Source organism: Centruroides sculpturatus, unplaced genomic scaffold, assembly GCF_000671375.1.
Source record: "Centruroides sculpturatus isolate CEXI.00-Female unplaced genomic scaffold, Cexi_2.0 scaffold219, whole genome shotgun sequence".
Lineage (NCBI taxonomy): Eukaryota > Metazoa > Arthropoda > Arachnida > Scorpiones > Buthidae > Centruroides > Centruroides sculpturatus.
Window position 1 is genome coordinate 49949 of NW_019384506.1, and position 72089 is coordinate 122037.

At 35.7% G+C, this 72089-nt stretch overlaps 5 protein-coding genes across 7 annotated transcripts in view; 3 read left to right on the forward strand and 2 right to left on the reverse strand.

Moving 5' to 3' along the window:
• Nucleotides 1-25937: 25937 nt before the first annotated feature.
• Nucleotides 25938-27679, reverse strand: LOC111622205. Of its 3 annotated transcripts, XR_002756223.1 has the most exons (3): nt 27179-27679; nt 26184-27075; nt 25938-26112 (listed from the first exon to the last, which is right to left on the reverse strand). XR_002756223.1 is itself a non-coding variant. In XM_023364558.1 (2 exons), exons 1-2 carry the CDS (start codon nt 27645-27647, stop codon nt 26865-26867), a joined length of 468 nt encoding a protein of 155 aa, XP_023220326.1. In that variant the 5' UTR covers nt 27648-27679; the 3' UTR covers nt 25938-26864. The 3 variants fall into 3 exon arrangements, 1 of the variants encoding a protein (XP_023220326.1); XR_002756222.1 differs by having other exon boundaries at nt 25938-27075; XM_023364558.1 differs by having other exon boundaries at nt 25938-27075; nt 27391-27679.
• Nucleotides 27680-35977: 8298 nt separating this feature from the next.
• On the reverse strand, nt 35978-37046 carry LOC111622232 (integrin beta-PS-like). The gene is made up of 5 exons (XM_023364585.1): nt 36985-37046; nt 36725-36941; nt 36377-36617; nt 36139-36305; nt 35978-36067 (listed from the first exon to the last, which is right to left on the reverse strand). The coding sequence occupies exons 1-5, from the start codon at nt 37044-37046 to the stop codon at nt 35978-35980; spliced, it is 777 nt and encodes a 258-aa protein (XP_023220353.1).
• Nucleotides 37047-41206: 4160 nt separating this feature from the next.
• Nucleotides 41207-43004, forward strand: LOC111622206. Its single transcript, XM_023364559.1, has 2 exons — nt 41207-41480; nt 41730-43004. The coding sequence occupies exons 1-2, from the start codon at nt 41278-41280 to the stop codon at nt 42760-42762; spliced, it is 1236 nt and encodes a 411-aa protein (XP_023220327.1). The 5' UTR covers nt 41207-41277; the 3' UTR covers nt 42763-43004.
• Nucleotides 43005-66159: 23155 nt separating this feature from the next.
• LOC111622210 (zinc finger protein 468-like) lies at nt 66160-69999 on the forward strand. Its single transcript, XM_023364562.1, has 4 exons — nt 66160-66201; nt 66391-66768; nt 67713-67928; nt 69670-69999. The coding sequence occupies exons 1-4, from the start codon at nt 66199-66201 to the stop codon at nt 69958-69960; spliced, it is 888 nt and encodes a 295-aa protein (XP_023220330.1). The 5' UTR covers nt 66160-66198; the 3' UTR covers nt 69961-69999.
• Nucleotides 70000-71016: 1017 nt separating this feature from the next.
• Nucleotides 71017-72089, forward strand: part of LOC111622233 — a 1548-nt gene continuing 475 nt past the window's right edge. Inside the window, exon 1 of the mRNA XM_023364586.1 lies at nt 71017-72089. This exon is cut by the window's right edge and continues 475 nt beyond it. Coding sequence (XP_023220354.1) covers nt 71017-72089 — 1073 coding nt within the window.

The window sequence follows — 72089 nt, forward strand, 5'->3', positions numbered from 1 at the left end:
TTTCGAATTAAACACTTTATTTCCAAACAAAACAGGTCTGATGTTCCTCGTTTTTCGTAATAAGGAGAGTAAAATCTTTATGAAGTTCAACCCCACTGGAGATACAACGGGTAACTTTTATCTCCTCACCCTCTCGACCTTTCACCGCCAAATCTTACGTCATCGATTCCCTAATGACCAATCCTCCCGCAAAATTTTAGAAATTTTCGACAAAAGGCGTGGGAATTTTTGAGATTCGAAGTGAATGAACGAAATTGCGTACCCCCAAGCAATGATGTTGCTTCGTTATTTGTACAAAATTACAATTCATATATTGTTCAATATAATTAATACTTTAAATAAGACAGATCTAAATTATGCTAATTAATGCATAGAATATAATTAAAATATTAATATTTAATTCTTTAATTCGCGTAAATGCCAACACGCCATTAGAAACGAATTGTTTTTACCTTTTATTTCGACGTTTTTTCATTCTAACACGTAGAAAACTTTTAGTTAAAGTAATGATCTATATTATATATATAACCCATTAAACGGGTATCCGTCTGTCCGCGTAACGGTATGCCAAAAACGGGCACTAGAGGCGCCCTAGTGATAATTTTAAATTAACAATAAATTATTTTTATTTGTAGTAGGAATTTATTATTCATATGAATTTATTATTTATACCACGGAATGGTATAAATAATTATTATATGCCTTGCCTTGCTTTATTGTATGCGTCGATTAACCTTGAGCCGCACGTTTACGACATCCCGTGACTCGGTGAACGTCGCGCATTGACTCACGGGAAATTAGTTGAAAAGAAATGGCAAATACGTTTAAAATTGAGGTTTTCTGGCGAAGGTAAATAAACAGATTAAACTATTTTAAAGTATTTATAGAATGTTTAATAGATAGAAATAGGTAAGATTTACCCTCCGAATGAAGAGGTGGCGACCCCCCTCTGTGCGAACAATAAATGTCTAATGAACCATACGCCTACGCGCGACCCTTCGCGAGATATAGCGCTCCGAAAATTATTCTACGGGTCACGTGACGTCCTGTTTGCCACAATTTACCCCGCGAATGAACGGGTCGGCGAACCCCCGAGCGTGCGCAAGTGCGCGTTAGTTTTTTTTTTTCGTACGGTAGGCTTACTTTTGACCACGGTGTCACGTGCCCGGAAATGACGTAGGCGAATTTTCAGGAGATTATATCGCGAAGGGTCGCGAGTAGGGGTATGGTTCCTATGACTTTATTGTTCGCACAGGGGGCTACAGTTTAGGAGGTCTTCACCCTTTCATTCGGAGGGTATATCTTATCATTAAGACTCTAACGGAGCTGTAGAACATATTGATAGAAACAAAAAAGTCAAAGGAACCGTGCCTCATGGAAATTTGTAAAGAACGCCCACTAGGGGGGCGTCCGGGCTACTAGTACAATAGAAAGAACAAGACCCGTATAAAACAGGACCCCTGGACACAAACAAAAAAGCAGAAAATATTCAATTGCTTTATAATTGCTTTCATTCGTACAGTTTCCCTTTTATTTTAGAAAGGTTTTCTTGCTTACAAACAATTATTTTTGTAAAATTTTATTCTTAAATTTTATGATAAATTTTTTAATCACTCTTCTTTATTCATAATAAAAATAACACATTTTATTTGAATAATTAATATTTCACAAAATTTTTTACTACATGTTTTTACGAAATTTCCACGTGACTCCACCCGTATTTATTGTCCAGTCACATCGAATTCCAAACATATTTTTGGTTCGAACACCGCGTATAAAATTTCTCACCTATCTGTGTAAGTAAAGCGAGAAGCAAACCAGAGAGAGAGAGTGAATAACATCCGATCGTAAATCATAAAATAATTAATTATTCAAAATTAATAGGTAATTAAGTATATACTGATATATAATTACTCACGACCACGTCGTTCTATAAAGTGTTCGAACTCGTCCGGTGCTTTTGTGTTGGTAGGAGGCTTGGGAAGCAGTTGCTTGCCTTTTTTCGAACAAATGAAAATACGTAGAATGTACTATTTAATAATATACTTTTTTTCTTATCAGCATAGTACAACGATATTGTACTTTGTTTAGTTAACATTCGTAAATTAAGTTAGTCCACTGTATACACTATATTATTAATTACACGTTTCTGCCTGTTATTTTTTTTTTGTTCATTAATTAAATAAAATTTCTGTGTTTATTTTTATAGGAAGTTATAAAGTTGATAAATACAACAAGGAGTAAAAAAAACAATATGGGTCGACCTTGTATTTCCACAAACAAAGAAGTTTCGTTAAGTATATGGACATTCGCTAATCAAGAGTCTTTCAGAGGCATTTCTGATAGATTTGGTTTAAATAAAGGCCATGCTTATAGGCATTTTGTGAATTTCTGCAATAATATGTGTTCCATGTTGAGTAATTTTATGTCCATCAAACAATTTGGACGACACCATACACAAGTTTGAGCAATTACCATTGCTAGGTGTAATTGGATGTGTTGATGGAACACATATATTTATAAAGGCACACAAAAAAATACCTAAAGTTATTTTAATAGAAAAGGATGACATTCCATTTTGTTACAAATAATTTGTGATGAAAAAATGCAGATAATTGATGCTTTTGTTGGATGGCCTAGAAGTTCCAATGACTCTCAGGTGTGGAAACAAGGTCCAATATACAATTTATTAATGCAGGAACAAACAAAATATTTAGGAAACAATTATTATTTATTAGGTGATTTTGCATATCCTTTAGATACTTTTTTTATTGGTACCATTTAAGGATTTTGGTAGTCTCACTATAAAAGAAAAAAATTTATAATAAAAGACAGAGTTCTGTCAGAGTAGTTGTGTAACAAAGAATAGGACTTTTGAAAGGACGTTTCAGCAGACTTAAACATTATTGTTACTAAATAAAAAGGCTACTTACAAGTTAGACATGTTATTCAATAACAAAAATATAAAGAATATATATTATAACTACTTAAATATAATTTAAAGTATTTCGTTTACATTTTACAAATTATATATTTTATTAAATTATATAATCTATTAAATTATATAACCTTTATTTTTTGTGTTCTTGTGGCTGAAAAACATTAATTTAAAATATTCAGTTAAATTTACTTATGGTAGTTATAATGGCGGCACATCCCGTGAATTAGGTCACTCGGTGACAATGCTAATAGAGGGAGCTGTAAAATAACATGTTTCGATTTATGTAAATTTATCAATCCCACTGTGGAATTGTTTGTGTTAATATGCAAATTAATAAGGACAACGTAATTAGTGAAGTATTGTTGTGGAATTATTGTAACCTTTATGGAAGCGTTCTTTACTTACAACCAAGTAATTTTAATGGAATTTATTTATAATATTTTTTGTTAAACAATACATTTATTGTTAAGGGTTTTGTTAGTATTAATTAAGTAATAGTGAATTTATTCAATATTAATTCCCGACGAATTTTGGTCCGGATGCACCACCCGTAAATTTTACCAATTACTTGAATCGGACTATTCAAAATTAGCTTTGGATCCAAGGATTAATAATGGTTTTAAATTTGTTATAAGTTTAGGATTATAACATATTGAGAATTATTAGAAGGAACCAAAGACTGTGCCCAATGCTCCCGTTTATAATATTAAGATTTATATGAATTGCTCAATCTACAAAAAAATAAACTTTTTTAAACGAAAAAAAACGGGTTCAGTAGGGGGAATGTTACATACATTAAGAAAACCGCAATCTTTTGTTATGTTTCGCGACACCTCGCACAACTCGCGAGCTACCCGCGCGAACAATCAGTTCAATGTCGGATGCCGAGTGAATCTCTGTAAAAGGGTGAACGTGCGCGAGACCTCCGGCTAATTGTTAATATGTCGCATTCGGTAGCGACGTTTTAAAAGAAAAGCAGGGTGCGCTGTGAGGTCCCAGAAGGAAGTCGACATGGAGATCTGAATATAGACTATCAATCGAGAAATTAAAAAAAGAATCTCCTTTCCAACTCGAAAGGGAGAAATTAAAGATCTCTATTAATTAAACAATGGAAGTTTTTTTATTATTTAAACAATAAAAAAGACTAAAATTGAGAAAAACATGGCTGGAGAGGACTCATATTTAGTAGCAAAACTGACCTCTCCCGTGCCCTCCGATGGGTTTCGAATTGTCACACCAGGTGACAAGTCAGAACCAATGAAAAGGTGGCTTTAAGGGATAAACTTATAAAACTGCACGTTTCAAGGTCTGGAAGTTCTTGGTTCATATCCCTCCTCTCCTGGAATTTTGTGCTCCTATCCTTCTACAGTGAAGGCTAGTTCGACGTCTCAGAATTCGTTTTGGCTAGCCCGTCCCTTCAATGTCCTCGGAGCACCTGGGCAGATCTGCCCAGGTGCTCCGAGTCATTGGAGATCATCTCTGCAAGTTGCGCTGTGCTCCCCGGGGCCATCGCTCTCCACTTCACCTACGTTGGACGAACCTAAACGACTATCAGGACATTTGAACTTGTATCTTTTGAAAGGACTTGTTTCCCACCGTTGGATAAGCATTACGCCTCATTATATGAATAGTTGTAAGGAAATTTATATATTTATTAAATGGTTTTAAATGGTAACTAGTCTCGGCGAGTCTTTCCACGCGCGCACGACTGTTTGGAAATCGGCTAACCTCACAGACACATAGATTTACATTAAAAAGTCAAATTAAATAAATAGGATCTGTTAGACCCTATTTCTTTAGTTTGCGTAAATGTCAACACGGCATCGAAAACGAATTGTTTTTGCCTTTTATTTCGACGTATGTTTTTTGAAACCACGTAATACACTTTTAGTTAAAGTAATAATACAATAATTCGATAGAAACAATAGGACCCGTATCAAACAGGACCCCTGGGCCGTGTTCAGTAACGCAGAACATTTAAGTTAGAATTTTGTGTGGCTTAGTGGGCGGAGCTAAGTGTGTTCTAAGCATCATTGAACGATTATTCTTAGACAACAGGGCAAAATGGTGGACGAAGTTAAAAATTATGATCGCAAAAATTGTCGCAAACGAACTGGTCAAGGAGGATGAAGTAACCAATACAATTATTCAAATGGAAGTTGTGTCAGATCGTGATGAAATTAATGAAGCAATTATTAACTGTAATGAAAGAATGAAATAATGCGTATATTACTTAACAATGCGGGTAATCGCACGGAATAAAAAATCTCTGTCTGTTTAAAAACATTGGCGCTAGTATCTGAAGTAATTTGCATACGTTAATTAACAATCGGAACAAAAGCAAACATTCGCCAAATCCAATTATTTGTTTATTTGTTTGACTCAAGGATGTAATGCAGTGTATGTACGTTCTCATGATGAACCTGGTGTACCAAATTTCAACTTTCAACTCCTAACCGTTTGGGCTTTGCGCTTATTATTATTATTATTATTATCAACCCATCTCGAATATATATATATATATATACACTCGTATATATTATGTTCCTACAAATCTTACTAGCTTTTCAACTCATTTCTATTAGTTCATCGAGAGTCTGATAAATGATCTGTGATTTATCTAAGCAATAATATACAAGATTTATTGATAAATTTGATAGGAAATGTAATTTTAAGCAAAATTGTCGAAATATCAAAAGTAGCTAAATATTTTTCGATAATCGCCGATTGTATCCCAGATGTAAGTCATATGGAACAGCTCTCGTTAACTATAAGAGTTGTCACTCGTAATTCCATTCAAAATTAATATGAAATCGAAGAATTCTTTATTGGTTATTATGATACTTGTGATTAAACTGGAGAGGGTTTGACAGAACTTATTCTGACACATTTATTCTGACAATGGGGATACGATCGAATGAAAATTGCTGCTGATGAGACTGCGAAGAATCTTGAATGCAACACAGAATTTTCTGCCGAAACCGAAGTTAGAGCCAGAAGGAAAAAGCGTCAATTTTATTAACACTCCCCCGCCTCTGTAGTTAGCGGGGAAAGAAGTTTCTCCAAATTAAAATTAATAAATCACTACTTAAAAAGTTCAATACGTCAAACGGAACTTAGAAATCTATCATTTATTTCTATTAAATCTACATTAGCTGCTACTCTAAACTACACGTCCCTAATTAACGAATTTCCTACAGATAAAGTTAGAAGAGTAAAACTGTAGTAGATTGCGGTAGTTGATACTCCATATCGATATTTTATAATAGTTTATATTTTCAAAATAAAAATAGTATTCGTACATTTTGTGCACTGAAAAAAAAACAATCGTAGGTTATTCTAAAGAAAAATGATTTAAACGGCGGCATTTCGAAGACTCGCATCATACTGAAAAAAATCTACTACACGGCCCTGGTTGTAGTGAAGGACATTACAGCGGTTTCTCTACGAAATCGGTTCGTTTCTAACGATGGGAACTTTATAGAAGAGGAAATTAAAAATTATCCAAAACTGACAATATGCCGAAGGAATCGGTTTTGTTGCTTTCTGTCGAGATGCACCCACTTTTCTTCTCGTTGCCGAGCTTCAGTAACGTTGACAAAATAGAATAAAATCCACTTAACATCTGTAAAATAAGAAAGTCGTTTATTCCAGCCAGTGCACAGTGGGGCCAAATCTCAAAAAGCTGACCAAAAGTCAAAAGCATTATCAATTTGGCTGAAAGACAGTACTCGAGGGTTTTCGGGATCGCTAATTACGAATATGAAGTCAAAATTTGAAATAAAAACAAAACGACGGATTTAACACAAACCACTTTTGTAGGAAAACTACAAAATATATCCATATATTGTTTAATACGATAAAACATACAATCGGTTGATTAAAAGTTTAAGCATCATCATCCAAAGAATAATTTGATTCACAATCAGATGATTGAAGTTTAAAATCGCTGGAGCTTCCCGTACTCGCTGGTATACGTGGCGCAACTAAAAATGAAACTGCTTCTGGAAGCAACAATTTTGTGTGTTTTTGAGGTAATTTGCACAAACTCGAAATAAACGGATCGGATATTAATAATAAGCGTAAAATAATGTCTTCCATTGTTTTCACTCGGGAACTTTTTTTGCAAAATCTTCTCAAAACTTTTTAATGTATTTATTAGTAGACTCTTGAGCGTCTTCAAACATCTGCCCTATAGGCAATACCGATGAATTTATTACTTCTGCACCATCTTACGTACCGAAGTTTTCACGCAGAACCACGGATATAAATGCACAAAGTAATGAGCTATATGTAAAGCATAATCTTGAAATTCTATGAACTCGATTTCATGGCCACATGAAATTGCAATATGACACGAAAACGCATAATCAAGTCCTCATCAATCCCTGTAATAGCAGCAGAATGCTTGAGTTTTCGAAAAATCGTCGAGCGGTATTCCCAAGGTTTTCATTCAAGCTACCGAAACCAGGCTTTGGTTAATTAACTATTAGACCCAATTCTATGCGGAAACCCTTCTGTATATTCGTTTTTCAGTGTATTATTTATTTATTTCTTTAATCAAACTGTGGCAAGCGGATAGTGATCCGCTTGCCACAGTTTGATTTCAAGCTTATATGCTACATGCAAACAACATTCAAAACACACAGACAAATTCAAGAAAAAGAGCAAAACATTCCGCGTCGTTAAATGTACAAAATTCAGAAAACTGTGTTTTACATTGCAAGAACTCACACCAATGACACAATTGCAGCTAGTTGCAGCTAGTTTTAATTTTTTTCATTCAATAATAGTTCCATCTACGACACGCGATCGGTCCAGTCGCAAAACTCTACAGACTTTATGAACTTTTCTCTACGTGTTTAAAATTTTCTGTTGTAATCTTCCGTTCATTTTCGTACAAATCATTCGTTTACTGTTATGACATTAAATATTATTATCAATTTTGTGTTACATAATGGTATTCTACTTACTTGCAGCTGCAGATTCCATTTTTTAAATTTAAATTCCATTGATTTTTAGAGATTTGGCACCCTCTTAAATATAGCGTAGAAATCTTTGCTTACTGCATGACGCGTCTAGCTCGATCGAGGGTCTCCTTTCAAATGAACTACAATAGCAGGTATAAGGGATAGGAAGCGCTAAAGTCTAGAATTTAAACTTCGGAGTCTTGTCTGACCTAACCCACGACTAAAAATTACCGGAACTTGAACTCTATTTTTTGACTTTTGGCCAGCTTTTTGGGACTTGGTCCCACTGTGCAGTGTTTATAATTACAAGAACACAGAATGTGAAACTCAGATGCTAGAACTGAGATTTAATATTTAAATGTTGTGTTTAAATAAATTTTTATGCTTGAAAAAAGTCTTAATCGCACACATGGTAAGTGAGAAACTAAACTCGGGTCAAACGAAATACACCAGAAAGAGGTACTCACTCTCATGACAAAGTTTTTCTTCATGAAGAAGAATCCTCCGACAGAAAGGCCGATCGGGGTCTTTCCGAATCTCTTCATGAAATCTAGAAACTAATCAAATAAGTTTATTAATCAAATTGTTTACGGTTATAAGGCGAATTTGATAATTAATCGAGTATTTCGACCGATGTCAACCTTGAGTTTGCTTTCAATTTTCATGTGGATGAAAGAAAATCTTCTGATTTCTATGAAGCTATTGTACAACTGAAAAAGAAATGAAAGTTAATTTAATTTATATTCTTTTAATTATTTTTAGAATAAGTTCGCGTCAAACTCTGCATTGCAAAGTATATTATATGAGCGATTAAAAACGGTATTCATTCAGATACAACACGAAAATAAAAAAACTCCAGCAAGGAGTTCGTTATTTCTCCGGCAAAGTTTAAAACTGTCTGTGTGGTGCCATCCGTAAAATAAAATATCCTAACAGATGACTCTATAAATGCTGTTTTAATAGAGAAACAAGCCATAAAAGATACGATTTTCTATTTAAACTTATATGTTAGTTATATTATGGTTTGGAATTGCATAAAGATTTTATACGTTCCACGCAATTAAGTAAGAAATAGCATAAATTGTTTAAATTAAATTTTAAGTTAGCTCTTTTCGCCCTATGGCACTAAATGTTACTTCACACGTTAGCGAAATGACAAAATTTGCCGCAAACCACGTCGTTTCTGACATGTCGTTCGCTCTGTTTTTCGCTTTCGCCAGCGAATTGCGCTCAGTGTGAACTAAGCTTAAGTGGGGCTCGTCTTTACGAAGCCCGTTACGAATTCGGTAAGGTCTTTAACGTGGCACGAAGCTTTGTTTTACTTTGGCTCGTCCGTACACTCTCACCACTAAGGAAGGCTCCTCTAGTGGGAACATTAAATTAAATAGTGGAAAAGGTAATAATTGGATACCGAGACGAAGAAGAAAGTGATGAAAAGAAAAATTGGTGTTTCGCGTTTGTTTCTAATATAATATTTGCCATGTTGCCTGAAGAGAACAGTTATATACTGTCGAAACTACTCATGAATTAAACGTATTTCTCTCTAATGCCAATATATAGTTGTTTCTCTTATCTTCTGTTATAATAATCTATTGAAAATAAACTCCAACATCCACAATTCCATAAAGTTTCAAAATATACTATAATACTATACTATACTATGCAAACAACTTTCAAGATTGCACTTGAAAGCATTATCTGGTGTTTGCAAGTTTTGGCAAAAATTTTATTCTCACTTCTAATACAGTTGGTTGGGGACTAGACCACTACTATAAAGCAAAAACAGCAAAAACATTATTCTCTCTTTCACTATAAAATATTATAATAATGAAATTTTTGCTCCTTATTAGTCTACTGTTTTCTTATCGCAAGTTTCCCTCATTTTATTACTTGGGATGCGAGTACTAAAAAACAAAATAATAAATCGTAAAAGAAATGCGTCATAGCCGTTTAATTCGAATGACGATACAATAATTTAAAAATGAAAATTATCCACACAAGAAACGTATTTATTTATTTTCTATTTTTTATTACGTAAATGAAGATAGCGCTTACCTGAGATGTTAAACGGGACAAAGCAAAGGAAAGTAGAAAAATCAAGAAAAATAATGTTAAACATAAATTTGAAATGAGGATTCTGAGATGCAAGTTTATGTGGATGAATGCCACCACGTAAATGAGAAAACAATTGACGTACAGAGCCACGGCGTAGATCAGAGGAAAGACGTATTCGCATACCTCGTTCACCTGTACGAAACAGTCCAAAATTTCCGTGTGCTTTTCTACGCAACTGTTTAAGAAGATCTCCAAACGACTGTGTTCGGCCTGGAAACTCTTCATCGCTGTTGACAGAGTTTTTAATCTTTCGAACATTATAAATCCAATGACGATACCTTGCAAGAGGGTAAGGAAAACAACAGCGTAGCAATATATGAAACCAACATTCATAAAAATGACGCAAAATGCCGCTTCCTCGGGAGATTTCTTTCCTCTTATGATTGGAAAACCGAATATATCAAATATTACAGATATAATAATCATGAAAATGAAGTATATAATAAGTAGAATTAATGAAAATGCTTCGAAGTATTTGTTTAAAGAGGTTTCTTCTTCGTAAGCGCTTCTCTTGTATTCCAAGTACAGTTTTCTTGTTTTAAATATGCCGAAAAGAACGGCACAAAACAGACAAGCAATTAAATGTATCAATCTGATAAAAATATTGTTGGTACCGTAAACGTATATCCACTCACTGCAGGTCACGCCTTCGAAAAAGGCTTCCAGAAAGTGTCGAATTGTTATAGTCCACAAGAAAAGTTGTACAGTGTTTTCGTAACATTCGTAAGCTTTGTCCGGGAAGAAACGAAATTTTGGTTTTCTTTCGTTCTTCTGGCAGTTGCAGTCCATAATTATATTCGCGGCGAAGACTTTGGCCGCTCGAAGAACAAAGTCGATCTGGCAAACCGGACACCCGGCATTTACATTCGAATCCATTATCGACTGTAATTAGGAAATAATTGGTTTTAAAATTTTCAATTCGCTGAAATAATATATTTTTTAAATTCTCACAAGGAGCTAATACTGATGTTTAAACACCGACATACGTTTGTTCGGTTGGCAGAAGTACACGAATGACAATTATTATATAAGGCTGAGCAGTAGATAATTTTATCCGAGCGCAGCACTTAGTATTGATTACGTATTGATTCTGTTTGATCTGAAGCAAGCGTTTCCATTAATATTAGTACAAACGTCGCGTGCTAATAACTAATTAAATATGAAATTCGATTGCGTCGTATATTAAAAACTAGTTGATTTATATTCACGATATTTTAATCGGCGAAAGATTACCGGACTTAAAATTTATATCGATTCGTCCCTCTTACAATAATTATGTGTGCTTACATGTTAGTGGAAAGCTAATGTGCAAATATTTTAGTGAATTAAGCTTTCCTTGGTATTAAAGAATGTCGAGGATTTGAATTTTTCTCCTGTTACTAAGATATGACCGAACTAATCTTAGAGTGGAAATGCATATTTTGGAAAATAAATAAAATAGTTAGGGGAGAAAACGCGGTAACCGGGTTCCCATCCACCGCATTGGCTATAAACGGCAAAAGCTCTTTTCTTTCCCCCTTTAAGGAATAAAATGGCAGACGTTCGGTATTAAATAATTTTATTAAGCAAACGATTTGGCTTCGGACAATAACAAAAGCGGAAGACGATTTCCGGTTCTACAAAAGTCGGCCCTTATGACCGCCGTTATTCCTGTACAAAAGGTGACGCGCCGTTTGCCACGCGTCGCGCCAGAGGCAACGGTGGGTGGGAAATTTCTCTCGCCCCCCGCTTGCCGGACGCCGAGGCCGTCGGGGAGCTGTCGCCCCACTCGACGACCGAGGAAGACGGAAGCGGCCCGCCGCCGGAGCCGGAAACGGAAGACGAACCGCGATTAAAAAGTAGGAAAAAGAAGCCAACCGAGCCCCCCGTCGTCCCGTCGACCCACGCGTGACATAAATTAAAACGAAAAGGTTAAAAACGAACCGACCGACCGACCGAAACCTGGTTAGAACAAACGCAAATTAGCCAAAAGAAAAGGGTTAGAGTGGTTCTAAACTAGACGCCTGAGGGTTGGGGCTGACTGCTTGCCCCGTAAGTGGGATTCTTGAAGGTAGAGGTGACCTGTTTGTAGATCGGATTCTCTCCCTGAAAAAAAGAGCGGACTCGTTATTGGGGAACCGGATACATCCCGATCCAAAGAAGAAACGAACTCATCGTGTCCCACTTGGCCATTTGCCTCTCCTTCTTGAACTTGGCGAACTCCCTCCTGTCGTGGATGGTGGTCAGCAGCTTCCAGATCGGCAGCGGGGCCAGACCCACGGCCACGATTCCTCCGATCACTCCCAGAACGATGGCCAGGATGTTGACCGGCTCCGGACAATCTGAAAGAAGTTCCTCTCCGTTTAATACACCGGCGACGGCCGACCCCGACCGAAAAAAACCAAAACCCCAACTTTAAGTCGCCGCAACGGGAATTTGAACGAAACCGCCCAAACCAACCTGAAAGGCAAGGGTCGGCAAACGTTTTCCAACCCCCGCAAAATCAAGGACAACACAACAATAAAGACGACACAACAAAAAAGGATTATTTACCAAAAAAAAGGATAAGATGATACTAAGAAAAGAACGTAACAACACAAAAAAATTATTATTATTATAATGTTGAGTTTTGTGAGTTACACTCGGTTGACACCGATGGCCGTGTACCAGAGTCAATGCATAGTAACTTCAAATCAAAACATAAATTAAATAAGTGTGTCAATGTGTATCTGTATTCAGGAATTTTCTAACGATATGTGGCATGTATTCAATATAGCGGCTTTCTGTTGTGTAATGTATGTGTTTATATTCGCTTTTAATGTTATCAGGCTTTTGTGTACTGTGTGTGGTATGACACCTGTAATGGAGAGAACGAAAGGTACTGTACAATAAACACCCTATCCATCCTACACGAAACCTTATATCATGGGCGAGTTCTGTGTACTCGCTGAATTTTCTCACTGCATGTATTTTGTACATTGCGAGTGTTTGGAACAGACATGGCAATAATGTATGTGATTTTATTGTGTTCGTCAATGAGTGTGATGTCTGGTCTGTTGTGGTAAATTGTTTTTTCTGTGATTTTGGCTGTTGTAGAACATTTTGTGCGTGTAGTTTTCCAATATTGTCTGTCAGAGCCGGCCCTACCATAGGGCGAACGGAGCAGTTGCTCCAGGCGCTAAGTCCTAGGGGGCGCCTCAGTGGTAAAGAAATTTAAAGGGTAAAAATTAGGGGCAATCAAGAGGGCGCCATAATAGGATCTCGCCCCGTCCTAAAATGTGTCTCGGGCCGGCACTGTTGTCTGTTGAAGGTATTTATAGTAGGTTCGTGGATGTCTAATAATTTGTGTTTGTTTGCAAGCTCTAGATGTATTTGCTACTTGATTATGTCTATCTAAATTATCTGTCTGTGCCAAGAGGCTGAAACCAGAAGTGATGCGTTGTATGGTTTCTGGCACAATGTGACATTTTCTGCATGTGTCATTTGTGAGTGTTGTATCTTTGAGTATGTGTTTTCTGTAGTTTTAAGTATTTATGACCTGATCCTGTATGGCAATCACGAATCCTTCCGTCTCCCCAAAGAGGCATTTTCGAGCTATCCAGCTGTTTGACGCAGTTTTGTCAACAAAATCTTGGGCCAGGTCTTAGGGATGTCTGCCACGGAGTGCCTTTCGTACCCACGATTGCTTAATGGTGTCTTGATATTTATATGTTGTGTCGTGTCCATACGTTCCGAATGTAAATTTAATGGTGTATTATTTGAGTCTGCTGGAGTTACTGCTTTACATAACTGTGATGTTTCTTGGATTTTGTACAAAAACTCTCGCAATGTCTGTATTTGTTTGTAGTGGAGGTTAATTATCTCGGTCAGGCCACGTCCACCATTTTTTTAAATGGGTGGATTAAATATAAGCAAAGCACATAAGAAGTTAGGTGCTTTGTTTTCGAAATGTCTATGAAATGTGTTTTATAAAAAGCAAATTTAAAAAAAAAATACTAAGAATCAATAGTTTTACGAAATTTAAGTCAAAAATTAATTAAACTTGAAACGTTTACATATTGTATTTATATATCGCTCTATATTCCACTAGAAAATCTACATAATTGCTTTTTTTAAGAATTATATCGTTTTTGATAGTTAATTAAAACTAGGGAATTCCTTTTGTTCAGGCGATGCATCAAATGCGGGTTTTATTCCGGTTGCGCTATTCTTCACTAGGGAATTATGTGGTAAACAATAATATAGAACTAATCTCATTTACGAACTCTTCTATATTATCAAGGAGCTATTCTCGAAATACGTATTCCTAACTCGAATAGAAACCTTTCGATTTAACTTTCTTAACGCCTTTTCGGTGGGAAAAAATAGCTGTAGCGGCGGACATCAGTGCGGTTTCTCTACGAAATCGGTTCGTTTCTGACGATGGAAACTTTATAGAAAAGGAAATTAAAAATTATCCAAAACTGACAATATGCCGAAGGAATCGGTTTTGTTGTTTTCTGTCGAGATGCATCCACTTTTCTTCTCGTTGCCGAGCTTCACTAACGTTGACAAAATATAATAAAATCCATTTAACATCTGTAAAATAAGAAAGTCTTTTACTCTAGCCAGTGTTTATAATTAGAAAAACATAGAATGTGAAACTCAGATGCTAGAACTGAGATTTAAAATTTAAATATTGTGTTTAAATAAATTTTTATGCTTGAAAAAAGTCTTAATCGCACAATGGTCAGTGAGAAACTAAATTCGGGTCTAACGAAATACACTGAAAAGAGGTACTCACTCTCATGACAAAGTTTTTCTTGATGAAGAAGAATCCTCTGACAGAAAGGCCGATCGGGGTCTTTCCGAATTTCTTCATGAAATCTAGAAACTAATGAAATAAGTTTATTAATCAAATTGTTTACGGTTAAAAGGCGAATTTGATAATTAATCGAGTATTTCGAGCGATGTCAACCTTGAGTTTGCTTTCAATTTTCATGTGGACGGAAGAAAATCTTCTGATTTCTATGAAGCTATTGTACAACTGAAAAAGAAATAAAAATTAATTTAATTAATATTCTTTTAATTATTTTTAGAATAAGTTCGCGTTAAACTCTGCATTGTAAAGTACCTATATATATATAACCCATTGAAAGGGTATCCGTCTGCGTAACGATATGCCAAAAACGGGCACTAGAGGCGCCCTAGTGATGATTTTAAATTAAGAATAAATTATTTTTATTTGTAATAGAAATTTATTATTGATACGAATTTATTATTTATACCACGGAATGGTATAAATAATTATTATATGCTTCGATTAACCTCGCGCCGCACGTTTACCACATCCCGTGACTCGGTGAACGTCGCGCATTGACTCACGGGGAATTTGTTTAAAAAATGGCGGATACATTTAAAATCGAGGTTTACAGGCGAAAGTAAATAAACAAATTAAACTATTTTAAAGTATTTATAGAATGTTTAATAGGTAGAAATGTAGATCCGTATGACGCGATTGGGACGGTAAGATTTACCCTCCGAATGAAGGGGTGGCGACCCCCCTCTGTGCGAACAATAAATGTCTAATGAACCATACCCCTACGCGCGACCCTTCCCGGGTTTACAAGTAAAAAGCCTCGACTTTCAAAGGACCTCAAACATTTGTACAAAAAATAAAAATTGAAGTTAGATTTCGTAATAAGCGACAAAATATACTTCACTGTTTATTTTTTGTAGTATTTCATTCATTTTTTTAAGAATTAACATAAGATCTGTTTTAAAAAAATTGATAAAACCAATTTAAAAACAGATTTTTAATGGAATGGGTATAAAAATTTAATTAAACTTAGTTATAGAACAGAAGACTAGTGAAACCTCGCGTTTTTTTCTTCCAATATCCCTATTAAATCAGAGTCATAGTCTGATTTAATTCTTTTCTTTTTATGATTGACTTCTAAAATTGTGAAGGGTGGCTTAAGGGGCCTTACAGAGTTCAGCTTAGGGCTTCGAAATGCTTAAATCCGGCCAGGTGTCCTATACAAAATTACTGGCATTTGAAACTTTAGCAAAATGTTTTAATTGACAGCATAAAGCTGGACAATCGGGAAACTACCAATTCTTACAGAAGTAAGAATTAGTAGGTCTTTCAGAATTCAGGGCCCATAAATATCACCGGTCAACTTCCGAAAAATCATGTTTTTCCCGTTTCTTGTGTGGGAATACACGAAAACTTATACCAGGCTCTCGTAAGACTATGAAATTGCAATTTGAACCAATAGTAAGCGTTGCTTTTTCTATCGCTATTCGTCTTTACTGCTGATAATACACAAGAATGAATCGAACGACCCAGATAGAATACTTTTGTTTTTAAACACCAGAGGCGGAGCATCAGATAAAAAATGTAAATAATTGGATACAGAGACGAAGAAGAGAGTGATAAAAAGAAAAATTGGTGTTTCGCGTATGTTTTAATGAACTATTCTGTCTTTCACTATACAATATTATAATAATGAAATTTTTGCTCCTTATTACTGTTTTCGTATCGCAAGTTCCCCTCATTCAATTATTTGGGATGAGAATACTAAAGAACAAAATAATAAATCGTAAAAGAAATGTGTCATAACCGTTTAATTCGAATGACGATACAATAATTCAAAAATAAAAATTATCAACAAGAGAAACATATTTATTTTCTATTTTTATTACGTAAACGAAGATAGCGCTTACCTCAGATGTTAAACGGGACAAAGCAAAAGAAAGTAGAAAAATCACGAAAAATAAGGATAAACATAAAGCCGAAATGATGATTGTCAGAAGCAAGTTTATGTCGATCAATGCCACCACGTAAATGAAAAAACAATTGACGTAGAGAGCCACGGCGTAGATCAGAGGAAAGACGTATTCGCACACCTCGTTCACCTGTACCAAATCGTCCAAAATTTCCGTGTGCTTTTCTACGCAACTGTTTAAGAAGATCTCCAAACGACTGTGTTCGGCGTGGAAACTCTTCATCGCTGTTGACAGAGTTTTTAATCTTTCGAACATTATAAATCCAATGACGATACCTTGCAAGAGGGTAAGGAAAACAACAGCGTAGCAATATATGAAACCAACATTCATAAAAATGACGCAAAATGCCGCTTCCTCGGGAGATTTCTTTCCTCTTATGATTGGAAAACCGAATATATCAAATATTACAGATATAATAATCATGAAAATGAAGTATATAATAAGTAGAATTAATGAAAATGCTTCGAAGTATTTGTTTAAAGAGGTTTCTTCTTCGTAAGCGCTTCTCTTGTATTCCAAGTACAGTTTTCTTGTTTTAAATATGCCGAAAAGAACGGCACAAAACAGACAAGCAATTAAATGTATCAATCTGATAAAAATATTGTTGGTACCGTAAACGTATATCCACTCACTGCAGGTCACGCCTTCGAAAAAGGCTTCCAGAAAGTGTCGAATTGTTATAGTCCACAAGAAAAGTTGTACAGTGTTTTCGTAACATTCGTAAGCTTTGTCCGGGAAGAAACGAAATTTTGGTTTTCTTTCGTTCTTCTGGCAGTTGCAGTCCATAATTATATTCGCGGCGAAGACTTTGGCCGCTCGAAGAACAAAGTCGATCTGGCAAACCGGACACCCGGCATTTACATTCGAATCCATTATCGACTGTAATTAGGAAATAATTGGTTTTAAAATTTTCAATTCGCTGAAATAATATATTTTTTAAATTCTCACAAGGAGCTAATACTGATGTTTAAACACCGACATACGTTTGTTCGGTTGGCAGAAGTACACGAATGACAATTATTATATAAGGCTGAGCAGTAGATAATTTTATCCGAGCGCAGCACTTAGTATTGATTACGTATTGATTCTGTTTGATCTGAAGCAAGCGTTTCCATTAATATTAGTACAAACGTCGCGTGCTAATAACTAATTAAATATGAAATTCGATTGCGTCGTATATTAAAAACTAGTTGATTTATATTCACGATATTTTAATCGGCGAAAGATTACCGGACTTAAAATTTATATCGATTCGTCCCTCTTACAATAATTATGTGTGCTTACATGTTAGTGGAAAGCTAATGTGCAAATATTTTAGTGAATTAAGCTTTCCTTGGTATTAAAGAATGTCGAGGATTTGAATTTTTCTCCTGTTACTAAGATATGACCGAACTAATCTTAGAGTGGAAATGCATATTTTGGAAAATAAATAAAATAGTTAGGGGAGAAAACGCGGTAACCGGGTTCCCATCCACCGCATTGGCTATAAACGGCAAAAGCTCTTTTCTTTCCCCCTTTAAGGAATAAAATGGCAGACGTTCGGTATTAAATAATTTTATTAAGCAAACGATTTGGCTTCGGACAATAACAAAAGCGGAAGACAATTTCCGGTTCTACAAAAATCGGTCCTTGCGACCGCCGTTCTTCCTGTACAAAAGGCGACGCGTCGCTCCAGAGGCGGCGGCGGGGAATTTCTCCCGCCCGCTGCCTTGCGCAGAGGCCGTCGGGGAGCCGTCGCCCCACTCGACGACCGAGGAAGACGGAGGAGTCCGCGGCGGACGGAAGCGGCCCGCTCTCGGAGCCGGAATCGGAAGCCGAACCGCGATTAAAAAGTAGGAAAAGGAGCCCGACCGGGCAATCCGGTCGACCCGTCGACCCACGCGTGACATAAATTAAAATGAAAAAATTAAAAACGAGGACTATCAGATCTTTCGACGGGGACCGACCGAAACCCGGTTAGAATAGACGCAAATTATCCAAAAGAAAAGGTTTAGAGTGGTTTTAAACTACACGCCTGACGGTTGGAGTCACTGCTTGCCCCGTAAGTGAGATTCTTGAAGGTAGAGGTGACCTGTTTGTAGATCGGATTCTCTCCCTGAAAAAGAAAGAGCGGACTCGTCATTGGGGAACTGGATCGTCCCGACCCAAAGATGAAACGAACTCTTCGTGTCCCACTTGGCCATTTGCTCTCCTTCTCGAACTTGGCAAACTTCCTCCTGTCGTGGATGGTGGTCAGCAACTTCCAGATCAGCAGCAGGGCCAGATCCATGGTCACCATGCCACCGATTACTCCTAGAACGATGGTCAGGATGTTGATTGGCTCCGGACAAGCTGAAAGGAGTTCCTCTTCGTTTAATAGACAGGCGACGGCCGTTCCCGTCCGGGGAAAGCGAAATCCTCACTTTTATTTCTCTGCAAGTGGATTTTGACGTAACCATCCGAATCGATCTTGTAGGTCAGTGTTCCGCAACCTATTTCTACTCGCGGCACATCTATGACTCGATATGACTCAGTGGCGTACCGTAGTGGGGCGGCAAAATTTCACAATAAATAATAATAATATCCAGTAAAAATTTGGAACATTCTAATTTATACGAGCATCGCGCCTACGATAGTGCTATCGTCCGGTCAGTCCGGGAATCGGCTCGCCATACGGGTGAACTAGTAATTTTCTTATCCGAGGANAATAAATTTAGTCTCGAAGCTATTGCAATCTGTAACTATAAATTTGTCAGATTGTGTAAGGATGTTATCAGAAATTATACAGAAATTTATAGACAATCGGGACACGATCGGATGAAAATCGCTGCTGATGAGATTGCGACACAGAATTTCTTGCCGAAACCGAAGTTAGAGCCAGAAGAAAAACGCATCAATTTTATTAACATTTCCTTCCTCTGTAATTAGCGGGGAAAGAAGTTTCTCCAAATGAAAATTAATAAAACACTACTTAAGAAGTTCAATACGCCAAACTGAAACTTAGAAATCTATCATTTATTTCTATTGAATCTACAGTTAAAGTTAGAAGAGTAAAAAGTGTAGTAGATTGCTGTAGTTGATAGTCAATATCAATATTTTATAATAGTTTATATTTTCAAAATAAAAATAGTATTCGTGCATTTTGTGCACTTAAAAAATCACAATCGAAGGTTAATCTAAAGAAAAAAAATTTAAGCGGCGGCAATTCGAAGACTCCCATTATACAGAAAAATTCCACCGCACGGCCATGCGTGTAGTGGAAACCATCGGAGCGGTTTCTCTACGAATTCGGTCCGTTTCTAACGATGGGAACTTTATAGAAAAGAAAATTAAAAATTGTCCAAAACTGACAATATGCCGAAGGAATCGGTTTTATTCATTTCTGTCGAGATGCATCCACTTTTTTTCGCGTTGCCGAGCTTCAGTAACGTTAACAAAATAGAATAAAATCCACCTAACATCTGTAAAATAAGAAAGTCTTTTATTCCAGCCAGTGTTTATAATTACAAGAACATAGAATATGAAACTCAGACGCTAGAACTCAGATTTAAAATTTAAATATTGTGATTAAATAAATTTTTATGCTTGAAAAAAATCTTAATCGCACACATGGTCAGTGAGAAACTAAATTCGTGTCTAACGAAATACACCAGAAAGAGGTACTCACTCTCATGACAAAGTTATTCTTGACGAAGAAGAATCCTCCGATAGAAATACCAATCGGGGTCTTTCCGAATCTCTTCATGAAATCTAGAAACTAATCAAATAACTTTATTAATCAAATTGTCTACGGTTAAAAGGCGAATTTAATAATTAATAGAGTATTTCCAGCGATTTCAACCTTGAGTTTGCTTTTAATTTTCATGTGGACAGAAGAAAATATGATTTCTATGAAGATATTGTACAACTGAAAAAGAAATGAAAATTAATTTAATTTATATTCTTTTAATTATTTTTAGAATAAGTTCGCGTTAAACTCGGCATTGTAAAGTATCAATATATTATAGGAGCGATTGAAAACGGTATTCATTGCGATACAACACGAAAATAAAAGACTCCAGCAACGAGTTCCTTATCTGTCTGTGTGGTGCCATCCGTTAAATAAAATATCCTAACAGATGACTCTATAAATGCTGTTTTAATAGAGAAAGTTACGATAAAATGTACGATTTTCTATTTAAACTTATATGTTAGTTATATTATGGTTTGCAATTACATAAATATTTTAAATGTTCCATGCAATTAAATAAGTAATTGCATAAATTGCTTAAATCAAATTTTAAGTTTGCTCTTTTCGCTCTATGGCACTAAAGGTTAGTTCACACATTCGCGAAATTGCAAAATTTGCCGGAAACCACGTCGTATCTGACGTGTCGATCATTCCCTCCGTTTTTCGCTTTCGCCAGCGAATTGCGCTCAGTGTGAACTAAGCTTAAGAGGATCTTTACGAAGCCCGTTACGAATTCGGCAAGGTCTTTAACGAGGCAGGAAGGTTTGCTTTACGGGAATAGCTTATAATTAGATGACGAGAAAAAGAGGAGAGATATAAAAAAAATATTGGTGTTTTAATTTCCTATTCTGTCTTTCACTACAATATTATAATAATGAAATTTTTGCCTATTATTACTGTTTTCGTATCGCAAGTTTCCTTTATTCTATTACTAAAGAACAAAATAATGAATCGTAAAAGAAATGCGTCGTAGCCACTTAATTCGAATGACGATACAATAATTTAAAAATGAAAACTATCGACACGAAAAAAATATATATTTATTTTCTCTTTTTATTACGTAAATAAAGATAGCGTTTACCTCAGATGTTAAACGGGATAAAGCAAAGGAAAGTAGAAAAGTCACTAAAAATAAGACTAAACGTAAAGCCGAAATGATGATTCTCAGAGACAAGTTTATGTCGATGAATGCCACCACGTAAATGAAAAAGCAATTGACATACAGAGCCACGGCGTAGAACAGAGGAAGGACGTATTGGCACACCTCGTCCACCTGTACCAAACCGTCCAAAATTTCCGTGTGCTTTTCTACGCAACTGTTTAAGAAGATCTCCACACGACTGTGTTCGGCGTGGAAACTCTTCATCGCGGTTGACAGAGTTTTTAATCTTTCGAACATTATAAATCCAACGGCGATACCTTGCAAGACGGAAAGGAAAATAACAGCGTAGAAGTATATGAAGGTAACATTCATTAAAATGACGCAAAATGCCGCTTCCTCGGGAGATTTCTTTTCTCTCGTGATTGGAAAACCGAATATATCAAGTATTACAGATACAAAAATCATGAGAATAAAGTAGAGAATAAGTGAAATTAATAAAAATTCTTCGAAGTATTTGTTTAAGGAGATTTCTTCTTCGTACGCGCTTTTCTTGTATTCGAAGTACAGTTTTCTTTTTTTAAATATGCCGAAAAGAACAGCGCTAAACAGATAAAAAATAAAATATATCAATCTGATGAAACAATTGTCGGACTTGTAAACGTATACCCACTCACTGCAGGTTACGCCTTCGAAAAAGGTTTCCAGAAACTGTCGAATTGTTATAGTCCACAAGANGAGATTTCTTATCTCTCGTGATTGGAAAACCGAATATATCAACTACTAGACATTCAATAAGTAACATGATAAAGTAGAGAATAAGTGAAATTAATGAAAGTGCTTCGAAGTATTTGTATAAGGAAATTTCTTCTTCGTAAGAGCTTTTCTTGTATTCGAAGTACAGTTTTCTTCTTTTAAATATGCCGAAAAGAACAACACAAAACAGATAAATAATAGAATATATCAATCTGATAAAACTATTGCCGGTTCCGTAAACGTACACCCACTCGCTGCACGTAACGCCTTCGAAAAAGGTTTCCAGAAACTGTCGTATTGTTATAGTCAAGAAGAAAAGTTTTACCGTATTTTCGTAACACCCGTAAGCTTTATCCGGGAAGAAACTAAATTTCTGTTTTCTTTCGTTCCTCCGGCAGTTGCAGTCCATAATTATATTCGTGGCGAAGACTTTGGCCGCTCGAAGAACAAAGTCGATCTGACAAACCGGACACCCGGCAGTTACATACGAATCCATTATCAACTGTAATGGAAGTAAAGAATGTTTAGGAACTAATACTGATGTTTAAACACCGACATACATTTGTTCGGATGGCAGACGTACACGAATGACGATTATTTTATAAGACTGAACAGTAGAGAATTTTATCCGAGCGCAGCGCTTAGAAAACTAATTACGTATTGATTCGGTTCGATCTGAAACAAGCGTTTCCATCGATATTAGTACAAACATTGCGTGCTAATAACTCGGGAATTTAATGAAGTATAAAATTTGCATCGTATATTAAAAACTATCCGACTCATATTCAAAATATTTTAAGCGGCGGAGGATTACCGGACGTAATTAGAATTTATATCGATTCGTCCATCTTACGATAATTATGTGTACTTAGTGGAAAGCTAATGCGAAAATATTTTAGTGAATTAAAAGCTTTCCTTAGTATTAAAGAATGTCGAAGATTTGAATATTTCTTCTGTTACTAAGATATGACCGAACTAATTTTAGAATGAAAATGCATCCACCGCATTGGCTATAAAAGAGAGAAGCTCTTCCTTTTAAGGAATAAAATGGCAGACGTTCGGTATTAAATAATTTTATTACACAAACGATTGGGCTTCGGACAATAACAAAAGCGGAAGACAATTTCCGGTTCTACAAAAATCGGTCCTTGCGACCGCCGTTCTTCCTGTACAAAAGGCGACGCGTCGCTCCAGAGGCGGCGGCGGGGAATTTCTCCCGCCCGCTGCCTTGCGCAGAGGCCGTCGGGGAGCCGTCGCCCCACTCGACGACCGAGGAAGACGGAGGAGTCCGCGGCGGACGGAAGCGGCCCGCTCTCGGAGCCGGAATCGGAAGCCGAACCGCGATTAAAAAGTAGGAAAAGGAGCCCGACCGGGCAATCCGGTCGACCCGTCGACCCACGCGTGACATAAATTAAAATGAAAAAATTAAAAACGAGGACTATCAGATCTTTCGACGGGGACCGACCGAAACCCGGTTAGAATAGACGCAAATTATCCAAAAGAAAAGGTTTAGAGTGGTTTTAAACTAGACGCCTGACGGTTGGAGTCACTGCTTGCCCCGTAAGTGAGATTCTTGAAGGTAGAGGTGACCTGTTTGTAGATCGGATTCTCTCCCTGAAAAAGAAAGAGCGGACTCGTCATTGGGGAACTGGATCGTCCCGACCCAAAGATGAAACGAACTCTTCGTGTCCCACTTGGCCATTTGCTCTCCTTCTCGAACTTGGCAAACTTCCTCCTGTCGTGGATGGTTGTCAGCAACTTCCAGATCAGCAGCAGGGCCAGATCCATGGTCACCATGCCACCGATTACTCCTAGAACGATGGTCAGGATGTTGATTGGCTCCGGACAAGCTGAAAGGAGTTCCTCTTCGTTTAATAGACAGGCGACGGCCGTTCCCGTCCGGGGAAAGCGAAATCCTCACTTTTATTTCTCTGCAAGTGGATTTTGACGTAACCATCCGAATCGATCTTGTAGGTCAGTGTTCCGCAACCTATTTCTACTCGCGGCACATCTATGACTCGATATGACTCAGTGGCGTACCGTAGTGAAGCGGCAAAATTTCACAATAAATAATAATAATATCTAGTAAAAATTGGAACATTCTAATTTATACGAGCATCGCGCCTACGATAGTGCTATCGTCCGGTCAGTCCGGGAATCGGCTCGCCATACGGGTGAACTAGTAATTTTCTCATCCGAGGAAATCCTCCGAAACCTATTGACTTTTCTTTTTGCTTATACGATTCATCCGCGTTCATATACACCACTAATATCCAATAGAACTATTTTAAATAGGTCGCTGCACTACCACCGAATTTTTCATTGCTTGTTCTGTGACAAAACTGAATTTTGGTCTTTTAAATTAAAATACCTAAATAAGGTGGTCCGAAATTTTTCTCAGCCTCGGGCAGTTGACACCCACGGTACGCTACTGACATGACTCAATACGGCACACCAAAATGTTATTTCCCTCAAAAACGTATGATTTGATGATATTAATAGAATTTCATAATGCCATAAATCTATTACGGTAGAACCTCGATTATCCGAATTGTTCAAAATGAAGAAAAATTTTACAAATTTTCTGATTTGCACTTGGCAAATTGCGATACTTTTTATGTACGTGATGAAACGCATAACTTTTTTCGTTCCAACAACATCTCACCCAACACAATGGTCGTAAACTTTTTAATACATTTTGCGTCGTAATAAAAATATAACTTGACATACATATTTATAAATAATTTATATTGAAATTACATCATTTCTATGGCCAAGGGCGGAGTAAGGCATGGAAGACGTGGGCTGTCGCTACGGTCTTGCGGTTCCGAGGAGCCTCGCGCCTCGAAGGTTTAAGCATTATTTAAAAGTCGTGAACACAATGAATAAATTTTACTCGTCATAAAACAATAAATAGTTTGCATTTTTATGAATAAAAATTTGACAATTTCAACTTCTTTTTACTGTATTTTATAAAATCTGTCTTCTTGCGCCACCAGAGGACCTTTAAACAATAGGCAAGCTGTTAGTACCAGGGTTGCCAGATTGGGCTACAAGTAGCGGATTGGGCTACTTTTTAAGTGCCCTCGCCACAAGAATTTCAAATTGGGCGACACGCTACTTTTTGAGTTAGTGATAATTATCTTCAAGCTACAAATCTTAATTAGAAATACGCTACTTTTTTATTTTCATATATAAAATCGCAAAACGTTTATTGTATTATACAAAAATAATAAAGTTTTATTTAAAAAGGATAGGCAGGGTCAGACCCTCGGATGTGCGACGATTCTCGAACGAATAAGGTGTGTATGTGTGCTGATATTTGTAATTATAAATTGTGAATACAAGTGACTAATATTATGTTCTTTTTTTATTTTGTGCATGTTACAAGTTATAAATAAATATAAACAAACAACACTAACCCGGTAACATTAAATCTAAATACCAAATTGATTAATTTACTGTGTTTTTGTTATTTCTTACTCCTGTTGTTAGGTACTCGGTATTCGGCCGAATACGGAATAGTAACCGAATATTACCGTTAACATTTATTGTCAAACGATAAATTATATTTGTATTTATTTATTTATTAACACGATATCACAACGATACACCAGGTAAAATCATTTCTATTCGCGGTAAAGATGGGATTTTATTATTTATTATTAAATAAATAAATAGAATTTTTCGTTATTTTCTAAAATTCATACGCATCGTTCGAATTAAAACTTCTACAAACGAAGGATTCTTCTGTTAAAAACACCGACTCGTCCTACGATAAAGCCTTTATTAAATTTTAAATAACGTTAATATCACAGATAAATTTCGTCTTTTCGTATTCACCTCTCGTACTTTCCTCTCGGAAATCGTATATTGGAACGTAATTCCTTTTGTTTAGAACCTTAATTTTAATCGAATCGATTTCCTCTTTCGGAACTTTAACCGAAATTATATGAAAGCTTCGCTTTGGCAACAATTTCAGTTTTTCTAACGGTACGACTCCGTTTGGGTCGCAGATGCCTCTTTCGTACACGAAACACCGCGAATAACTACGCTTAACACCGACCAAAACCTTAATTCCTCCGGATCTACGATGGATGATTGGCAATTTAATTGAGTCTACAATGTAGTTTTCCGGTACCCAGATATCGGCCATAAACAGCAAGTTGTCTTCCGTCTTTTTATTTTTTCTGACAATATTCCTTTTCTCGCCAGAGTTAAGGCGAGTAACAGAAAATAATTGGAATGTTTTCGCTGTTTAACGTTAGCAGAAATTGCTGCCAGTAGTTGGGTCACATTTTTCCCAGCGGGAAATTGTCTTGCCGATCGAAAATCATTATTGAAGTTTTTCGCGATGTCTTTTAGATGTTCCGGTTCTTTCACCCGGGTGCGAAGTCCGAGCAACGGATGATGTTCCTCCACCTTGACGTAGGCAGGACACGTCAATAACTCGTAAATATTAGTTTCTTCGCACGATTTGAAATCGTCAGAACGTGATATGCTTTCGTCAGTGCTATTCAATCGTTAGAAACTATAATATTGCAACTGTTTTTCGTGGTGTCTGACGGCCAAACAATGAATACAATAAACGTGGTGAGAGTGAGAATAAATCATTCCGACGAGATAATAAAACCATATTTTTACTAATGGGCTAATGTGGTAACGTTTTCCCAATAAGGACATTCGGAATGCATCGTCTGCAGAAGTAAAAGTAACACTTTTGTCTGTCAAAAATCTGAAAGGAGAAAACAGATTAATAAAACAAATACTAATAATATTTATTGAAACGATTACAAAAATACATTTCTGTGTAAAAAGTTTCCAAGAACACTACTTACATCCTCGAGTCAAACAGATAAACGAATAATTGGATTTCGCCAATGTTTTTTTTCGTTCCGGTTGTTAACGTATGCAAATTATTTTAGATACTCGTACCAATGTTTTTAAACAGACGGGGGATTTTTCATTCAGTACGATTACTCGTATTGTTACGTAATATACTTGTATATCGAGCGGAAAATTAACTTTTAAAGACTAGATTTATAAAAACCTGACGAGTTGATTCAGTGTTCCTGGTGTTAGAGATAGTTTGAGGATAAACTTGCTTTCGTTCGGACACAACGTTACGGAGTTTTTCAGTAATCCTCTCTTTTCTATCAAGGATTTTCTCCACAGGACGAAAGATTGGCCATTACGTCCTACTACACTCACTCGATTCTCATCGAATCTTCCTTTTTCTACTACGTTTAGCATTTTGTTTGAGGCAAACTCGGAAGGGTGAATTCGAAGATTCTTCTCTAAGAGCATCTCACTACTTCCTCCCGGACTGCCGCACTGAAAGCTTTCTAGCGACTTTCCGGGTGGCGTTAATATGCAAATGAGGCGATTTACCGACGGGCGAGTAGTCGAAAATAGCACGGTTATAAAGGAAATATTTTTCTCTTTTATAAGACTATTTTTAAAAATTTACAATAACGTTTTCGAAACGAAGAAATATTGAGGATTTTTTCTATAGGTATAAATGTTAGTGTGTGGGGGGGGCAGGATTTTGTTCACCCTGTTTGAAGCTTAATAACTTCTAAGCATTTTGTCGAAAATTTCTAAAATTGTGCCGGAAAGTTTGTGTGTTTGGGGGGGATCGATGCTATTAAGTTTTGGTGATAATTAACATCGTCACAATGCCGGACTGCAATTTTTATTCACATTTTAACTGTCAATCTCTTTCGGATTGAATCAAAATATTAATTATTTAAATTTTTAAAACGTGAGAACACGCCAATATAATCAGATCACGGCCTCTTCTAATGCCGTAATATTCCGATTATTACTGGTTTATTGCAGAGATCTTTGCCACCGAGCAAAGATTAAAACAAATTATAATGATGAAACCAAATTTTTGCTTTACCGCCGATATTTGGGTACCCGAAAATTGTATGGCCAATGCCGTTACACTGCCGATAATCTATCGTTAGAATCCATGCCGTAGGAATAGAAGTTTTTGTTGGTATGAAGTCCATGTTTTCGCAAAATTTTCTGTACGAAGGACACTTTTGCCTTATGAACGGACTTATTTATTTAAAAATTCAAAGAATATTTGCAAATATTTAGTATATTTTATATTAAAGTATATTTTTCTATTATTTTTTGTCTATAGCCGTAAATACTTCGAAAGAAACGTTACAAAGGAACGTGAGGATGGAAGAAAAATTTCGATTAATGGCCGACGTTTGGGTACCCGAAAATTGTATTGTCAACGCTATTAGTCTTCCGATATCCCACCATAATCCGGAGGGAATTGAGATTTTGGTGGGCACGAAGATGAAATATTCCCACGATTTTCTATACGAAAGAAATATCTGCGGTAGAGAAATAATTATATATTTTAAAGAAGCCAAATATTTGCAGAAGCGCAGTCTACTTATATTTTCCGTTAAAATTCCCAGAGAAGAAATAGATTTGAATTTTATACGGTTCTTAGGACACGCGGAAGGTTATATTCCACTACACTATTTCGGAGATAAAAGTACAAGCGACGAAGAGAAAAGAAACACTTTTAATTGTCGCATTTGCCTCTTTTAAATTATAAAACCGTGTTTTTTAACAGAGTTACGTTAGAAACTTTTAATTAGAACAATGGCCGTTAATTTTGCAGGATAGCCACAATTAATTTTATTCTTGTGTTAATAATTACATCGAAATTGCAGAAAATTGAAAGAAATGAATGTCAACCGCCAGACGAAGGACGATTGATTTTCTCATTGCGATTGCACCTTAGAAAATAAAATTGTGATTCGTACTTTGACATTAAGCGTTAACCGTCAAAAACATCGGCGGTGTTTCTTATTTGGCTTTTTTTCTTTTACAAATTAAGTGCGCGACGTGGCATAAATTTAGAATTTTCACTTTTCCGGCTCTGTTATAAATAACAGAGAAAACATAGTGTAAAAATTACCTCCCAGAGCCTTCTCCATTCTTGAATTTCTTGAACCAGTTTGTAGCGAATCTGTTGAATACATCCCCGCCAAATGCCTCGGTTACATTATGGCCACCTTTGACGTGACAAGAGCAACAGCACACAACTATATTCTTTCATATGTTTCATATTGTCAGACATTACTGATGTGTCTATTTCCAATGAAATGTGTAATGAAACTTCCTTTAGCCACTCTACTTATACAGTAGTGCCTCGTATAACGTACTTAATCCGTTCCAGGTGCACATCCGTTAAGTGAAAAGTCTGTTATACGAAACGCATTTTCCTATAGAAATACATGTTAATACATATAATTCGTTCCGCAGCATAAAATAACCATACTGTACCATTAAAAGAATGAAAATGGAGCAGTCACCAATTATGCCGGGTACTCAGATGTTGTGAGGAGGAGATGGAGGAATTTTCTTCACACATTTATACAGATACAGACTTTATACACATTGCAGCAGGTCTCTTTTTATTGTTTTTTAATCGGAGTCAGATTCAGGAGAGGCTATCGGAGCTTGCAGGGTCAACTCCTCTCGTTCCATCCTTTGTTTTTTGCCTGCTGGCTTCTTGAAAAAACGTGTCCAAGGTGGTCTGTTTCTCTCTCTTCTTCAACACCTGTCGGAAATGACGGGCAAGGGTGTCATTGTAGAGATCATTTATCTTGGTGGCCTTAGCTCTGTTTGGATAATGAGTGTTGGTAAACTCCTGAACCTCCCTATTCGACAAGGAAGTTGTTGTCAACTTTCACTCCTTCTGATGATTTCTTGCATTGTTTCAATTGATATCACTTTTCTGTTTTTTTAGAAGCCATGATTTGCACAACACTTGAATAAATGTAAATACCCTGCACTGAGGTGATGTACCTAATAAACAAGACAGCAAGCCGAATCCCAACGGGAGGTCTGTACTTCAGATATACTAATAATATATTCTAATAACACTAATATATTATAAAAATAGCAGATTGCCATTGGCAACGGCAAAAGTGTGGAAACATCATTTGCACTTGTTTGCAGAAAGTCCGTTGTTCGCAGCGTCCGTTATTCAAGGCGTACGTTATACGAGGCTTACGTTATACGAGGCACCACTGTATATATATATACCACATCAAACGTACGCACACGAATAATTCAAATTGAAGAAGTAGATGATCAACAGCACAACAATTGATCAATTGTTATCGAAATATTCGTTTCAGAAAATTATCGTTGCTAATTGTGATTTACTGCTTAACAATGTTTAAAAAGGCCTAAATCTAGAGTCATCCGGGACTAAACTTACCCAAATAATCGGTGCAACTAGAGCAAAACTCAGAAAATACTCGAAACAATTAAATGAGTCGCATTCGAACAAAACAAGACAATCGTCGAAATCTTATTGTCGCGTCGCGACTCGGTTTAATATTAAAAATTTAGATTTTTTGACAGAATTTCGAAGTTTCCGCGTCGGTCTTTCTATAGACAGATCTGGACAGACCATTCTGCATTTTGTCTGTAGCTTTTTATTCATCCCCACAGAGACGAGGTAGAATCAATTTTGTTAGCGTTAAGATTCTGGTAAATTAAGTAGATTCGAGTAGGATTCGACTTAAATGGAGCAATGGTAGAATCTGGAACTAATTGAAAAAATTGCAGCCCGACAACAATATAGAAACGTCGATTTGTCGATAAAGATAAAGACAACATGCTGCCAGTTCGTACAGTCAACGTCTCTTTGTCATAGCACTACGTTTTTAAGATGCTGAAGGTACGACAAAACAACTTCTGTAGCCAGGCTTCCATCTGTCTGGATAGTGGCCAAAGACGCCGCCACAGCTGTTCCTGATTGTGTCATTATCTCTCCTCGTCCGTTTTATGTCTGGAGTGTTCAGAACTTGCCCGCATATATGTGGCCCTTCACCTATTCACTCTCCCAACATATCTTCACAACCAGATGGAAAACAATTCGGCGAAAATGCCAGCTCACTTCCTTCGGCCAAACGATGCGGCCTTTCTCAACTTTCGTCAGTCGAACACGAAGACTTTGTATCGTACTGGCATGACGCATTAGAAAGCTTCAAAACAACGCAGACAAAAAATCCAGCAACGAGTTGCTTAACTTACCCGGCAACATTTAGTGGCACCATCTCTTATCATATTTTATTAAAAATCTTTCTATATTTTTAATTATTATAAAATGGCAGAAAGCTTAATTGAAAGCTAACCTGGATAGAAACCTTCCGATTTAACTTTCTTAACTCTTTTTCGGCCGGGAAAAATAGGTGTAGTGGCGGACATCGGTGCTGTTTCTCTACGAAATCGGTTCGTTTCTAACAATGAGAACTTTATAGAAGAGGAAATTAAAAATTATCCAAAACTGACAATATGCCGAAAGAATCGGTTTTGTTGCTTTCTGTCGAGATGCATCCACTTTTCTTCTCGTTGCCGAGCTTCAGTAACGTTGACAAAATAGAATAAAATCCACTTAACATCTGTAAAATAAGAAAGTCTTTTATTCCAGCCAGTGTTTATAATTACAAGAACACAGAATGTAAAGCTCACATGCTAGAACTGAGATTTAAAATTTAAATGTGTTTAAATAAATTTTTGTGCTTGAAAAAAAATCTTAATGGGTATCTAACGCATGGCACACATGGTCAGTGAGAAACTAAACTCGGGTCTAACGAAATACACCAGAAAGAGGTACTCACTCTCGTGACAAAGTTTTTCTTGATGAAGAAGAATCCTCCGACAGAAAGGCCGATCGGGGTCTTTCCGAATCTCTTCATGAAATCTAGAAACTAATCAGATAAGTTTATTAATCAAATTGTTTACGGTTAAAAGGCGAATTTAATAATTAATCGAGTATTTCGAGCGATGTCAACCTTGAGTTTGCTTTCAATTTTCATGTGGACAAAAGAAAATCTTCTGATTTCTATGAAGTTATTGTACAACTGAAAAATAAAACAATGAAAATTATTTTGATTAATATGCTATTATTTCTTTAATTATTTTTAAACTCTGCGATGTAAAGTATATCATAGGAGCGATTGAAAACGGTGTTCATTGAAATACAACACGAAAATAAAAAACTCCAGCAACGAGTTCTTTAACTTTCCCGGCAAAATTTAAAACTGTCTGTGTAATGCCATCCGTTAAATAATATATCCTAACAGATGACTCTATAAATGCTGTTTTAATAGAGAAAGTAGCCATAAAAGGTACGATTTTTAATTTCTATTGCATTAAGATTTTATACGTTCCATGCAATTAAATAAGTAATAGCATAATTTTTTAAACTAAATTTTAAGTTAGCTCTTTTCGTTCTATGGCACCTATAGTGTAATAGAACGAAAAGACATTAGGTTCACACATTCGCGAAATGGCAAAATTCGCCGAAAACCACATCGTGTCGGACGTTTCATATAGTTGTCTCTCTTATCTTTTGTTATAATAATCTATTGAAAATAAACTCCAACATCCACAATTCCATTAAGTTTCAAAATACTTTTTGAAACTTTGTGGAATTGTACAAACATCTTTCAGGATTGGACTTGAAAGCATTATCTGGTGTTTGCAAGTTTTGGCAAGAATGTTATTCTCACTTCTAATACAGTTGGTTGGGGACTAGACCACTACTATAAAGCAAAAACAGCAAAAACATTATTTTGTCTTTCACTATAAAATATTATAATAATGAAATTTTTGCTCCTTATTAGCCTACTGTTTTCATATTGCAAGTTTCCCTCATTCTATTACTTGGGATGCGAGTACTAAAGAACAAAAAAATAAATCGTAAAAAAATGCGTCATCGCCATTTAATTCGAATGACGATACAGTAATTTGAAAATGAAAACTATCGACACGAGAAACGTATTTATTTATTTTCTATTTTTATTACGTAAACTAGCTGCAAGGACCCGCTTCGCTGGGAAAAAAGTAACGATAGTGAAGATTAAGATAATTACATTATAGCCGATCTTACCCGTTTTCGCAGAATGCAAGAATTAGGTCCCCCGTTTCCAGACTAATAAGAAAATTTTTACGAATCTAAAAATATGTTCAATTTCCCGCAAAAACGCAAAAAACCGCCTGTAAATTTTGCATGCCGCTTTATATTAACACTTCCTTTGTTACTCAATACTTCCATTGTTAACACTTCCACTGTTGACACTTCCATTGTTGACACTTCCTTTGTTACACATCTTCGAAGTCAACCACTTTCAACCCCATATCTCCCACACCGTTATAGCACAAAATGCAAGAATTAGGTTCCCCGTTTCCAGACTAATTAGAGAATTTTTACGTCCAGTCTAACTAACTATTTTCAATTTGATTAATTTTCTGGAACGTTTACAATCGTTCTATAATCGAACAAATTCGAATTTAAAACGGTTCGAACATTTTAAAAATCGAAATAGAAAATATTCGAAGTCGACCACTTTCAGACCCCATATCTCCCGCACCCTTATAGCTATCGAGACGCAACCACCATAGTGTACGAATGGAGACTGGGGGCTACCAGTACATACAAACACCATTCATGTGCGATGTGTAGTTTTGGCTGAAAAGTGAAATATAGGGACATACACGTCCATTTATATATATACAGATATAGATATAGATATAGGATGTAGATATAGAATATAGAATATAGATATAGATATATATAGATAAATGAAGATAGCGCTTACCTCAGATGTTAAACGGGACAAAGCAAAGGAAAGTAGAAAAATCACGAAGAACAAGGTTAAACATAAAGCCGAAATGATGATTCTCAGAAGCAAGTTTATGTCGATGAATGCTACCACGTAAATGAAAAAGCAATTGACGTACAGAGCCACGGCGTAGATCAGAGGAAAGACGTATTCGCATACTTCATTCACCTGTACTAAACCGTCCAAAATTTCTGTGTGCTTTTCTACGCAACTGTTTAAGAAGATCTCCAATCGACCGTGTTCTGAGTGGAAACTCTTCATCGCTGTTGACAAAGTTTTTAATCTTTCGAACATTATAAATCCAACGACGATACCTTGCAAGACGGAAAAGAATATAACAGCAAAATAATATATGTGACTGATATTTATAAGAATGCAACAAAATGCCGCTTCCTCGGGAGATTTCTTATCTCTCGTGATTGGAAAACCGAATTAAAATAATAAAGTAGAGAATAAGTGAAATTAACGAAAGTGCTTCGAAGTATTTGTATAAGGAGGTTTCTTCTTCGTAAGCGCTTTTCTTGTATTCGAAGTACAGTTTTCTTCTTTTAAATATACCGAAAAGAACAGCGCAAAACAGATAAACAATTGAATATATCAATCTGATAAAACTATTGTCGGTTCCGTAAACGTATACCCATTCACTGCAGGTTACGCCTTCGAAAAAGGTTTCCAGAAACTGTCGTATTGTTATAGTCAAGAAGAAAAGATGTACCGTATTTTCGTAACACCCGTAAGCTTTATCCGGGAAGAAACGAAATTTCTGTTTTCTTTCGTTTCTCTGGCAGTTGCAGTCCATAATTATATTCGTGGCGAAGACTTTGGCCGCTCGAAGAACAAAGTCGATCTGACAAACCGGACACCCGGCAGTTACATCCGAATCCATTATCAATTGTAATGGAAGTAAAGAATGTTTTGGAGCTAATACTGATGTTTAAACACCGACATACATTTGTTCGGATGGCAGACGTACACGAATGACGATTATTTTATAAGACTGAGTAGTACAGAATTTCATCGAAGCGCAGCACTTAGAAAACTAATTACGTATCGATTCTGTTCGATCTGGAACAAGCGTATCCGTCGATGTTAGTACAAACATTGCGTGCTAATAACTAATTAAGTATGAAATTTGATTGCATCGTATATTAAGAACTATCTGATTTATATTCTCGATATTTTAATCGGCGAAAGATTACCGGACTTAATAAAAATTCATATCGATTCGTCCGTCCTACAATGATTATGTGTACTTACAAGTTAGTGGAATGCAAATGCGAAAATATTTTTGTGAATTAAAAGCTTTCCTTATTATTAAAGAATGTCGAGAATTTGAATATTTCTCCTGTTATTAAGATATGATCGAACTAATCCCAAAAAATAAATAAAATAATTAGGGGTAAACGGGTTCCCATCCACCGCATTGGCTATAAACGACAGAAGCTTTTCCCTTTTCCCCTTTAAGGAATAAAATGGCAGACGTTCGGTATTAAATAATTTTATTAAACAAACGATTTGGCTTCGGACAATAACAAAACCGGAAGACGATTTCCGGTTCTACAAAAGTCGGCCCTTGGGACCGCCGTTCTTCCTGTACAGTAGAAAAGGTGACGCGCCGTCCGCCACGCGTCGCGCAAGAGGCGGCGGCGGGCGGGGAATTTCTCCCGCCCCCCGCTTGCCGGGCGCCGAGGCCGTCGGGAAGCCGCCGCCCCACTCGTCGACCGATGAAGACGGAGGGGGCCGCGGCGGACGGAAACGGCCCGCCGCTGGAGCCGAAAACGGAAGACGAACCGTGATTAAAAAGTAGGAAAAAGAGGCCGACCGAGCCCCCGTCGTCCCGTCGACCCACGCTGGCCATAAATTAAAACGAAAAGGTTAAAACCGAACCTACCGACTGACCGAAACCCGGTTAGAACAAACGCAAATTAGCCAAAAGAAAAGGGTTAGAGTGGTTCTAAACTAGACGTCTAACGGTTGGGGCAAACTGCTTGCCCCGTAAGTGAGATTCTCGAAGGTAGAGGTGACCTGTTTGTAGATCGAATTCTCTCCCTGAAAAAGAAAGAGCGGACTCGTCATTGGTGAACCGGATACGTCCCGAACCAAAGAAGAGAGGAACTCACCGTGTCCCACTTGGCCATTTGCCTTTCCTTCTCGAACTTGGCGAACTCCCTCCTGTCGTGGATGGTGGTCAGCAACTTCCAGATCAGCAGCAGGACCAGACCCACGGCCACGATTCCTCCGATCACTCCCAGAACGATGGCCAGGATGTTGACCGGCTCCGGACAATCTGAAAGAAGTTCCTCTCCGTTTAATAGACCGGCAACGGCCGACCCCGACCGAAGAAAGCGAAATCCTCACCTTTAGTTCTCTGCACGTGGATTTTGACGTAACCGTCCGAATCGATATTGTGGGTGAAGAAGAACTTGCAGTCGTCGTCGTGTCTAGAGGCGCACAACTTGTCCCTTTCTTTCGCTGCAAAGACCAAAGGAGGTGAGCGAGGAGCTGGAGGGAAATCGCGGGCATCCGAACGGCGCTTACCTTCGAGGCACTCTTCTTCGGTCAGAGGTCCCGAATTGAAGAACTTGCACTGGACGCATTCCTTGAAAAGGAATGCGTCCAGTGCAAGTTCCTCGACAGGTCTGAAAATATGCCGCGGGTCAGAAAGAGCGACTTCTTTCCCTCCTCTTTCCTCCGAGTAATACTCACCGGACATTCTTTGCAAAGCTGGCTGCTGTAGTGTCCCTCTTCCTCTTTGAAACTCTTGCAGGCTCCGCACACGCACTCGCCGTTTCCACTACACAATTTCTGCAAGAAGTTCTGTCCGTTAATTTCTCTGTTCGGGCCCGGCGTGTACTTCCCTATTCCTATACCTAATACTGTGTCTTTAGTGTTAAGTGTACTATTTCCGGATCTTCCGTTCCTCCTTTTCAACGGAGGCGTATTGGTACAAAAAGTCGTACATGCACATCCGAAGAACACAATCGTTGGTCTTTCTCAACTCTTTTTCGTCCGACGGTAAATAGCGCATTATTAATTAAAGAACAATATAAATTGGAGGACCAACTGCCTTACTGTCAGGGAAAGCTACGTCGAAATAATGGCGGGTCGCGGGCATATTTCTCGTGGAATGGAAAGGAGAGGCGCGTAGACGTAAGTAGGATACTCACCCCGTTTGCAGCTATACACGTTTCGTTGTCATCCAGACAGTCGCAGGCGTTTCCCGTTCAATTGCCCAGACATTTGCACTTTCCGCATTCGCAGATACCGTGATCGGGACCTGTAAATTAAAATAAATAATAAAATGCCGATTTTTTTGCTCTCTACGTTAACGATGCATTTCATTATTTTTTAATTACTGGTATAACTACGTAACAACAAATCGTCGACGTTACTGGCGAACAGAGTCCGTTATGCCAGTTTGTCGTGGATGATTGGTTGGAAGTTTTGAAATACGGTTGTATACAGAAAGTTACCGTCGCATATTTTTCATGTCATTGAAATTATGAACGTGCAATAACATGAAAAATTTTAAAAACTAACAAGTAGGTTTAAAGTTAATAAATACAAATGTATTCTGGAAGTTTATAAGTTAATTATAATTTTTATTTGCAACATTTTCTCAACCTTAATTAAATGAGTGATAACACTTTCTAAATAACAGGCTGGTTAGATTGTAATTTTCGATTGAATAATAGAACGTCACATGGCCACTATGCAAAGATTTTGTAAAGAAGTGATTCAATGCGACCATCGTTAGTAAAGTTTAAATTACACCATTTACCAAATTATGTAAAAATACAACTGAAGGAAATATCCTTGTGGAGCACGAATGTGGTCACTGACGTTCACGGTCGCAACAATATCGCGATCACCGATCATAAATCGATAAAATGTTTATTTAAAAGCTAATATTTCTATAAAGTAGCCTATACTTTTCTTCCGAACATGAAATGAATATATCCAAAATTTCATTTGGATTGGACAAAAATTTAAGGAGTTATAAGGAATTCACACACAGACGACGGCTTTTATATTAGTATTTATTGTTAGTAATTAAATAGTAATTTAAAGAAATTGAATAAAATTAGTACTGTACTAGTTAAATACAGTAGAGCGTCGATTTTCCGAAAGTCAATCATCCGAAAGAATTCCAGTCGGCAAATTTAAATTTTCGCTAGTGCTGTGGCGCTTCAATTCTTGGCTATGTCTTGGGCTACTCAAATATTTTACGTTTTTGATGCTAAATTAACATCTGAAGTATAATTTTTTATTGTTTTTATATTTTTCAATATATTTATTTTGTTTGTACAAAATAAAAAAATAATTTTTAACGATACAATAGTCTTTGTTAGGCTTAACATCGACGAAAATTCAACGCGAAGCGACATGCAACGGAGAAAAATTTCAACATCGGATACGTTAAATTATTTTTTCGTACATAAACCGGTTATCCGAAATATCAGTTATACGAACAACCCCAGTCCCTAATTGATTCGGAAAATCGACGCTCTACTGTACAAGGAAATTAATATAGTAGAGCGTCGTTTATCCGAAGGTCGGTTATCCCAAAGAATTCCAGTCGGCAAATTTAAATTTTCGCTAGTGTTGTGGCGCTGCAATCTTTGGCTATATCTTGGGCTACTCCAATATTTTTTTTGTTGGTGTGTGTGTTTCAGCTGGCAGCAATGGCACTTTTGTGTGGTGTTTTTCTGAGGACTGTGTGTGGTGCTGAATCGAACGTTTTTGATACTAGATCATCTTTTTTGCTTTTTATAATTTTCAATATATTTATTTTGTTTGTAAGAAATAAAGAAATAATTTTTAACGATACAATAGCCACGATTATTATTTTAAAAAGTATACGTTAGGCTTAACTTTGACGAAAATTGAACGCGAAGCGACACGCAACGGAGAAAAATTTCAACACGGGATAGGTTAATATATTTTTTCGTGCATAATCGGTTATCCGAAAAATAAGTTATCCGAACGACCTCAGTTTTAATTGATTCGGATAAACGACGCTCTACTGTATTACGTTTACAAAAACAAATTTTCGACTCTGGAGAGAACGTTTTTACTGATTGGCGAATTCAAAAACTTCGGCAATACAATCATTAGTCACAATATTACGATATTTAAATATATTCTTTCGGAGGTTTATAAAATATCAATTAAAAATGAGTGTCTTTATATCATAACAGAAATCTAATTTATTTATTTATTTATTATATTTTGAATCTTTAAATAAAGAAATGTAAAATTGTACACGACACTCTTTATTTTCTGATGTATTTGTATAATTTCGTAATCTCTAATCCCAGTTTCGGACTCCACCACTTCACTACTGACTGCTTCCTCTCTCTCTCTCTCTCTCTGAGCGTTTTTTCTCGCTTTTACGCCCTTCCTTTTACGGTCCATTATCTACATTTCTTATTGCCATTTACGACTACATGCAAATGGTTGCACATGGACCGATAAAACCGCAGTTGAGGGAGACAATATCGCTACACCCCCGACGCAAGATAATTGTTAGGGTGGTAACCCGAATACGGATCTGGACTAAACTTCCAAAGAACAAGAGTACAATAGGGTGGAGTTTCTCGACAATACATAATGGCGACACACAACTCATCACAATTTTCTTTTTACACAAATTGACAAAATGCAAAATTTTTTTCATTACATTTAATACAGTTTATGCATTTGATTAAATTTATTTCAAAATTTCTTATACGTTTCGTTTCTACCTCCGTTATCTATCATTGGTAAAGTGATAATGGTCTTAATAGGGGTGGAATTTTGTTAGACGTCCGAAGAGGAGAGGGGGGTTGACTTGGACACACTGGGACAAGCGGAGAAGGGAGAGTAAAAATTTCAAGAAAAACGTGCCCTCTGGGTTAGAATTAATATTAAAGGTCTACCGTATTTCTGTATATAATATGTAAAACAATGTATCTGGTTTGAAGTATTTTTATTTACTCCAAATGATTTCATACGTTTTAATTGAAACTTTTGTATGTAATTTTCCTTTTAGCTCTTGTGAAAAGTCGTTTCTTTTTCATGTGTAAAGATAAATTCCCTTTCTTCAGGCGTCTACTTCAACGTAGGGTGGCGGATAGAATTAGAAACATTAATGTTACTAAATTTTGGTGGTTATTGGTCGACTCGGTGGGGAGATAAAGGATTGTCGTGTGTCATATATCGAATAGGGTCCGAATTAATAACGATTTTACAGGACTTTTTTATAAAACCCATTTTTATTCTCAAAATTACGATTTTTGCCATTTCATAATGATTAAAAATGTAAAATTTTTTTCTTAAAATGAAATACCGTACCAGATAGACCCACATTTTAAACTTCGAATGATTGAATAATGTTTTTAAGACCTTGCAAAGAGTCTGATCTCGGTCTACACCAGACTCGAATGCGCCAATTACGTGTTCCGTCCAAACCGTGCTAATGTGGCCAACGACAGATTGGTCCTAATGTCCGAAAATTTAAATATACTCGAGCGAAAAGAACCAGAAAACGAGCCGAAGAAAGATAAATTATAATAATGTGTACCCAATCGAGAATACTACAACGTTCCACACGAGGAAGACACGCTGCCTCTAAATCAAGAGATCGAGGAATCACTGGATTTTTTTTAACTTCGATTTTCATCAAAACGTTTTCTCTCTTTGCTTTATAAAAATTCGCTTATTCACACAAACAGTATTATAAAAATCTTCGAGGAACACATTGCAACGTCCTTTGTCAGATCAAAATACAACAAATTTGCATAATTTAGAGCACGAATGACTTTCCTCCCTTTTGTATGAAGTGTCGTAAAATAACTTCATTACGGGAGAACGTAGACTTAACCTTATTAATTCAGTTTGTTCTTTATAAACGAAAACAATATTTCAAGTATAATAATATTTTTCTTAACAACTCGCCAATAATCACGAGGAAATCGACTCATTTGCATGTAAACCCAAACGTCTTCGACTTAAACGTCTGCANCGGGAGAACGTAGACTTAACCTTATTAATTCAGTTTGTTCTTTATAAACGAAAACAATATTTCAAGTATAATAATATTTTTCTTAACAACTCGCCAATAATCACGAGGAAATCGACTCATTTGCATGTAAACCCAAACGTCTTCGACTTAAACGTCTGCAAACCGGCAAATGTAGTGAGAAGGAATCAAATTTCCACTGTCTTCCTGTTTATTTCTTCAAAATTTACATTAGTGTAATTTAGTAGAAAGGAAAATGCCAAATATACAAGGCCAGGAAGTATTCAATTCAGACGAAGTGACTATATTCAACGACAATGGAGAATCGATGGTGGTGTCGCGAACCTCCTTGATAAAGAAGAGCGGATTACTAAAATATTCCGTAGCGGTGTGTTCGAACGAAAGAAAGTTCATTGTGAAGTTACCTGTGACACTGAAAATGCTACAACAATTTGCCAGGTTTGTACAAATGTATTCCGCGAAAGTTACAGTAGACCCCCTATAACACTGTTGATTATTCCGTTTCATATGAATTCCATGTTGTACGAGTCACTTAGATTTTACAAATACGTGTGCCGGGATGTGAACGCCTCACCTATTTGTAAAATCTAAGTGACTCGTACAACACGGAATTATCTACAGTGTTATAGGGGGTGTCTACTGTATTTATTTTCGGGAAGCCATTACATGTTCTGTCGTTTGTTTCAGCTTTTTGGAAAAGAAAGTCGTTAAGTTTACTTCTGCGGATAACGGATTCGAAATGTACTTATTCGCCAAACGTTACTTTATTAGCAGACTAGAAGAAATGTGCCTGAATTATTTTAAAGGGTCGATTTCTACCGGAAACGTCTGTCGTATTCACGATTTAGCCTGCGGGCGAGACGAAAAACAATTGCAATACGAATGTTACCCTCAATTTAGTTTCTCCGATAAAAATATATTCCGTACAGACGATTTCAAATCGTGCCAAGACAATACTATTTACAAGTTACTGACCTGCCCCATTTACTCCGAATTAAAGGAATTCGATTTGTATATGGGACTTCGAACGTGGATGGAAAAAACATATCTTAAATTGAAGAAAACGAATGATATTATATCGAGGAGAGACATTATAAAACCTTTTCTGCCATTGATCAGATTTTTCGCTATAAAACCGGAATTCTTAAAACACATCGTGGAAAACTGTGAGAAAGCCGAGATTTTAACGGAAGAAGAAGTTCGATCGATAAGAGAATTTCTCACTGGAAAAAATGTAGCCCACCTCCCGGTAACGATTTCTGCTAATGTTCAATCGCGAGAATCTTATCGCTTGTTTACTGCCACCAACTTTGTCAGAAAAGAAACAATAAAATGGACGAATGGAGACTTCCAGTTTATGGCCGATATGTGGGTGCCTAAAATCTGTACTGTGAATGCCATCGAACTACCAATAACCCATTTTAATTCTAAAGGGATAAAGGTTTTGTTCGGTACGAAGTCGACTTATTCGCACGATTTTCTATACGAGAGGGGCCTCTGCGATAAAGAAGGAATTGTGCGTTTAAAAAACGTGAAATTATTACCCGCCCGTAGCTTTCACATATTTACTGTTAAAGTTCCGAGAGAGGAAATTCGTTCCAATATCATACTGTTTATGGAACATGCCTACGGATACGTTCAGATATACGATTTTTCATACTCGGCTATGAGAAGTGAAGAAGGAACGATATTTCAGTGTAGACTTTACTTCGTTTTCTAAAAATATCTTTAATGTTGTCTCCTATAGGATACTCGAAGTGTTTTTAGCTGTAAAGTTTTTATAATTTGTACCCAATTTTATGTTTGTTTTATTTATTTACAACCTCTTCTAATTATTTAATTTATAATGTGTTTTAATCTTTACTGCGACAAAAGAATATTTGATAATAAATGTCATTGAATTAAAACACGTAACTGTATACAAATCTGTTCCTTTCGATACAGGGTAGGACAACCGTTTCTCGTATTAGAGACAGCCGTCAGCCGTCTCATATTGTATGAGACGGTACTCGACACATCAGGTAAGATCGCCCTGGGTACGCTCGTAGAGAGAAACCAGTGGGTCCAGAAAGCTCAAATTTTAAACGTAAACCATTCTCGTTGTCAGTGAGGTCCTGGCAAAACTTCCGGGTCTATAGGTCAAAGTTCGCGGGGGTTTTCCCACGGAGCCATTTCGCTAAATTATATGATAATAGGCCTACATATAAATGGATTATGTATGTTAATGCTCGAACAGTTTGTAAATATCTATCCTTTCCAAATGTTTCAGCCCTGGCATTTCTATCACACGGTGTGGTAGTCACCTACGAGTATGTTCCGTCTATAACAGTGTTTCTCAACCTGTAACGAATCGTCGCCTCTCAATAAAACCGTTACGTAGTATCTCCCCCTTCACTTCAAAACTCCGATGCCGAGGGCCAAAGCTAACGCCAAATTCGTACTGCATCGAATAGACTAGTGAGTAGTATAATGTTATTTGTTTAATTATTGTACGATATAACAAATAAAATATATAATTATTCTTAATATAATGTTTTACTATATCGCCCAGAAAATTGTTTTTCGCCCCCCAAAATATAAATTGTTATTAGTCGCCCCCTCAACATGGAAAAACGCCCACACGAGGGCAATATCGCCCCCGTTAAGAAATACTGGTCTATAAGGAGTTATCATTTTATAGACAGAAACGTTTACGTAAACTTTATAAGGGAATTTATATACGTAATGTAGTTATATATCGCGTAATTTTCATTTTCTGATCTGTATATAATTCTTAATAATTCGAACGATAAGTACAGTGGTCGTGTCCTTTATTGTCCAAACCGTGATAGATTAAACAGTGAGAGAAAAATGTGGTAAAATTACACCTTAATTTTTGTTTTAACGGACACACATTCGATAGTAATTTCCGAAACACATAGAATTATTTTTTGCCAATCGATACGAAAAGCGCTATTAACAGCAAAATCACATGGCTACTACTCGACTCTTCGACGTTCCAACCGCCATTGCATAAGGTCATCGCAATCGAATAATCAGAATGCATTGACAGAGGAAACGTCTGAAGAAATCTCCTCTCGTGTGTTGAAAATACCCGAAGTTCTACTATACATATTTAAATATTTAGACGATCGGGACAGTGTGGCCAACTGTGTACTTTACGAAAAGACGTTACCGAAGTCATTCTGTATAAGAAAATAGCAATCTTTCGTAAGGTAATTAAGTATTTAATTTGTATACATCTAATTATTATTACATTTTTTACTCTATATACTGTACTAGCTTGATTAATTTTAATTATAGCAATAAAATTAATTACAGTACATGCCTAGTTTACAAAAAATTCGAATGCAATTCCAAGAAAATGGTACAAGATATATGTTCCATATATTATATTGAAAGTTTATTAGAATAGCGATCATTCTACATATTTGCATGAAAATATGAGCATTGAATAATGCGCACACATTTTATAATGTATTCAAACACGCATAGGCGATTTAGATTGCAATTTAAAGTGTTTATTTGTACATGAATACAGGAACCACTCGATACAGTAAATAACGTTGTTAATTTTTTGCTAGTCATCACGCTTATAATTAATTCCAATAGTAAATTTTCATTAAAAGTAAATTGTAGATTACAAAACTATTAGTTTTCCCTTCTCGAAAAAAGCTATTTTTTTTAATATATTACAAGGAATATGCCGCTAAAACCATTTTAAACTGTTTGACGAAATTTAAGTATTTTTGCACGCCTCAATCAAGTATTAAATTTGTACTCTGAAGCTTTATTTTTAAAATCGGTTAAATAATTATCCACCATTCTTACCAACACATCAGACATAGTTACACGAGTTTGATAACCACAATGCTAACAATTGATATTTCGTGCAATTTCACACTAATAGAAATCACATACTATAAATCACTTTATTCCAAAAAGATGTGCATAAGGCTTCACCAGACTGCAATAAGGATTCATAACCCACGAACAGACAAAATAAAAAGTAACAGCTCACAATTAATACATGTTAAAGTTGCTATATTTATTGTCTTTTTTCTATTTTAACTATTCAAAAATTTGAACAATAAACATACTTTTGGTGTGATAAAATATACGAATGGAAAGAACTTTTGTTTAATTGATTCGTCATTTTTTTAAACAGAAAATACCAATTTCAATAATGAACACCTTAGCGGACGATTCTGAAAAACTACGTTCTTTCGTCTTATGTAGTAAGAACTTTCAGTGCTTATGGTTTTGTATGGAACCGTTTAATGTTTGCCATTGTGCGAAATCATATTTTCCCAGACTCTTAAGTACACCGACAGAAGATGAATTATTCCGTGCACGTGTCTTCGTCCATAAAAATAAGGACAGTAAGTACTTGCATTTTTCTCAATTGTCGCTTTTATGACGACCAGTATTCGTGTTTAACCATTTATTCGAATATAGAAGAAAACGTCCAACTACTACTGAATGTTCACTCACCAATAGAAGACGAAACCGAAATAAATATTGCCACGTTTCCATCAGTTCCGGGCTTCGATATTCGTCATTTTTCATTTACATCCGAAGAAAGCCTTAGAATCGATCGAGAAAAAATGCAGTACGTATCGAAGCTACTGAAGAGAAACTGAAGAGCGTCATCGGACTTAACGATTGTGGGATCGATTTCCATGACGATGGGAATGGTGCATACGTTGGTTACTCGCTTAAAAATCTTATAGAAAGGGGCATTGCTTTCTATGGTGAGAGAGTTCGGGCAGTTTCTTTACGTATCGAATGCTATTATTATAGTGTCAAAGAAAAGTTAGACAAAATAAAACGTTTGAAACCGAAAATGGTGCAAGAGAGATGTTTCGCATTCATTTTTTCTAGCATATGGAAGAAAAGTAGTCTATAAATGCAATACTGGAAGCGTTGAAAGCAGAATTTCCTTTCGTTACCTTTGTTGTTCATCACTATTTTTCGGCATTTGTAGTGTGGAATCCACCCGAAATTTACAATTTGGATTGTGAGGAATATTTACCGCTTAGAGAATTTGCACGTGTAGTTTTTGTACGGTACGAATTAAAATGTAGTGATAAAACGCAATATTTTTCGTCTGGAAGCAAATTAAATCGTGTTGCAACATTGTACATTCTTTTGTATTGGACTAAATTATGTTTTAACATTTGTTCAATATTGTATTGAAGTGTTCGTGACGGGGTGAATACTTTTGAGAAGATCTGAGAAATTATGTGAATGTCGTTCTAAAGAGCAAATTTAGTTTAAAAATAATAAATTTGAGCGAGTAAATTGTCAAGTTAAATAACACTGTAGTTATTTTATTAATTTTATGTTCTGACGTTGTAATGTTAAAATTGGCCTCTATTCTTAGTCCTATTTTTGTACTTGGTGTGAATGTTAAATATATTTTGGTTAATTACGAAATTATACTACTAAATCAGAAGGTAAATAAATAGTGTCGTGTACAATTTTAGATCCTTTTATTTAACGATTCAAATAGAAAAATAGGAAAGAAATTTGATTTCTGCTATGATCATTCTTAATTAATATTTTATAAATCTGTAAAAAAACATATTTAAATATCGTAATATTGTGACTAATTGTATTCCTAAAGTTTTTGAATTCACCAATCAGTAAAAACGTTTCTTCTCCAGAGTCGAAAAGTTGTTTTTGTAAATGTAATTTTTGTTTCCTTGTATTTAATTAGTACTAATTTTATTCAATTTCTTTGAGTTATTATTTAATTAATAACAATAATTACTAACATAAAAGAAGAGNTTTTTCTCCAGAGTCGAAAAGTTGTTTTTGTAAATGTAATTTTTGTTTCCTTGTATTTAATTAGTACTAATTTTATTCAATTTCTTTGAGTTATTATTTAATTAATAACAATAAATACTAGCATAAAAGAAGTGTGAGCGTGCAGCGCAGTTATGAGTCTGATGATATTTACGTAGATAATCTGAAAGTGGAATGTGAGGCTCTATATATAACATTTTTTATTTGACGATATAAAATATATAAATACAAAAATTACTAATATAAAAGCCGTCGTTTGTGTGTGAATTAATGTGATATCGACTACTCTTTGGTAGATGGTGACACTATCTACCAAAGAGTGGTCGATAGTATTACAGTCGACGCCCTATAACACTGTTGATTTTTCCGTTTTATATGAATTCCATGTTGTACGAGTCACTTAGATTTTACATCTAAGTGACTCGTACAACATTAGATTTTACGTGTACCCGGCTGTGAACAGCTCACGTATTTGTAAAATCTAAGTGACTCGTACAACATGGAATTCATATAAAACGGAAAAACCAACAGTGTTATAGGGGCGTCGACTGTATTATATCGAGTGGTCACTGTATGAAGACTCTGCTGTATTTACGTACAAATTGCACTCTAAACGGCTTATGCGTGTAAGAATAGATCGTTGAATAAAACGCACATACTGTAGAGTATCGAGCATTCTGTATGTTTACATTTCATACATTCTCATGTAAAATTATTTAATACCGAACGTCTGCCATTTTATTCCTTAAAGGGCGAAAGGGAAGAGCTTCTGCCGTTTATAACCAATGCGGTGGATGGAAACCCGGTAAAAGCGTTTTCTCCCCTGACTATTTTATTTATTTTCTAAAATATGCATGTTTACTCTGCGATTAGTTCGGTCATATCTTAGTAAGAAAAGAAATATTCAAATCCTCGTCATCCTTTAATACGAAGGAAAGCTTTTAATTAAAATATTTTCGCATTAGCTTTCCGCTAAGTACACATAATCATCGTAAGATGGACGAATCGATATATTAAGTCTGGTAATCTTTCGCCAATTAAAATATCGTCAATATAAATCAAATAGTTTTTAATATACGATGCAATCGACTTTCATACTCAATTAGTTATTAGCACGCAATGTTTGTACTAATATCGACAGATACGCTTCTTTTAGATCGAACAGAATCAATACGTAATTAGTTTTCTAATTGCTGCGCTTGGATGAAATTCTCTACTGCTCAGACTTATAAATTAGTTGTCATTCGTGTACGTCTGCCGTCCGAACAAACGTATGTCGGTGTTTAAACATCAGTATTAGCTCCTAAGCATTCTTTACTTCCATTACAGTCGATAATGGATTCGCATGTAAATGCCGGGTGTCCGGTTTGTCAGATCGACTTTGTTCTTCGAGCGGCCAAAGTCTTCGCCACGAATATAATTATGGACTGCAACTGCCGGAAAAACGAAAGAAAACCGAAATTTCGTTTCTTCCTGGACAAAGCTTACGGGTGTTACGAAAATATGGTAGAACTTTTCTTGTGGACTATAACAATTCGACAGTTTCTGGAAACCTTTTTCGAAGGCGTAACCTGCAGTGAGTGGGTATACATTTACGGAACCGTCAATAGTTTTATCAGATTGATATATTCAATTGTTTATGTGTCTTGTGCCGTTCTTTTCGGCATATTTAAAAGAAGAAAACTGTACTTCGAATACAAGAAAAGCTCTTACGAAGAAGAAACCTCCTTAAACAAATACTTCGAAGAACTTTCATTAATTTTACTTATAGTCTACTTCCTTGTCACGCTTGGTATAAGTGTAGTATTTGATATATTCGGTTTTCCAATCACGAGAGAAAAGAAATCTCCCGAGGAAGCGGCATTTTGCGTCGTTTTAATAAATGTTACTTTCATATATTGCTTCGCTGTTATTTTCCTTTCCGTCTTGCAAGGTATCGTCGTTGGATTTATAATGTTCGAAAGATTAAAAACTCTGTCAACAACGATGAAGAGTTTCCAGGCCGAACACAGTCGTTTGGAGATCTTCTTAAACAGTTGCGTAGAAAAGCACACGGAAATTTTGGACTGTTTGGTACAGGTGAACGAGGTGTGCGAATACGTCTTTCCTCTGATCTACGCTGTGGCTCTCTACGTCAATTGTTTTTTCATTTACGTGGTGGCATTCATCGACATAAACTTGCTTCTGACAATCGTCATTTCGGCTTTATGTTTAGCTTTATTTTTAGTGACTTTTCTACTTTCCTTTGCTTTATCCCGTTTAACAACTGAGGTAAGCACTATCTTCATTTACGTAATAAAAATAGGAAATAAATAAATACGTTTCTCGTGTGGATAATTTTCATTTATAAATTATTGATTGTCATTCGAATTAAAAGGCTATGGCGCATTTCTTTTACGATTTATTATTTTGTTTTTTAGAATTCGCATTACAAATAATCGAATGAGGTAAACTTACAATACGAAAACAGTAATAAAGAGCAAAATTTCATTATTATAATACTGTATACTAAAAGACAGAATAATGCAGAGTTTAAAAATAAATAAAGAATAATAGAATATTAATCAAAATAATTTTAATTTATTTTCTTTTCAGTTGTACAATAACTTCATAGAAATCAGAAGATTTTCTTCTGTCCACATGAAAATTGAAAGCAAACTGAAGGTTGACACCGCTTAAATATTTAAAAGGCGAATTTAATAATTAATTAATTGTAATCTATTATGATTAATAAACTTATCTGATTAGTTTCTAGATTTCATGAAGAGATTCGGAAAGACCCCGATCGGCCTTTCTGTCGGAGGATTCTTCTTCATCAAGAAAAACTTTGTCATGAGAGTGAGTACCTCTTTCTGGTGTATTTCGTTAGACTTGAGTTTAGTTTCTCATTGACCATGTGTGCCATGCGTTAGATACCCATTAAGATTTTTTTTCAAGCACAAAAATTTATTTAAACACATTTAAATTTTAAATCTCAGTTCTAGCATGTGAGCTTCACATTCTGTGTTCTTGTAATTATAAACACTGGCTCGAATAAAAGACTTTTTTATTTTACAGATGTTAAGTGGCTTTTATTCTATTTTGTCAACGTTACTGAAGCTCGGCAACGAGAAGAAAAGTGGATGCATCTCGACAGAAAACAACAAAACCGACTCCTTCGGCATATTGTCAGTTTTGGATAATTTTTAATTTCCTCTTCTATAAAGTTCCCATTGTTAGAAACGAACCGATTTCGTAGAGAAACCGCACCGATGTCTGTCACTACACTTATTTTTTCCCACCGAAAAGAAGTTAAGAAAGTTAAATCGGAAGGTTTCTATCCGGATTAGGAGGAAGTATTTTGAGAATGGCTCCTTGATAATATACAAGAGTTTGTAAATGAGATTAGTTCTATATCATTGTTTACCACATAATTCCCTAGTGAAGAATAGCGCAACTGAAATAAAACTCGCATTTGATGCATCGCCTGAGCAAAAGAGATTTCTTAGTTTTAAGAAATGTCTCGAAAAAACAGATTAATTCTTGTCGAATTGATTCCTACGTCGCGTATCTCAGTAGGGTCAGACTTAATGGCGATTTTACTCGTTATTACCAGTTACAATTTTTTTATAATAAAACCCATCCCTACTCTAAAAATTAAGCTTTCTTCCATGTTATAATAGTTAAAAATATAGAAAGATTTTTAATAAAATATAAGAAGAGATGGTGTTTCTAAATGTTGCCGGGAAAGTTAAGCAACTCGTTGCTGGACTTTTTGTCCCGCTGTTTTGAAGCCTTCTAATGCCAGACATGCCAGCATGATACAAAGTCTTCGTGTTCGACTGACGGAAGTTGAGAAAGGCCGCATCGTTTGGCCAAGGGAAGCGATATGGCCTTTTCGCCGAATTGTTTTGCATCTGATTGTGAAGATATGTTGGGAGAGTGAATACGTAAAGGGCCACATATATGCGGGCAGAGTCTGAACACTCCAGACATAAAACGGATGAGGAGAGATAATGACACAATCACGAACAGTTGTGGCGGCGTCTTTGTCCATTATCCAGAGGGATGGAAGCCTGGTCACAGAACCTGTTTTCTTGCACCATCAACACCATAAAAAATAAGAGCTATGACAGAGAAACGTTGACTGTACGAACTGGCAGCACGTTGTCTTTATCGACAAATCGACGTTTCTATATTGTTGTCGGGCTGCAATTTTTTCTATTAGTTCCAGAAGATTCTACCATTGCTCCATTTAAGTCGAATTCTACTCAAATGTACTTAATTTACCAGAATCATCGAACATTCTAACTTTAACAAAATTGATTCTACCTCGTCTCTGTGGGGATAAACGAAAGGCTACAGACAAAATGCAAAATAATCTGGCGAGATCTGTCTATACTGTATAGAAAGACCGACGCGAAAACCCCGAATTTCTGTCAAAAAATCTAAATTTTTAACATTAAACCGAGTCGCCACGCTACAATAAAATTTCGACGAATGTCTTCTGTTTTGTTCGAATGCGACTCGGTTAATTGTTTCGAGTATTTTCTGAGTTTTGCTCTAGTTGCACCGATTATTTGGGTAAGTTTAGTCCCTGATCATTCTAGATTTAAGTATTTTTATGGAATTAGTCGATCGGGTCGGGCAGGAACTACACGCGCACCTTTCTGTCGCGTATTATATTGTTCGGTGGTTCATTAAGTGTGTGTTCAATTCGGTGAAATTAGTTAAGTCGGTATCCTTTGTAACCTGCATCAACCTTTCGAGTAAATAAACTTATTGTATCTTTGGTTTATTTAATTGCGTTTTGTTTGTCTACTTCTCGCCCGTTGATCTAACAACACTAACTCCAACCAAATTCCTTTTTAATTAATTTATAAAAATGTTTGCTCTGAGCTCCATTTGGAGTTTGTGTAATGCAAAAATGCATTAAAATATAATATTAAAAATGCATGTAAATATAGAAAATTTTAACAAGTATCTCTAAATTTCTTCTCTAATTTTGCATATCAGAACTAAATAAATCTATCCTCTACATCATATCTTTTTTTGTAAATTTGGGAGTGCTTCAAATATGACGTTAAAACGGTTTTATGTCGTTACAAGTGAGGTTTTTTTAACATTATCTAGTATAGTAAAATCGTAGGACCGATAAAAATTTGACGTTATATAGGGTTGTCGTTACATTCGATGACATTATAATCGTGTTAAACTGTATATTGTTTGTGCAAAATAAAAAATAATTTTGGACGATACAATAGCCACGACTTTTTTATTTCGTATAAGGTAAGTTTGACTTCGTCACTAGAGGGCAGAATACAAAACAAAAGGCAAAATTCGTGTCAGACACAGGAATCTATCGATCGCCAAAAAACAACTAAAGTTAGCGTTTGACATGAAAGTATGCAGCGCCATCTCCCATCGCTAGCAATAACTAAACTCGATTAATAAAAAAATCGGATACGAGAAAATAAGAAGCACCGTTGATCCATACGTTCCAGAAAATTTAATAAATTAATTTTCAAGTACAAAACGGAAGGGGAGATAGAAAAAAGTTCAAGCTAGGTACTTATAGAAGTTTCCAAGCAATACTGTCGGCCGGTAGCGGTAGCATGTTCCTGTAATCCAGACACTTGGAGGCCAGAACTGGTGAACGGTTTGAGGACGGGAGAAAACCTTCACGTTCACCTATGTCGAGTGGATGTTCGCGACTATGAGCGACGTCGACATGGCGGCCCTCGGGGAGCCCAGGGTAACCAGGTTGTCTAAGGAGGAGCAAACCAGCCCAGGGTGCAAGCGCAGCAGGCAAAAGCTCCCACGTCGTGCAGTAGTGGAATTCACAACCTATTCACAAATGCAGTAGCATTTGTGAATAGGTGGCGTGTTGGTACCATTCCAATATAGTTGGACTTAGTTCTGCACTTTTTTTTTCTTGTAACTTCGTATTCATTTTTTTCCATATACTGTATATAATAAATTAATTTCATTTAACTTCTTCCCTGTCTCGACAGATGGCGCTATGAGAATAATCGATCGCGCCATATTCGTTTTCGAAAGACAAATCAATATTTAACTTTTAGATAAAATAGATTCGTACAAACCTAGCAAATTGTTTCGGCATTTTCAACGTCGCAGGTAATCTGAGAATAAACTTTCGTTCACTAATAGACATCTTTGTGGAGTTTTTCAGATGTCCTCTCTTTTCTATCAAGGACGATCCCGACACCGCGACACATTCTCCATTGTGGTTAACTATAGTCACTTTTTCCGGGTCAAATCTTTCTCGATCTTCTGACATTTTCCTTCGTCCTAACTATGAATATAATTTTTTTTCGTGTCCAATTTCAATGCAAGTCTTCGTTATGTTTCGGGAAGTCACAAAATAATTGTTGTAAGTAGAATAATTCGCATATTTCCCCGATAGATTGTTTTCTGCCCAAGTATTTACAAAATATACTGTCGAAGTCGGTTATAACGAGCATTGGAGGAGCGGCACGGTTTCCTCGTTATAACTGTTACTCGTTATATTCGTGTTGGTTATAAATGAGTTCGACAGTAGTTTATTTTTTTAACATTAACTGATTTCTAGGGAAGCGAAGTAAACGGTTATTGCGAATCATTTCTCTAAACTGAAGTTCTGTACGTATATAATATATACACACCCGAATCCAGGAAAAAGTTGGCAGAAAAGTCATAAAATAAACACTACAAACACACATAGGCTTACACATATAAACAGATCCACCCAGAACTCGTATGGAGTCTGTTTATATTATTAATTAATTATTACAAAACAGCTTCATTCTAGGGTAAATACGAGTTATATTTAAATATAAAGAATTTTAAATGGTAATAAGGAGAGTAAAATCTTTATGAAGTTCAACTCCACTGGAGATACAACGGGTAACTTCTATTTTCTCACCCTCTCGACCTTTCACCGCCAAATTTTACGTCATCGATTCCCTAATGCCCAATTTTCCCGCAAAATTTCAGAAATTTTCGACAAAAGGCGTGGGAATTGTTGAGCTTCGAAGTGGATGAACGAAATTGCGTCCCCCCAGGCAATGATGTTGCTTCGTTATTTCTACGAAATTACAATTCATATATTGTTCAATATAATTAATACTTTAAATAAGACGGATCTAAATTATGCTAATTAATGCATAGAATATAATGAAAATATTAATATTTAATTCTTTAATTCGCATAAATGCCAACACGCCATTAAAAACGAATTGTTTTTGCCTTTTATTTCGACGTTTGTTTTTTTAAACCACGCAATATACTTTTAGTTAAAGTAATAATACAATAATACGATAGAAACAACAGGACCCGTATCAAACAGGACCCCCAGGCCGTGTTAAGTTAGAATTCTGAGTGGCTTAGTGGGTGGAGCTAAGAATGTTCTAAGCATCATTGAACGATTATTCTTAGACAACAGGGCAAAATGGTGGACGAAGTTAAAAATTATGATCGCAAAAATTGTCGCAAACGAACTGGTCAAGGAGGATGAAGTAACCAATACAATTATTCAAATGGAAATTGCGTCAGATCGTGATGAAATTAATAAAGCAATTATTAACTGTAATAAAACAATGAAACAATGCGTATATTACGTAACAAAGCGGGTAATGGCACAGAATGAAAAATCTCTGTCTGTTTAAAAACATTGGCGCCAGTATCTAAAATAATTTGCATACGTTAATTAACAACCGGAACAATAGCAAACATTGGCCAAATCCAATTATTTGTTTATTTGTTTGACTCGAGGATGTAATGCAGTGTATGTACGTTCTCATGATGAACCTGGTGTACCAAATTTCAACTTTCAACTTCTAACCGTTTGAGCTCTGCGCTTATTATTATTATTATTATTATCAACGCATCTCGATTAAATATATACAGTCGACCCCCTATAAGACAGTAGATACGTTCCATTCTTTACGAATCCGATTTCTTACGAGTCCTTCCAATTACAGCCCGACACGTGTCAAGTTTACAGACTACGGCTTGTTTGAAAGGTTTTCTTCCATAAAATTAATCGATTCTAGACTAATCCGACTCAACATTTCCAAAATACGTATATTTTTTGGAAATAATCCGTATAAACTACGCTATAAACAAAAAATTGTAGAATTACTTACCGAGTGTGCACCATTCGACATCGCCATTGCTCAAGCTTGTTTTCGTCGCGGAACAACTCAGCGAACCGCGGCCGCGATTTCTGATGTTATTTTTCTGCGAAAACTTCGTTGAACTTTGGAGACATCATTAATATAAATAATTTTTATGGCCGTTGAATAAGAAATGTTTCTTTCACAAGAAATGTATAAAATTACAGTGCTGTATTAGACTTACGGTACCTAATTTACATACTGTACAGACGATAGTTCGCCTAAACTCTCTGTAGCGTAGCGCCAGGCTGCGGAAAATATATATATATAATTATAATAAAGTTACAATAAATTAAGTTAATATATAATTATATATACAATACCTAATTTATATATAATTAATACATAATTATATGTACAGTACCTAATTTATATATAATTTATATATAATACTGTACAGACGATAGTAATCTCTCCGTAGCGTGGCGCTTGACGGTGCGGAAAGTAGTTAGTCTGCCCGATGACGTTTTACGTAATTATATAAGTTTTTTTACCGTGTTTTACGGATACCGTCGCAATTTTTTCGCTGTCCTATAGGAATTGTAATTATAGGAAACCGTTTTATAGGGGTCTACTGTACTGTATACTGGTATATATTATATTCTGTTACCTACAAATCTTACTAGCTTTTCAACTCATTTCTATTAATTCAACGAGAGTCTGATAAATGATCTGTGACTTATCTAAGCAATAATATACAAGATTTATTGATAAATTTGATAGGAAATGTAATTTTAAGCAAAATCGTCGAAATAACAAAAGTCGCTAAATATTTTTCGATAATCGCCGATTGTACCCCAGACGTAAGTCATATCGAACAGCTCTCGTTAACGATAAGACTTGTCACTCGTAATTCCATTCAGAATTAATATGAAATCGAAGAATTCTTTATTTGTTATTTTGATACTTGTGATTCAACCGGAGAAGGTTTGACAGAAATTATTCTGACACATGTGGAAAAGTTAGGTTTCGAGTTAAAGTGGCTTAGAGGACAAGGCTATGACAACGGAGCTAATGCGAAAGGACTAAGAAAGGGTGTACAGTACAAAATAGAATACTGTACTCGAAAAATATCCAAGGGAGTTTTATGTGCCCTGCGCGTTTCATTCTTTATACCTAGTTGCGAATGATGCGGGTCTTCTTCTACAGAAACAATAACTTTTTTTCTATTGTACAAGAACTTACACTTTTTTCTGCTTCTACAAAGCGTTGGGAAGTGCTAAAAAAATATGTTTCACAATTAACTCTAAAACCATTGAGCGCTACTCAATGGGTGGTCAAGCGGCGATTTCAACTTGCGAAATCTATAATGCGTTATTCCAAATAATAGAAGATGTCAACAGAGATGCAGAAACTAAAGTTAAAGCGAGAGGATTAGCAAAAAATATTAAAAATTACAAGTTTATATGCGGTGTAATTCTTTGGCACGACATTTTATATATATATATATATAAATAGACGTGTGTGTCCCTATATTTCACTTTTCCACCAAAACTACACATCGCACGTGAATGGTGTTTGTATGTGGTAGTAGCCCCAAGTCTCCATTCGTGCATAGGGGTGGTTGCGTCGCGATAGCTATAACGGTGCGGGAGATATGAGGCTGAAAGTGGTTGAAAGTGGCTTTCTATTTCGAATGTTTTGTTCGAATTTAATTCGAACATTGGTTCGATTATAGAACGATTGTAAACGTTCCAGAAACGTTGAAAATAGTTTATTTGACTGGACGTGAAAGTTCTCTAATTAGTCTGGAAACAGGGGACCTAATTTATGCATTCTGTGAAAACGGGTAAGATTAGCTATAATGTAATTATCTTAATCTTCACTATTGTTACTTTTTGCCCAGAGAAGCGAGTCCTTGCAGCTAGATTCTAGATTACTTAGAAAAACAGTCTTTTATATATATATAAAAAGTATATTACATTCAAATAAAAACCCAGCGAAGCGGGTCCTTGCAGCTAGTTTAAAATAAATTTAGTCTCGAAGCTATTGCAATCTGTAACTATAAATTTGTCAGATTGTGTAAGGATGCTATCAGAAATCATACAAAAAGTGAAAAGTTACAGACAATCGGGATACGATCCGATGAAAATTGCTGCTGATGTGATTGCGAAGAATTTCGAATGCGATACGGAATTTCTTGCCGAAACCGAAGTTAGAGCCAGAAGGAAAAAGCGTCAATTTTATTAACACTCCCTGCCTCTGTAGCTAGCGGAAAAAGAAGTTTCTCCAAATTAAAATTAATATAACACTACTGAAGAAGTTCAATACGCCAAACGAAACTTTGAAATCTATCATTTATTTCTATTGAATCTACATTAGCTGCCACTCTAAACTACACGTCCCTAATTAACGAATTTGCTACAGTTAAAATTAGAAGTGTAAAAAGTGTAGTAGATTGCTGTAGTTGATAGTCGATATCAATATTTTATAATAGTTTATATTTTCAAAATAAAAATAGTATTCGTACATTTTGTGCACTTAAAAATAAACACAATCGAAGATTATTCTAAAAAAAAATTATTTAAGCGGCGGCATTTCGAAGACTCGCATCATACTGAAAAAAATCTACCACACGGCCCTGGGTGCAGTGGAAACCATCGGTGCGGTTTCTCTACGAAATCGGTTCGTTTCTGACGATGGGAACTTTATAGAAGAGGAAATTAAAAATTATCCAAAACTGACAATATGCCGAAGGAATCGGTTTTGTTGCTTTCTGTCGAGATGCATCCACTTTCTTTCTCGTTGCCGAGCTTCAGTAACGTTGACAAAATAGAATAAAATCCACTTAACATCTGTAAAATAAGAAAGTCTTTTATTCCAGCCAGTATTTATAATTACAAGAACACGGAATGTGAAACTCAGATGCTAGAACTGAAATTTAATATTTAAATATTGTGTTCAAGCATAAAAATTTAAATAAATTATTATACTTGAACACAATATTTAAATTTTGTAAAAAATGTTAATATGTGTCTAACGCATGACACACATCGTCAGTGAAAAACTAAATTCGTGTATAACGAAATACACCAGAAAGAAGTACTCACTCTCATGACAAAGTTTTTCTTGATGAAGAAGAATCCTCCAATAGAAATACCAATCGGGGTCTTTCCGAATCTCTTCATGAAATCTAGAAACTAATCAAATAAGTTTATTAATCAAATTGTTTACGGTTAAAAAGCGAATTTGATAATTAATCGAGTATTTCGACCGATGTCAACCTTTAGTTTGCTTTCAATTTTCATGTGGATGGAAGAAAATCTTCTGATTTCTATGAAGCTATTGTACAACTGAAAAAGAAATGAAAATTAATTTAATTTATATTCTTTTAACTATTTTTTAGAATAAGTTCGCGTTAAACTCTGCATTGTAAAATATATTATATGAGCGATTAAAAACGGTATTCATTCAGATACAACACGAAAATAAAAAAACTTCAGCAACGAGTTCCTTAATTTCTCCGGCAAAATTTAAAACAGTCTGTGTGGTGCAACCGTAAAATAAAATATCCTACCAGATGACTCTATAAATGCTGTTTTAATAGAGAGAGTAGCCATAAAAGGTGCGATTTTCTATTTGAACTTATATGTTAGTTATATTATGGTTTGGAATTGCATAAAATTTTACACGTCCCACGCAATTAAATAAGAAATAGCATAAATTGCTTAAATTAAATTTTAAATTAGGTCTTTTTGCTCTATGACACTAAATGTTACTTCACACGTTAGCGAAATGACAAAATTTGCCGGAAACCACGTCGTGTCTGACGTGTAATTCGCTCTGTTTTTCGCTTTCGCCAGCGAATTGGGCTCAGTGCGCACTAAGCTTAAGTGGGGCTCTTCTTTACGAAGCCTGTTACGAATTCGGCAAGCTCTTTAACGGGCCAGGAAGCTTTGCTTTACTTTGGCTCGTTCGTACACTCTAACCACGAAGGAAAGCTCCTCTAGTCTCGACACAGTGGGAACATTAAATTAAATAGTGGAAAAGGTAATAATTGGATACCGAGACGAAGAAGAAAGTGATGAAAAGAAAAATTGGCGTTTCGCGGTTGTTTCTAATGTAATATTTGCCATGTTGCCTGAAGAGAACAGTTATATACTGTCGAAACTACTCATGAATTAAACATATTTTTCTCTAATGCCAATATATAGTTGTTTCTCTTATCTTTTGTTATAATAATCTATTGAAAATAAACTACAACATCCACAATTCCATAAAATTTCAAAATACTTTTTGAGAATGTTAAACAGGTCAGTGCAAACATCTTTCAGGATTGGACTTGAAAGCATTATCTGGTGTTTGCAACTTTTGGCAAGAATATTATTCTCATTTCTAATACAATTGGTTGGGGACTAGACCACTACTATAAAGCAAAAACAGCAAAAACATTATTTTGTCTTCCACTATAAAATATTATAATAATGAAATTTCTGCTCATTATTAGCCTACTGTTTTCGTATTGCAAGTTTCCCTCATATTACTTGGGATGCGAGTACTAAAAAACAAAATAATAAATCGTAAAAGTAATGCGTCATAGCCATTTAATTCGAATGACGATATAGTAATTTAAAAATGAAAATTATCCACACGAGAAACGTATTTATTTATTTTCTATTTTTATTACGTAAAGGAAGATAGCGCTTACCTCAGATGTTAAACGGGACAAAGCAAAAGAAAGTAGAAAAGTCAATAAAAATAAGGCTAAACATAAAGCCGAAATGAGGATTCTCACAAGCAAGTTTATGTCGATGAATGTCACCACGTAAATGAGAAAACAATTGACGTAGAGAGCCACGGCGTAGATCAGAGGAAAGACGTATTCGCACACCTCGTTCACCTGTAGAAAACAGTCCAAAATTTCCGTGTGCTTTTCTACGCAACTGTTTAAGAAGATCTCCAAACGACTGTGTTTGGCGTGGAAATTCTTCATCGCCGTTGACAGAGTTTTTAATCTTTCGAACATTGTAAATCCAACGAGGAAACCTTGCAAGACAAAAAGAAAAATAACAGCGTAGCAATACATGAAACTAACATTCATAAAAATTACGCAAAATGCCGCTTCCTCGGGAGATTTCTTTTCTCTCGTGATTGGAAAACCAAATATATCAGTCATTACAGATATAATAATTATGGCAATGAAGTAGACTATAAGTAAAAAAAATGAAAGTGCTTCGAAGTATTTGTTTAAGGAGGTTTCTTCTTCGTAAGAGCTTTTCTTGTATTCGAAGTACAGTTTTCTTCTTTTAAATATGCCGAAAAGAACAGCACAAAACAGACAAGCAATTAAATATATCAATCTGATAAAAGTATTGTCGGTTCCGTAAACGTATACCCACTCACTGCACGTCACGCCTTCGAAAAAGATTTCCAGAAAATGTCGAATTGTTATAGTCCGCAAAAAAAGTTGTACTGTGTTTTCGTAAAACGCGTAAGCTTTGCTCAGGAAAAAACGAAATTTCCGTTTTCTTTCGTTCTTCCGGCAGTTGCAGTCCATAATTATATTCGCGGCGAAGACTTTGGCCGCTCGAAGAACAAAGTCGATCTGACAAACTGGACACCCGGCATTTACACCCGAATCCATTAGCGACTGTAATTTAACCCGACTGTAATTAGAAAAGAATTGGTTTTAAAATTTTCAATTCGCTGGAATAATATATTTTTTAAATTCTCACAAGGAGCTAATACTGATGTTTAAACACCGACAAACATTTGTTCGGATGGCAGACGTACACCAATGACAAATATTATATAAGATTGAGCAGTAGAGTATTTCATCTAAGCCTCGCACTGATTACGTATTGATTACGTATTGATTCCGTTTGATCTGAAACAAGCGTATCCATCGATATTAGTACAAACGTTGCGTGCTGATAACTAATTAAGTATGAAATTCGATTGCATTGTATATTAAAAACTAGTTGATTTATATTGACGATATTTTAATTGGCGAAACATTACCTTAAGGACTTAATTAAAATTTATATCGATTTGTCCGTCTTACGTAAAAATATTTTAATTAAAAGCTTTCCTTCGTATTGAAGGATGTCGAGGATTTGAATATTTCTACTGTTACTAAGATATAACTAAACTAGTCGCAGATTGGAAATGCATATTCTGGAAAATAAATAAAATAGAGGAGAAAACGCTGTAACCGGGTTCCCATCTACCGCATTGGCTATAAACGGCAGAAGCTCTTCCCTTTTAAGGAATAAAATAGCAGACGTTCGGTATTAAATAATTTTATTAAACAAAAGCGGAAGACGATTTCCGGTTCTACAAAAGTCGACCCTTGGGACCGCCGTTCTTCCTGTACAAAAGGCGACGCGCTGTCCGCCACGCGTCGCGCCAAAGGCGGCGGCAGGGAATTTCTCCCGCTTGCCGCTTGCCTGGCGCCAAGGCCGGCGGGGAGCCGTCGCCCACTCGACGACCGAGGAAGACGGAGGGGGCCGTCGCGGACGGAAGTCGCCCGCTCCCGGAGCCGGAAACGGAAGACGAACCGCGATTAAAAGTAGGAAAAGGAGGCCGACCGGGCAGTCCGGTCGACCCCGTCGACCCACGCGTGACATAAATTAAAACGAAAAGGTTAAAAACGAAGACTATCAGATCTTTAGACGGGGACCGACCGAAACCCGGTTAGAACAGACGCAAATTAGCCAAAAGAAAAGGGTTAGAGTGGTTATAAACTAGACGCCTGACTGTTGGGGCTCACTGCTTGCCTCCGTAAGTGGGATTCTTGAAGGTGGAGGTGGCCTGTTTGTAGATCGGATTCTCTCCCTGAAAAAGAAAGAGCGGACTCGTCATTGGGGAACCGGATACGTCCCGACCCAAAGAAGAAACGAACTCATCGTGTCCCACTTGGCTATTTGCCTCTCCTTCTCGAACTTGGCGAACTCCCTCCTGTCGTGGATGGTGGTCACAGTAGCGTACCGTAGTGGGGCGGAAAAATTATCTTTTAGGGGGCGACAAAATTTTACAATAAATAATAATAATGTCTTGTAAAAATTTGGAACAACCTAATCTATACTTGCATTGCGCCTACGATAGTGCTATCGTCCCGTCAGTTTAGGAATCGGCTCGCCGTACGGGTGAACTAGTAATTTTCTCATCCGAGGAAATCCTGCGAAACCTGTTGACTTTTTTTTTCTTGCTTGTACGATTCATTCGCGTTCATAGACACCACTAATATTCAATAGAACTATTTTAAACAGGTCGCTGCACTACCACCGAATTTTTCATTGCTTGTTCTGTGACAAAACTGAATTTGGTCTTTTAAATTGAAATGCCTAAATAAGGGGGGCCGAAATTTTTTTTCGCCCCGGGCGGCTGACACCCACGGTACGCCACTGGGTGGTCAGCAGCTTCCAGATCGTCAGTGGGGTCGGACGCACGGCCACGATTCCTTCGATCACTCCCAGAACGATGGCCAGGACGTTGACTGGCTTCGGACAATCTGAAAGAAGTTCCTCTCCGTTTAATACACCGTCGACGGCCAACGTCGTCCGGGGGGAAGCGAAATCCTTACCTTTAGTTGTCTGCACGTGGATTTTGACGTAACCGTCCGAATCGATCTCGTAGGTCAGTGTTCGGCAACGTTTTTCTACTCGCGGCACATCTATGACTCGACATGACTCAATACGGCACACTAAAATGTTATTCCCCTCAAAAACGTATGATATGATGCTATTAATAGAATTTCGTAACGCCATAAACCTATTATTACTATTATGTTGAGTTTTGTGAGTTACACTCGGTTGACACCGATGGCTGTGTACCAGAGTCAAGACATAGTAACTTCAAATCAAAACAAAAACTAAATAATGTGTCAATGTGTATCTGTATTCAGGAATTTTCTAACGATATGTGGCATGTATTCAATATAGCGGCTTTCTGTTGTGTAATGTATGTGTTTCTATTCGCTTTTAATGTTCCCAGGCTTTTGTGTACTGTGTGTGTTATGACACCTGTAGTGGAGAGAACGTCAGGTACTAGACAATAAACACCCTATCCATCGTCCACGATATCTTATTACATGGGCGAGTTCTGCGTACTCGCTGATTTTTCTCACTGCATGTATTTTGTACATTGCGAGTGTTTGGAACAGACATGACAATAATGTATGTGATTTTATTGTGTTTGTCAGTGAGTGTGATGTCTGGTCTGTTGTGGTAAATTGTTTTATCTGTGATTATGGCTGTTGTAGAACATTTTGTGCTTGTAGTTTTCCAATATTGTCTGACAGAGCCGGCCCTACCATAGGGCGAACGGAGCAGCCGCTCCAGGCGCTAAGTCTTAGGGGGTGCCTCAGTGGTAAAGAAAATTAAACGGTATGAATTACGGGCAAACAAGAGGGCGCCATAATAGGATCTCGCTCCATCCTAAAACTTTTCTCGGGCCGGCACTGTTGTCTGTTGAACGTATTTATAGTATGGTTCGTGGATGTCTAATAATTTGTGTTTGTTTACAAGCTCTAGATGTATTTGCTACTTGATTATGTCTATCTGAATTGTCTTTCTGTGGCCAAGAGGCTGCAACCAGAAGTGATGCGTTGTATGGTTTCTGGCACGATGTGACATTTTTCTCATGTGTCATTTGTGATTGTTGATCTTTGAGTATGTGTTTTCTGTAGTTTTTAGTATTTATGACCTAATCCTGTATGGCAATCACGAATCCTTCCGTCTCCACAAAGAAGCATTTTCGAGCTAATCAGCTGTTTGACGCAGTTTTGTCAACAAAATCTTGGGCCAGGTCTTAGGGATGTCTGCCACGGAGTGCCTTTCGTACCCACGATTGCTTAATGGTGTCTTGCTATTTATATGTTGTGTCGTGTCCATACGTTGCGAATGTAAATTTAATGGTGTATTATTTGAGTCTGCTGGAGTTACTGTTTTACGTAACTGTGATGTTTCTTAGTATTTGTACAAACACTCTCACAATGTCTGTATTTGTTTGTAGTGGAGGTTAACTATCTCGGTCAGGCCACGTTCACCATTTTTTTAAATGGATGGATTAAATATAAGCAAAGCACCTAAGAAGTTAGGTGGTTTGTTTTCGAAATGTCTATAAAATGTGTTTTATAAAAAGCAAATTAAAAAAAAAAAATACTAAAAATCAATAGTTTTACGAAATTTAAGTAAAAATTTAATTAAACTTGAAACGTTTACTTATCGTATTTATATATCGTTCTATATTCCACTAGAAAATCTACATAATTGCTTTTTTTAAGAATTATATTGTTTTTATAGTTAATTAAATATTGAGAACAACACATTACTGTATTACAGTAATTCTAAAATTAATTGTTCTTTATAGAAAATTTTCAAAATCAATAATANGTTCTATATTCCACTAGAAAATCTACATAATTGCTTTTTTTAAGAATTATATTGTTTTTATAGTTAATTAAATATTGAGAACAACACATTACTGTATTACAGTAATTCTAAAATTAATTGTTCTTTATAGAAAATTTTCAAAATCAATAATAAGGATGCATTGACAGAGGAGACGTTGTCAACGTCTGAAGAAATCTTCTCTCGTGTGTTGAAAATACCCGAAGTTCTACTACACATATTTAAATATTTGGACGATCGGGACAACAGTGTGGCCAAGTGTGTACTTTATGGAAAGACGTTACCGAAGACATTCTGTATAAGAAAATAGCAATCTTTCGTAAGGTAATTAAGTATTTAATTTGTATACACCTAATTATTATTACATTTTTCACTTTATATACTGAAAAGTGCAAAAGAAATGTTTCGCATTCATTTTTTTAGCATATTGAAGAAAAGTGTAAATGCAATACTGGAAGCGTTCAAAGCAGAATTTCCTTTCGTTACCTTTGTTGTTTTTCGGTATTTTCTCGCATTTCAAGTGTTGAATCTTCCTGACAAGTACAATTTCGATTATGTGGAAGGTTTTTCGCTTAACGAATTTGCAGAAATAGTTTTTGTGTGGTACGAATGAAAATGTAGCGATAAAATAAAATATTTTTCGTCTCGAAGCAAATTAAATCATACTGCAACATTGTACATTCTTTTGTATTGGACTAAATTATGTTTTAACAGAGTAAAATTATTACAAAGCTTCGTATTCAATAACAGCAGAAATTCATTAATTTGTCACCTGAATATGCCGTATTATTGGGTATTTTATACTTTTGCTGCATTCGATAAGCAATATACGATTCGAAAAGAAAACAGGGCACACACTACGGACGTTGATATACGTTTCGTACCATCGAACGCTGCAGTGTGCTTCCGATTTGTTTACGTACTCTGTTTAGGCCCAATTCGCGATGTAGAGACATTCAAAATCCGTTTACGCTGCATTCAGATTTTCCTCAAATGTTTATGAATTATTTTTAGTGACGAATTTACATATTATGAGAAACACTCTTTTTCTGTATTTAAACAGGAAAATCAAAATAATTAAAATGAGTGCCAAAATACTACATAACAAAGCGATTAACATATTTAATTCTTTAATGCGAAATGAGTTTTCTTTTGCACGTATTACGGGTAAAAACGCACAAACAGTTAAAATTCCGAGTCGTCTTATGCCAATAAATTATGATAATTGTAAAATTTATTGTGTTATGATGTTTTTAATGTACGTATTTTAATACATGATTAAATGTGTACTAATTTTCATAAATTTAGTTTAATTGCGTGTTTATATTTGTTTTACAAAAGAAAAAACAATAAAAACGTAGATTTAATTTGTGAAATTTTCTTATAGTTTATTACTTAATATATATTTAGAATAGATACAGATAGTATAGGTGTAGTTAATATTATGTTATATTGCATTTGTAGGCATTTTTATACATGATATACAGCTAAAAAGGCAAAACAAAAAGACTGTTTTTGGAACCGGGAACAAATTAATCCGTTTCATATTGTTTTTTATAAAGAAATTTGTTTTTGTTTAAGAACAAGTCAGTTTTGGGAACGAATTAAAGTTTTGTTAAATTTAAAACGAGTTTCCTTCATATTTTGTTTATACAAATATTTAATAATTTGTTTCCTTTCGATTCGATTTCTCGAAAAGTATTTATATTGTTGTGTCTTCCATTAACACAATGAACATTATTTCATTTAACAACGCAATGTTAATAATTGCATTTTACCAATAATCAAAGCATTTGTCGTACTTTTTCAAACCAGAAATTGTCACAACTCGAGGGAATGGTAAGTGTCATTACTGAAATTATTTAAACTTGAAAACACCTTTCGTATTCTTGAGTTACATGTCTTTCAATGATCAAAATAGAAAATTTTACAATTGTTAAACTTAAAAAACTTCTATCGATCTAAATATTCTAACATAAAAATATGAATAATATATGTAATTATATCGATATATTTGTTTATAAGGAGGTCGCTACAACTGACACAAACGGCAGCATTAAATGCATAGTTTGCCAAAATAACTTTGCAAACGAAGCGCAGTTCCTCGAACATCTGAAGGAGAATCCGAAGTGCGAAAGGTTGACTTGTGACGTGTGTCGAAAACAGTTTACTCGGATCTCCCATTTGAATATACACAAGTTAATACATTCGAACGAAAAAAAATTCAAATGCGAGGAGTGTGATTATTCTACGGTAGATAGAGCAAATTTTAGAAGACACCAAAATAATCACTCAAAAAAAGGACTTTATAAATGTAGCTATTGCGATTATTCGACTGCATGGAAAAGCAATTTAGACAGACATATTTTGGTAAAACATTCGAAAAAATCGAATATCCTCGAAAAAGTAAGTATTTATTGGGAAATTTTTGAAGAAAATTCAATCTACATTCGTACAAACAAATAACATTTAAAATGACTATTAAGAATTTCAAGTTGATGTCATTTTCTTATTGTAATTTACACTTTCAAGTGTTCAGATTACTCGTGTTTGTCAGACATTTTTATTGCATTTTCTTTATTTAGAAGTAACAATTAAAAAATTTTATTTCGTTGATTCTAATTCTTGTACTAATGTGTGTATATCGAAAAGGTATATTAGTAAAGGAGAAGGTGGTATTATGGAACCCCATTTTCATTATAGTGAATTGTAAACAAGGTATCGTAACCACACCTACATTTTCTGTACCAAAAGTAGTGGTAACTATTAAACTAAATGTTCCTAATTGGATTTTTCGCTAGTGTAACTATAAGTATAGTTTTTGAAGGCTTTTGTACAAAATGTCAGAAAGTAGCCTTAGGGAAAACCAAGTGGTAATATGGAATCTTACTGTATGTTTTCAAAAAAATGCTTTAATGTATCAAAAAAATAGGAAAGTACAAAGAATGTTAAATAATTAAATAATCATTTACTCCAATGTATTTTATCGAAAAAATGCTTTTATAAATAATAGAAAATATGATTTCCATCAGCAATATATATTCCAGCAGCTCTTTTTCGATATTCACAAGAAGAATTCACTTTTTACCTAGTGTCTTTTTCACGAATTGCTCCGGACGAATGTCTGCTGGCAAAGAGAGATTCCATATTAAAAGCACCGACGGGGTCCGTATTTCACGCATCGCCATCTCGAATTAACTTATGTCTGTTAAAAAACGTGAACATCACATAGATTAATACGTACCCGTAAGTACATAATACCACCTTTTTGTCTAATGTTTTCGATATTATATAAGCCTTTGATATTTTTTATATAAAGCAGTAGTTTTTATAATATAATTTTGGCTTAGATTTTGCCGAGATATCTAAATTTGGAAAAATATCGATGCAACATTTGCTCGAAACCTTTCGCATTTCTATCTGATTTAAAACGTCACGAGAGAAATCATACGGGGAAAAAACCGTTTCACTGTGATTATTGTTTTCGAAGGTTTACACGACAAGATAAATTAAACGAACACAAGGGAATAATTCATTCGACAGTAGAAAAACAATTTCCGTCTCAGGTAAATAAAAGTATATTTAAATAAGAATAATATCCTAGTTTAAAATAAACAAGAAGTTAAAATTTGTACTAATTTTCTATAGTAACTTGTACTAAATCTGCGTATAAAGAATCTTTTAATTGTAAAAGTGTTGATTTCGTAACGGTCATTGTGAAGTGTTTTCTGTTATAATAACATTGACGTGCTATGACATGAATATAGTTTCTAACAATATGCAGTTGATTGGTATGATTCACAGTTATTTACAAACGTTTTCACAGTATTGAAGATTTTTAAAGGCGTTTTAATTATTTTTCGTCCAATTATTTTTATGTGATATTTTAAATTTCTTTTGTTTTGTTACGCGGTGGTTTATCTAGAAATGTCCCGACACCACAGAATTATCGATATTTTAAAAGCCAATATCTCTATCGATTTACGAGACTGAAAATCTAGCCGGCTGTCGCTGTTCAGTCTGCTGCTTTGTTTTTACTGCTGAGAAAGTACACCTTTCCCTTTTTTTGAGAAGTTGATACGTTCCAAAGAAACTGTGTAAAAAAATTCGTATAAATATACGGTATATCCACAACTTCCATGCAAAAAAATTAATCAAGTTACAGAATAAACACGCGCTTTTATTAATCTAACGTCGTTTATCATTAAGTTATTTGTATGTATACAGGTATATAATAAACACAAGATATCGTAGGAAGCAAAACCGATCTTCCCGAATTCTCTGATGCGCATGTAGTACTACACCGTGTATAAAAAACATAAATTAACTCTTAACTTCAACAAAAAAGTAACATTTTTTAAGAATAAAACAATTAAAACTGCAGCAATTAATATTTTTCGCTTATTTTAAAAAATTAAATGCCGGCTATCTAGATCACAAGTCAGTGCGTCAGTTACTATTTAAATTTAGATAAATACACAAAAGAAGCCCCAAATCTTTAGTCCCGCTAATGGGTCTGAAAGTACAGCTATACATGGGACAAGGGTGTATAAGACATCGGGACCCACCATTGGCCAAGCATTCCTGGGAGTTGGGTCATGGGATCCCACCTCGTCCGGATGGGCTGGAAGTTTAAGATTTTTCTCTATGTCTGTAACGCCTGAATAAAAGCCAATTACCCTTAAAAGATTTCTCGGAATGGATCCTAGCGAAGTGTTTCATTGCCGTAACTTAACAAAATAAACAAACACAGGAAATTGTTGGGAAAGAGGTAAACAGTGTCTTTAGATAAATACTTTTTTATTGTATACAAATTTTACAAATGTCGGTGCCAAATTGTAGCCCATTTTAAACATCGCTGATTGCCCAAGTTGATTCACACACAAAACTATTGCGCAATGTTTAAGTAAATATTTATCTACGTATATAAATAGAAATTTAAACTTTAGACATGTAGACTATAGATTCTGGAAATAGAATTTCACATAATACATTTAGTGGTTTTTCGTCATAACCAAAAATAGCATAAAATTTAATTTTAGTTTTTAATTCGACTGCAAAATCTAATTTCGTACACACTTTACCTGTCCGTGAAAAATATAACCAAATGTGATCCGATGCGCAAGGAAAAGTATCGGTATCGGCAGTATCGGGACTTCCCTGAATTTCAAATATTCAAATAATTTTTATGCTATTCATCGAAATTTTATCATTGTTATGGTAGTTCTAATATTAGTTGTCAATTAAAAGCATCGTAGAACGGTATAAAAAAAATTGCATAATTAACAATATTTGTCAATTGTTTAGCATGTTACAGGAGAAGGTACGTCAAAATCTTTTAAAATCTCGGAACAGAGTGAAATGCACTCTTCTGCCGAAATCTCAGCAACGACTTCCATTCGAGAGGAACATCTTGAAACAAACGAGAAAGATAAAAGTTTGCAATTTTCTGAAAAATTATGGCAATGTCATCAATGTCGCTTTACTACAAACTCCGAGAAAGAATGGTTCGTACATAAACAGACACACGTCAATGCCCCATGCACGTCAAAGGTATTTAATTGTCGTATTCTGTTTAAAAGTTTTAGTACTTTGTAAATAAACATTCAGTTTAAGTTAGGAAAAGACACCAGAACACCTGCCCTTCTCTACTGTAATTTACTCGCCCACCAGCCTTGGTGGGCGAGTAAATTACAGTATAGGAAAGTTAATTTTTAGTTTATAAAATCGAGTTTTTGACAATTTTATGAATAAAATACATTGCAATATACTCATTGTATATGTAATAAGTAAGTGGTGAAACCAGGTTGAAAAAGTAGAGCTCGGCAGAAATAAAGAAAACTTTCAAAAGTTCTGGAATAACAATAGTGGAAGCATCAGTTAAGAATCATCAGTTATGGGATAAGAATAATGGAAGATTTGACAGTAAGACTGTTGTTGTCAATAAAGTTCACCTTACATACACTACAAGTTGTAGTCTATGTAATGTGAACTTTATTGACCAAGTAGTTGTAGTCTACAACTACTTGGAGGAAACAGTCACTGTGATAATAAATCGGATAAATAAACATCGTCACGCAAAGAGTTTTCGAATTTTACTTTATGCCTTAATGACGTTGCTTTACATTTATGTCGTTGAACGTTAGAACACGTTTGAAAACTGTCAGCGAAGAAAGTTTGAGGCACGAAATACAGCTGGAAGCTTATTTTCTGAAGATGCTCGTTTTTCCGATTTATTATCATTGCAACCGCTTTCTCTGAAACTTCTTGTAGTTGTTGTGTCTGTGTAATGTGAACTTTATTCACATTACACAGACACATTGATTGTGTCCCAGGAAATAATAGTGAAAAATCTGGTGCGGTCGAGCAAAGACATTAAAAGTTAATACTGTTAAATCAGGTGTATGCAGGTTTTGGTGGTCGTCTATATTTAGTCCGAACTCCCAGAGAATAAGTATGAAAACTTTAATGTAGACCGAGTAAAGGATTTAGGAATTCTCAGTGTCTCAGAGAATATATATATATATATATATATATATACCGTAATTACTNGGAGGCAAAAACATAAAAAATGTCCAAACGTTAAAATATCTAGGAATCTTTTTTGACAGGAATTTAAACTGGAAGACGCATGTACACGAAGTATATGGTAAAATGATAGAAAGAACGAATCTGATTGAACACATCAGCAGAAACACCTGGGGTCTGGGCCCAAAGAATGCCCGTCTCATCTACAAAGGAGCCATTGAACCGGGAATATTATACGGAGTACAAGTATGGGGAGAAGCACTGGAGAAAAACTATAATAAAAAGAAATTAACAACAATACAAAGAAAAGCTGCCATTAGAATATGCAGGGCATATAGAACTTCTCCTACGGACGCCCTATTGGTGATGGCCAAATTAAAACCAATACATCTGGCTGCCAAGGACATCATATGGGAAAGAAGCCTAATCAAAGGAAAAAACAAGTTTAAAACAGAAGAACAGATAACGACGGAAATAAAGAAAGGCCAACTCCCCGATAACAAACAACTAATCAAAACAATTATAGAAAATGATACGGAAGACATAGACAAAACAACAATCATTGCCAATCCAGCAGAAAAAGAGACATACAAAATAAAATTGAACTACAAAGAAGCCACCGACAAAAGAAACATCATAAACATATACACAGATGGATCGAGAACTAGCACAGGGGTGGGAAGTGGAATCATAATTAAAGGAAAAAATGGAAATACAATGTATCAAGGTTCATTCAAAATAGCGGATTACTGTACAACTGTGCAAGCTGAGACATTTGCCATATATAAAGCTCTGGATCACATTTACAAAAATAAAAATCATTATAGAGGTGAATTAAACATTCATACGGATAGCCAAACGGCTCTGTCAATTCTTAAAACAAAAAACAGGAAAACTAAATTAACAAATGAATTGATACAGATATCTGAAAAAATACAAAGAATCCGGAACATCACTTTCAGCTGGATTCCAGGCCATCAAGGCCATAAAGGAAATGAGATGGCGGATGAATTAGCCAAAAGAGCGACAAGAACTGACATAAATAGGATCTATACAAGGATTCCAATAAAGGAAATTAAAAAACAAATTAAGAATATAACGGAAAAAATATGGCAACAGGAATGGACAACATCTACAACTGGCCGCAATTGTTTCAAGTACTTCCCTAACATAAAAGACAGATTACAAAACAAAGTTTT

Coding starts and splice junctions, on each gene's coding strand:
- LOC111622232 (XM_023364585.1), bottom strand. CDS start 37,046: ATGCGCTATTTACCGTCGGACGAAAAAGAGTTGAGAAAGACCAACGAT. Junction 36,942..36,984: donor AACGATTGTGTTCTTCGGAT/GTGCATGTACGA, acceptor TCCGTTGAAAAG/GAGGAACGGAAGATCCGGAA. Junction 36,068..36,138: donor AAATGGCCAAGTGGGACACG/GTGAGTTCCTCT, acceptor TTTCTTTTTCAG/GGAGAGAATTCGATCTACAA.
- LOC111622206 (XM_023364559.1), top strand. CDS start 41,278: ATGCCAAATATACAAGGCCAGGAAGTATTCAATTCAGACGAAGTGACT. Junction 41,481..41,729: donor ATGCTACAACAATTTGCCAG/GTTTGTACAAAT, acceptor CGTTTGTTTCAG/CTTTTTGGAAAAGAAAGTCG.
- LOC111622205 (XM_023364558.1), bottom strand. CDS start 27,647: ATGCTCTTAGAGAAGAATCTTCGAATTCACCCTTCCGAGTTTGCCTCA. Junction 27,076..27,390: donor ACACTGAATCAACTCGTCAG/GTTTTTATAAAT, acceptor TTCTCCTTTCAG/ATTTTTGACAGACAAAAGTG.
- LOC111622210 (XM_023364562.1), top strand. Junction 66,769..67,712: donor AATCGAATATCCTCGAAAAA/GTAAGTATTTAT, acceptor ATTTTGGCTTAG/ATTTTGCCGAGATATCTAAA. Junction 67,929..69,669: donor AAAAACAATTTCCGTCTCAG/GTAAATAAAAGT, acceptor TCAATTGTTTAG/CATGTTACAGGAGAAGGTAC.